Consider the following 72,089-nt stretch of genomic DNA (forward strand, 5'->3'; position numbering starts at 1 on the left):
GGACTATGTGGGTAATAAGCTCTCTCTTTGCTTTAAGAGAATATAACTTTATTTTAATAAACCTTTTCAGTACATAATAAATATACATGGAATATTTTATACATCTCACAGAGCTGGCTGTTTACTGATTCTCTGAGAGGGACCCCACAGTTTAAGGACATCTGAATCGACAGAAGAGAATGCTGTTATTCTATCAGTAACAGTTATTTGTTGGTCCTGGTTGGAACTGTTTGTTCTTAAACTTAAAAATATCCATATGAATTAACTGGCTTGTGAAGAACTAGTACCTGTGCTGGGTATTGAGTGGTTTCATGGCTTTGTAGAAGGAAAATCTCCTTGTGCTCCTGGTTGGAAGGTACAACAAAGAAGGTAGATACAAAGAATCTGACATTTTAAAAAAAGCAGAAGAAGATAGATATAGGAGTCTGTTTTGAATGACTCATACCTTATTAAAACAGGTGGGAATCTATGTTGAGAATGAGAAAGTGGAATCTTCACGTAAGTGACAAAGGCATCAAGAAACATCTCAAAATTAAGGGCACTAGACGAATGGTTTAAATGTCTTTTAAAGCATATATTTAATGTATATATTTAACACATCTAATACAAAATACACTCAATACATTTTATAGCATACATAATATAAAAGCAAAATCAGTCTATGTATTAGAGACTCTGATGATAGCAATAAAATTTCCCTAAACTGTATGTTTTTACACATAAAACATTAAGCTAGTAGTTAAAATTTTTACTTTAGCCACCCAACTAGCCCACAAAATTTTAAGTTCTATAAAAAGTAAATCTCTTTCTCACACTGAAAATCTAATCTCAGGTTTTTAAAAATTTTCAGCAATATCTACTACAGCTTTTTTTTTTTTTTTAAAAAAAAAAAGATTTTACTTATTTATTCATGAGAGACACACAGAGAGAGGCAGAGACATAAGCAGAAGGAGAAGCAGGTTCCTTGAAGGGAACCCGATGTGGGACTCGATCCCGGGACTCCGAGATCACGCCCTGAGACTAAGGCAAATGCTCAACCACTGAGCCACCCAGATGCCCCTCCACCACAGCTGTTTTAAACAGTCTGCTTTAAACTTTTCTGGGACATTCATGCTGCAACCATGTATTTTAACCAGGCTTCCAGATTTACCCAACTCTTTACTTTCTGTGTAAGGCGGATATTTGTCCCTCACTCAGTGATTTCCACAGACAGCCATGACAGCCAAGGCCACCAAGAAGGCCCACCCACAGTGCTGGGCTCACCTTAGGGAGATAAGACACATGTCTTCCAGTGTCAAAAGTTTCATGTGTCTAATGGAGAAATATCTTTTGCCCTACTGATACGCTTCTCTATATATACAAATGTCCTCAAGTCAAAACTGCCTTCCTTCCAGATCTCTTTTTCTTTCCAGATCTCTGCCTTCCATTTTCATTCACTGCTAAATAACTCATCTAACAATAATAACAATTAATAGTGACAATTAATAATAATAATAGAATTAGCCACACATACACTTCTAAGTCTGTGCCAAGAACTCTTGTAAGTACTTTATTTAGATTTATTCATTTAGTTCCCCTGTGAAGTAAGTAAAATTACTATAAATTATAATTTACAGATAAGGAAATAGAGGCATAGATTGGTTCAAAAGGTTCTATGGGGGACGCCTGGGTGGCTCAGTGGTTGGGCACCTGCCTTTGGCCCAAGGGAGTGATCCTGGAGTCCTGGGATTGAGTCCCACATCGGGCTCCCTGCATGGAGTCTGCTTCTTTGCTTCTCTCTCTGCCTCTCTTTCTCTCTGTGTCTCTCATGAATTATATTAAAAAAAAGGTTCTAGGGGTTCACAGAAGTAAATAGCAAGCCCAGGATTTGAGCTCGAGTGACTTGAGTGCATGGCTCATGCTCAACCATCATGCCATGCCACCTCCACTTTAAAGGCATGTTAAATATGTCATTTAAAAAAAATCAAGCAAGTACCTACCATAATTTACTGTGGCTAACAGATAATAGTGACTAATGGCTAATATGGAAAATATGATTTGGCATCTACCCTGCCTGTAAACATACCTGTTAAATAAATAAATGTTTTAGGCCAGTTTTGAAAAACCCAACAGAATTACCTTCATTAAAATGTGTGTCTTTCATGAATAATAAAACAATTTGGGGAAGTTCCCTCCAAACAGGCCCAATTAAGCAAGCCCTTTTCAGTGCTTTAGGGGTTTCCAATAACCCATTGGCTTGCAGCTACAGCTGGAACACATTAAATGTGTCCTGAGGCTGAGGTCCTGCCACGCCTTGGTCCCCTAATGTACACAGCCCCAGCAGCCCTTTGCCACTTCCCAGGCACTGTCCATGGTGCTTAGAGGTAGGCTGCCCTGTGCTACAGTGAAGGCCCCATTCTCGTTATTATGTCACCTACTGGATCATAGAAAATGCTCTTCATGAACTTAAAATCCTTTAGTTCAATCACTGATATTAAAAATATAAAGATATGCCCTTTTAATAAGGCACAAGGTATTTTGCTCCGTGTCCAGCCTCACAGTTACTGAATATGGATTGAGAATGAGCACCTGTAGCCAGTTATAGAGGAGGGAGAAACGGGAGATCCATTGCTTTTGAATTCCATGTTTCCCTGGGAGCAAGTCTTATTCCTAGCAACCTAATGACAGCTTTCATCTTCAAACTGTAAGTAGGATTTTCAGAGAGGTCAATATTTTTAATAGTACCCTTTGGTAAAAACAGGTTCATCGACTCTGGGCCCAGAGCATCAAGAGTTCTTTCTTATATTCAGGTTTCCTAAAGATCAGAACTTTGAAAGAACAGTCAAGTCTTCAGATTCAGCTCTACATGGCTTGACCATTTTTGCAGGCATCAGATAAAGAAGATTTTTCCAGAACCTTGAATTATACGATGGAGGTTTATCAGCATTCCACTTCAGAACTCTGTGAGATTTCAAAAGCTTTAGTGATTGGGGGAAGAACGTGAAGTCACTGACAGGTGTAAATTCAATTAAGATGATTTTAATTTTCCTTTCTACCAGTGCTTCGTGGAGTCCACTTTCAAGTTCATACCTGACTTCATTAGACATGTAGCTTTTACTTAGGACAATGATTAGTCTTCGACTTTTTTCTATCAACGAGTGGATTTCATCAACAACAGCTGAAAATGCAAGATTTAGCATAGTAATTAAGGAGAACACAAAGGGCATATGGGAAATGAAAATCATTTTGCATGGTCTAATTTTGTATTACTTAACTTTACTTCACTAATAAGTTTTTCAAGACAAACCACTTATTCTCAATTTTGTATACCTATTAGAAATAACCATCTAGGTAACAGCAATATTGAACACTTGGCACTTACTCTGTGCCACACTCTCTTCTAAATGTTTTATTTTATATCAGTCAACTCATTAAAGCATCACAATAAGCCTTTGAAGAAAGTATTGTTATTACCACCATTTTACAGATAAGGAAGCTGAAGTACAGAGTCGTTAAGTAACTCAGCCAGAGTCACACAGCTAGTATAAGGCAGAATCAGAATCAGAACCCAGGTGGTCTGCTTCTGGAGAACCTGTTCTAATCGTGATGCTACCTTGCCTCTCCAAAGGCAGGAAGGAGCACACTGAAATCATAATTATATATATATAATATAAATCATAATTATAATATATATATTTATATATCCCATTATTCCAGACCAGAAGCTGACAAACTTTCTGTAAAGGGCCAGATAGTGAATATTTCAGACCCTGCGGGTCACCCTACTCATCTCTGCTATTTAGCTCAAAGGCAACTACAGACAACATGCAAACATATGGCGAGTTGCTGTGTTTCAACAAGGCTGAAAATCTGGATTTAACCCATGGCTGGTCAACTGCCAATTTTGGATCTAGACCTTTACTCCTTCTCAAATAGAAATTTTAATCCAGACTAATTATCATTAAACATACAAACATTCTTTATTTTTATTTAAGAACTAAAAAGAAATCTTTATTTCTTTAAAAGTAGTATATTCTCTCCTTCTAACTGGTAGTATTTTCCCTTATTTGTAATCTAGGAGGGGAAAAAACAGTTATTTCTCATTTGCTGCTATATCTTCAATGCCCATCTCAGAATTTTGTATGAGGAAGGCATTCAGTCAGTATATGTCAGGTGAGTGAATGATGGTGGCAGTAGAAACACTTACATTGCATCCTTGGTAATGCATTAGCACCCAAAATATTCTGACACTGGGTTTCAAATATTTTCTCTAAAAGACCTCAGAGCAAATATGGAAATGTTATCAAATTTCTTGGCTTTGAAATGGAATTTGCTTCAACATATGTTTTATGGTCATTTGTATTCAGATACTAATAAAAAGCTGAATTTCATAACTAAAATCTGACACAAATCACCAATCTCCCTTATTTATCCTCTTCTGACTCTCCTATGATCTGCTGTAATTTTCACACCAGTGTCAATCCAATTAAGAACAATTATTTTCTGGTAATAATGAACTGCATATAGTCCCAAGGATCATATATTAAATTAGGAACTGGTCCTGCTTTACAAACTATTACCAAGAGAGGTATTCTTACTGTGGGACATTTCTAGATAAATGCCTCAGGAGATGCCAATTCTAGGCCTGGTTGTAAAAGTGGAATGCCCTAGGGGGCACCTAGGTGGCTCAGTGGTTAAGCATCTCCCTTTGGCTCAGGTCATGATCCCTGGGGTCCTGGGATTGAATCCTGCATCGGGCTCCCCACAGGGAGCCTGCTTCTCCCTCTTCCTATGTCTCTGCCTCTCCCTCTGTGTCTCTCATGAGAAAATAAATAAAATATTTTAAACAAACAAACAAATAAATAAGGAATGCCCTTTCCCCAAAGGTTGAGAACTGGGAAGCCCAGTAAAAGGGCCAAGCCCCAGAGATGCCACTCTCAGAAGCAATGTAGTTAGCTTGTTTTCTCACTATTGATTATATTGATTTAGCTGGTTATCTCTGGTTTAGAGAATCATGTTCATTCCTTTGTTTTTAAACAAACCAGGATTGCCTTTTGTAAGGCAACTATTCATCTTTTATTTTTTTTTATTTTTTTATTTTTTATTTTTTTTATTATTTTTTTTCTATTCATCTTTTAAAAAGAAAATCTCTCCACTAGTTTTCTATCTGGTATTCCCTTTCTTACCTCCTCCAGGCACTACATCCCTTTCAAATATGCATAATTTATACCCAAAGTGTTTCTCCAACACCTCGGGCAAGATCTTCACAGCGAAGGTGTACTCCTCTCCATTCTCGGGTCCACATTCTCTTAGGTAAGACACAAAAGCATCGTATGTTTTCCCATCTAGGATAAATAAGTTTTAATCTTTTAAATATTGCAGCGTAAATAAAAGTTTAAGTACAAATTTGAATGAAAGTCACGAAAAATGGAAGTGGAACCATTGAAAAGGAAAAATTAAATAGAGCCTCCTCTTGTCCAAACTCATCAAATTATACTCATTAAATATGTGGAGTTCCTTGTATATCGATTAGAGTTCAATGAAGCATTCAAAAAAGAACACAGAAAATATTTTTGCTAGAAGACCAATGAAAAATAGAACAAGAATATTTAAACTAGGTAATTCATAGGGTCTATCAAGTATTTTTTGGCTCTGATTCTTTTCAGGCATTATTCTTTATCTCTGATTTTTTTTAAATGATCAAAACCAAGAAATAAATTCAATTATTATTAAAGACAAACAAAAAATAGTATGCGCAAATGTCAAATACTAATCAAGCAACCAATTAGCAAAGTGTTTTCTAAGCATGGACCGTAAGACTCTCACTGTTTGACACCATAGAGTGATGGTGAGAAATAAAAGACATAGATCCAGGAAGTAAAGGAATTTAAGGGCAATAAAAGGCCAAGGAGCCCAAATATGTCCTTGTTCCAGGAGTAGAAAACAAATCTCACCTTGGCTTTCTCATATCACCTAATTCTACCAGCATCCCAATATGTCTACCCTCAAAATGACCCCTGGGAAATGCAAAGACAGAAACAAAGCTGACATTTAGATCTCTCAGCCATTTTGAGTTTATCTTTGTGTATGTTGAAAGAGAGTGGTCTAGTTTCATTCTTCTGCATGTGCTGAGTGAAATAAGTCAATTGGAGGACAAACATTATATGTTCTCATTCATTTGGGGAATATAAATAATAGTGAAAGGGAATAGAAGGGAAGGGAGAAGAAATGGGTAGGAAATATCAGAAAGGGAGACAGAACATAAAGACTCCTAACTCTGGGAAACGAACTAGGGGTGGTGGAAGGGGAGGAGGGCGGGGGGTGGGGGTGAATGGGTGACAGGCACTGAGGGGGCACTTGACGGGATGAGCACTGGGTGTTATTCTGTATGTTGGCAAATTGAACACCAATAAAAAATAAATTTATTATTAAAAAAAAAAGAAGCAAAGCCGAGCATTTACACTGGTGAGCAGGAAGAAACAAGAGAGGTGATTTAAACACTACACTACAGCAACACATGCTGTGATATTTAAAAATATTATATGGCCCTCGATGCCAATATGAAAACTTCTGGTCTGTTGAAAGGTTTTCATTGGTAATAACACCTGCTCCTCTTTAATTCCTGATAATGAAGGAGTATTCAGGAGGCTAATGGGACAAAGTCAAGACCAAAGTGTTACCTAAATAACAAAAACCATTGTACTTACTGGGTAACCACAAAATTATATATACCTCTCTCTTCTACCTTCATCCAATCTATCTGAGAAGACAAATCAGCCAAATACAACGACCTGGAAACATTTACAAATAACACATGAGCAGATGCAAGACAGTGTAGCACAATAAGCAAAACAAACAGAATCAATGTGGTCATAGAGGAAGGAGTGATCACCAGGGGCACGCTTTCTGAGAAAAGGAAATTCTGAGTCAGGTCCTAAATGATACAATGGATGCTACCTTGAGACTGGTAGAGGAAGAAGGGGAAGCGGGAGGGGAATGGTCTATCCCTGTCTTGTGATAATTGGTTAGATGGTACAGGGGTTGGATTTATGCTTGTATTATTGTATTACTGAGAATATGAATTTGCTGCTGAGTTGAAAGGTTGGATTTATGCTTATATTATTGTATTATTGAATTATGAATTTGCTGCTGAGTTGAAAGCTAAATATTATTGGATCCTTTATCAAAACCTAATAGGACAAAACCATTTTAGGGCCATTTTCCTTGTGGTGCCCCATCACGTATGGTCCACAATTCAGCCCAGTATTTTTAGTGCTGTCCAGCGTCACAAAACACTTTCCATTTCGGGTAAATCTTAAATTCTACCTACAACATTGAGGTTCAGCACTTCAAGTCAGAACCTATCGTTGAGTGAAGACAACTGCTTGGCAGATTGCGTGCATATAAAAGAAAGGACATTTTAGTAAAAACTAGAGAATTAACATGCATATCGAAGGTAGGAAAAGTTGGTAAAAAAAAAAAAATAGAGCCAGTTCCTAGTTTAATCAGTAAGTAGGTCCCCCAAGTACTTCTGCTAGATTGCTGTGAAATACAGTATTTAATAGTGTCAGAGCTTGTGCCTCCATTAGTAGCCATTATGTGAGTAATTAGATCAGACATCAAGATGTAAGAAATAAATAAATACACTTTTTGAAAAGGTACATTTTTTGGAGTCATGATGTTATACTAATTGTAATAAACCAGTAAGACAATTCAGTCAAATTTGTGTTGTGATATATAAGTGATACAGTTTTCCTCTTACCATGAAAAATGGAAAAAATGGTTTTTCAACTACTGATTAACTTTCAAATGCCTAATTTCAAACAATTTTCCTCCTGGTTTAACAAATCTTGTAATTTATATTAAAATTTATTTTAAACCCAGGTAATTGAAGAGTTTGCTGGCTTTGATAACTGACAAAGTGAAGTGTTCAAGATAAGGTATTTGAAAGCTAATAATAATTATTTTGGGTCCTGTATAAACAAAACCCTCATGTGAATGGCTATTTGGGACTTTAAGGAGTCAGGCTAGTGCTTCTCAAACTGTGTTTGGTGAATGACCGTGTTTTCATTTAATTTGACTGGTTTGGGTTGATTGGTTTCTTTCATTTCCAATCCTTCATACGCCAATACTGAAAACATTCTTAGATATTGCAGCAATATCAAATTGCTACAAAATTTTTAATTTTTGTACTTATATCTCTCTTTCTGCCTTTTTCACAAATGATCTCTGTCATGGGTCACATTTTAAGTGGAGCTGATGGAGATCACATCTATAAATGTTTCTTTTTTTTTTTTCTATAAATGTTTCTATGCACACCACACTGGGAGGTAGGAAGTGTGAACTGAACAAATTATCTGTGAGTTGGGTCAAACACCACAGAGAGGAAAAAAAACCTTAGTTGAAGATCAGAAAGAGAGCTATTAGTGAATGCCCATTTTGAGATATGGCACTGCAAGTAGAGACCTGTTCAACAGGTACCAAAAATAAACCTCTCAGCTGGTTGTAGCATTTCTCTCCATCTCCAAAACTGCATATACATGCAGGCTCAAAGCTGAATTAATTAGCTCTGTTAATTTTATATTATTAACTAAAAGCTGTAAATATGAATAATGAATCTAGAAAAATCTCACAGGGACAACATGAGACTTTTTTCATAACTTAAAGCTAGGAGGGTATTTCTACTTGTGACCACAAATCTAGAAACCATAAAAGGATAAACTTGAGTTCATTAAAAAAAGTCTCCCATAATGTTAAAAAAAAGTATACCTAAAACTACTAACACTATGTCAATTATACTTTAAGAATAATAAAAAAAATCTTCCACATATCACACTACTATAAACAAAGTCAAAAAACAAATTACAATCTGGGAACAATATTTTTATCTCTATTATAGACAAAAGGTGAACCTCCTTAAAATATAAATAGTTCCTAAAAATAAACAAGAAAAAAAGCCAACAACCCAATAGAAAAATGGCAAAGGATATGAATGAGTACTTTGAGAAAGTAAATGCAAATGAGCCTTAAACAGATGAAAAATTACTCACACTCTTGCATAGTAAGTGCAATGCAAATAAACTGAGATACAACTTTACCTATCAGATTGGCATGTAGCCAAAAGGTTGTGGGTAAGGCCATGGGAAAAAAGTTACCCCCATTCTTTAAAGATGGTAGTAGTATAGTAGTATGGAAGGCAAATTGGCAATGTCTGTCAAATTAACAACTGTATCCGCCCTTTAATAATGACAGCAATTCCAATTTAGGGGCTTTTTCCTTTAGTTATATTGTACACAGATGAAACGATGACTCTACAAAACTATCCGTCATACCACTTCCATAGTAACAAAAGGTTGTGAAAAACTCAAAAGGTGATCAAGTAAGCAGTGATACATCTGCAAAAATAAAACACTGTACAACTCTAACAAATAAGAGACTTTATGAACTCATAGAGAAGTGCATCCAAGGCATAGCGAAGCAAAGTTCAGGAGAGTGTACATAATATGCCAAAACTTGTTTTATTTTATTTTTATTTTTTTAAGATTTTCTTTATTTGTGAGAGACAGATAGAGATAGAGAAAGCAATAGAGAGCACAAGTGAGGAAGAGAGGGAGAATCAGGCTCCCCACTAAGGCTTGTGGGGTTTGACCCCAGGACCTTGGGATCATGACCTGAGCAGATGGCAGATGCTTAATCAACTGAGCCACTCAGGCACCCCCAAGATTTGTTTCTAAAATGGGAGTGAAATTTGATCCTATGTTCATATGTTTTGGATATACTATCAATAACAGACTGACAATATCAATCAATATCAGGCTGACAGGGAAATTTTCTACTGTATCATTTCTTAGACTTTTTGCTTTTTGAACTATGTGAGTCACACACACAAGTGCAATGGATTAGATTGATATTTCTAATTCAGTAATTTTCTTTTTTTTATTAAAGTATAGTTGACATAATTCAGTAATGGGCCTTGATACTTCTTTAAAGAAGTATCAAGTATCAAGAGAACTTCTTTAAAGCACCTTTAGAAATAGAGAAACTGAGACACAGAATCACCGAGTAGAAACAGCCATAGATAAAAACACAGATCTAGAAAGCTAGAACCCAGATCATACTGCTTCTAGTACAGGGTTCTTGCAAGCACATGATGCAGGCAGCCTCCTTTGTCAGGTTAAAACAACGCAATTCCATTTACATGAAGTTTATTGAATGTGCACATTGCATAAGATGCCCAGATTGTGTGTGAATAATGACAACCTCTCACAGGGCATTTAGGAGAACATGACATACATGTATAAAACAATTAAAGAAAAAAGAACAATTAAAGAACAACTTTTGGCAACATATAAGTAAGCACACAAAAAAAGATGATACTAGACAACGTTCACAATGATACGTTCAAATCAATTTTTCCTATGGAAAACCTCTACCCCACACTAAGACAACAATATAATCAAAACGAAATGAAGATTAATGTTTCTTTATTTGGTTTCTTAATGAAGCCATGAGATAAGAAATCCCAGGATTCCAATATTCGTTACCTGTCAATGTTTCATCTTTTCCCATGCAATGTCTATAAAATAGGGCCAAGTCAACTCTATAAATGACACCTATAATCACTAGGCACACAACTCCCACTGAGATCAAAACAGCTATGATCATTCCTCTGGTGAAGACGTAGCCTGATATATCAGCCATATCTTCTAGAAAGAAAAAGAAAAATGGGAATAATAAATGAAAGACAGTTTACCAGTGTCTTCCACCACCGCAGCCCAGCTGTCAGTTTTTACACTGAACACTCATCTAGTTGTCGACCCTACATATCCCTCCCCTTAGTCTACACTCCTGCTTTTAGTCTGGAATACTGCTCTTTCTACCTCAATTTTTAAAGAATAAAAATGTGTACAAGGATATTCAGAGACCTGAACTGAAAGCCTTGTTATATGGCCTATCCCTACTTGAGGAAGGCAAGTCTCTAGGAGGATAAGATACTAGAGTGAAATGCAGAGGGACCCAAACCTAATCTCAGCTCATACACTGAGAACATAAATGGACCTGTGTAGTCTTGAAAGAGAAAGATCGTCTAGGCTCCCCGCCTGGCTCCGTCACGCAGTTTGTGTCCCAGGGAAAGTCACTGATGCCCTTAACTCTCATGTCTTCATCCATAAAATGAAGCCACTTCTGAGTAGGTCTTGGACCAATGGCCCTGGGTTGTACTGTATTGGTGGAGGACGAAGAGGGATGACTCTGGAATGCTCCATCAGGTAGGCAGTGAAAAACTTTAGGAGTCCACTGATGTGAGCCATCAGCTGTCTACCTGCCAGGTCCAGGGACTGGCCCAAGGAAGGGAAGCCTCGGTTCATCTTTGTTGAATGAATGACTGTACCCAAGGGCCCCCTGTGCCCAGGGACCAGCTAAGGTAGGCTGGAGGTGGCAGGACACCCAGTGTCATTGGCCTCATCCTCCATGGAGCTGCAAGCTTGCCTCCCATCATTGTGAATGTGCCAGACCTGCCCTGTCTGCCTCCCACACGACGCTCAGCCACACATCTCTGTCTCCCGGTTTCTACCTAGGTCTGTGGTATGACTGAGCGGGAAGGAACAGAGTTTGTGTTTTCATTCTCTACATGGAATCAACATGCAGTGAACTCCAACTGAGCCCCGGTGAGCCCGAAGGCCTGTGACACAAAGTGGACCACTTCACTTCCCAGAGCTTGTTTCCTGGGGTGTGAAAGGAGGGAGTGGTGATCTTGGAGGGGTCTCACAGCAGCAACATTCTAAGCTTCCACAAGCTTATCAAAATAAAACTTTCACATACCTTTTTTCAGCAAGACAAAGTGGATGGTGTCTGTGCCTCCCTCACTGGCCACAGAGCAATTATATGAAAAAAGTAGATTTTTTTCATTAATATTCTCAATTCTCAATATTCTTGATGCATACAATTTGCCTTCCAGGGTCCTGTAAAAGAGGAAATAATTCATCAATAGGCTTTGGTTATTGCCAGCAACATTGCCCACGAGAGAGGAATTCATATGTGCAAATACTCAAAAGCAGTGGATCTGTTTGCTCCATGGAACCTTCCCTTTCTGATGGGCGCTCAGAGTGTGGGCCACCACAAACCTCTGCTCCTCCAGGGAGCATTAGGGCAAACACAAACAGCCCTCCTCAGGCCACCTGGGGAACTGCCCAGAATGAAAATGCTGGAAGGTAATAATGCTGAGTTAAAAACACAAGAAAACATTCTCTCAATGATTTGTCCCTATTTCTCTTCTCCTAATTACTTAGTGTTCCTCCTAACGGAGGTCTTCACCAATAGTGACAAGGCTGCAAATGGTTCGGCACGGATACAGACTTTTATGAGGCTTATCCATGCAATCCTAAAGATTGCTTTTATTTTATTCAGCATTGAAAATAAACTTAAGAATGACACTATTCGGGACCCCTGGGTGACTCAGTTGGTTGGGTGTCTGACTCTCGATTTTGGCTCAAATCATGATCTCAGGGCCCTGGGACTGAGCCTCGCATTGGGCTCTGAGCTCAGTGTGGAGTCTGCTCGAGATCCTCTCCTTCCCCCTCTGCCCCTTCCCCTGCTCACATGCTCTCCCTCTCTCTAAAATAAAAAAAAAAAGTTTTAAAAAAAGGAAAAGGAATCTTTAAAAAAAAAGGAATACTATTCTCAGACGTACCCACAGGCACATGAGTAATACCAGTTAAGCTATTCAGAGAGTATCAGAAAATAACTTAGATGACCAGTAGCAGCAAGCTGTCTTTTTCCTAAAAGATTCAAGTTGCTCTGTCGTTGATGCCAGGCAACTACTCATGACATCTGCTTCCCTGCCAGGAACAACTTTGAAAGCACTCGGCAGGTGGGGTCACTCACCTGCCACACCCCCAGCAGCAGGTGTCTCTAGAACTTGGGACATGGCACCCACCACAGCCTTGAACGGTCTCAAATACATTTCAGAACATAATTCGGTATAGAAGTCACCAATCCAGAAATATCAACTATCTGACTTCAGGGAAAGACCCCAAAGTAAGGCACCAAAGGCCAGTGAGAAGCCAAAACAGATGACAGAAAAAGCTCCTGCACCTAACTCTAAAGAAAGACCATCCTGTTCTCCTAGCTGAACTGAAGCTCTATTTCAAAGTTTGGTGAGTTGGTCTTCTATCCCTCCAAAGATTAGCAATAGGTCACTAGAAGCGGGACCTGCAGAGCTCCAGTGAAGGTCTGATGCTGAGGAGGACAGCCACACAGCTCCCCTGGACCAACATTCACATGTCTGCTACAGGCCAAGGCGACAGACCCCCGCCACACACACTGTTAGGAGCTTGTGGGGCAACTGTCAGCAAGAATGGAGAGCTGCTGGCATGATGACAAAGAAGGTTTTGAAGTGTAAAAAGCAGGGACCAAAACCCTCAAATGTGCAGCCAAAGTGACAGACACCCTGGGATCACTACTCACTAAACCTGAGTGTATCAGTACATTACTAATTAAGGGAATGTCCCAGAGTCATTTAGAAACACTTCACTGACTACAGGCGTAGCATGTTTTGTTTTATTGTGTTACTGGAAGAACATAGGCTGTGCAAGTATTTTTTTTTTTGCTATGCAAGTATTAATACACATGTGATTTGAAACTTCTTGCACTAAAGTTGCCTCCTAGATATTTATATCTCACCAATGCTCTTTTTCTTTTTTCTTTTTTTACCTGTTCTTATGGTGTTTCTGATTTCCATTAATGGACTCTTGACAGCAAAATGCGGCCATAATAACTATGTTCCATGTCAATCTGCCAACAACGAATGTCACAGGGTAGGTGACGGGCCCATTAGTGCTTCTTTGAAAACTTACAACTGACAAGCTTTGGAGACTCTTCCATACTTGATAAAATACCTTCATGCTTACTTTTAAGAAAGATAATCATTGCAATAAACATTCTAAAAAGAAGCTACAGACTACCTCTAAAGCACAGGAGGCAAAATCTATGTCAGTGGATCTCATGCCTATCAAAGAATTCCCCACACATATAAAACTGTCTTCAAATGACTATTTCCTTCTTTGGGATTTTCTGTATTTCTCAAGTTTCCGATGATGAATTTTTTTTGAACAATCGGAAAAAAAAAAAAAAAAGAAGGTATGCGTGTGAAAGTAAAGTACAGGATGTGGATCTGGAGAGGTAGCAGTAGATGGCCTGAGGGGGGGCACCCAGGGCCATGCAGGGAAAGATACTCTGCAATCTACAGACTCCCTCATGATCTTGCAGTGATGTGTGGGCGTCACAGCAAGGCATGCCTCCTGCACACAAGGTGTGCAAATTAACCTACACAAACCCCAGTCTCCTGACCTGGTCTTTTCTCTGGCACATTACTAAAAATAATTTTTAAATTTTCAAAATCCAAAAAACTGTGGGCTGTGGCCTAGCTAGTCTTTTTTAAAGATGTCTAAATAAAATCCCCATCCCCGTCAGAACCTGACTGATCAAACGCTCCTTTTGTAAGGTGATGAGGAAAATCCTCACTGACCTTCTTTTTCTAGTTTAGAGCTTGGCAAAAGACTTCTGCATAATTCATCAACTTAGAGCATGGTAATTATAATTATAAAATATGTAAATTATAATTAAAATTTAAACATCCAATCAGCCTTTCAGGACTCTGGTGTTTTGGGGTGGGGGGGTTGTTGTTGTTCTTTTGCAAATGCACTACTAGGTATCTATCCAAAGGATGCAGACATACTGATTCCAAAGCGTACATGCACTCCAATGTTCATAGCAGCAATGTCCACAATAGCCAAACTATGGAAAGAGCCCAGATGCCCACAACTCTAGTGTTTTCTATATCATGTATCTACAATACAATGTGATTTGCATATATCGTGATATATAACACATCAGATATACATACCTAATTCTTGTTATGTCCTCTTCATGTACGTTAGGTTCCTTCCCATTTTCCTCCCACACGTTCCAATAAACTGCATCCTTTTCATTCGCCAAAGCAGAGCAGTTGAGTTCTACATCTTTTCCTATGTAAAAGTTGACAGCCAATGTTCTGATATTGGAAACTCAGATTTCCCAAAGGTTTAAAATGAATACAATCAATATGTGTGAACCTAATATATAAAGTGCTACATCCCAGCAATAAAACAGATATGTACCTTTTTTTTTTAATTTTAAAAAAATGTATAAGGCAGAGCCATTAGGTAAGCAATTATAAGTCATCATCAGATTATGAATCGGGGGATCCCTGGGTGGCGCAGCGGTTTGGCGCCTGCCTTTGGCCCAGGGCGCGATCCTGGAGACCCGGGATCGAATCCCACATCGGGCTCCCGGGGCATGGAGCCTGCTTCTCCCTCTGCCTGTGTCTCTGCCTCTCTCTCTCTCTCTATGTGACTATCATAAATAAATAAAATTTAAAAAAAAAAAAAAAAAAGATTATGAATCGGCTTCTCTTCAAATGTTTACCTTTAAATCAATTATTAAAACTTGGAGTAGCCAGTGGAATTTTTTTCAACATACAGTTTAGTAGGGAGTGTCAGGCCAACACTCCTATGGCAACTTCTAAAAAAACAAAATGGACGAATCACACACACAAAAATAAATTAGCAAAAAATTAAAGACCTTAAAGTGCAGGGAAAACAAAGAGAGAGAGCAGAGCTGAAAAAGCAGTCAGGAAAAAGCCCTTCCAATCAGAGCTGAGATAGCCAGCCATCTTATTCCTGGGAGAAATTCGTTTTGGTTTACATGGTGTAGAGGGAATCTCACAGAGAAAAGAGAGCCCAGTGGAAATTCTGACAGCTACATGGCTTGCAGGATTATTGCTGTAGAGGCTGCAAAGGCTGAATGGTTTTGCCTACAGTACTTAAGTACATAAGTACTTCATCGTACTTATGAGATAAAGTCCCACTTAGAGTAAAAGGTGTGCAACAAACACCTGACTAAAGCCCCTAAGTGCACCCCGTACCTCCCCTCACTGCAGCATAACCAAACTGCAAGAAATCACAGAGGAAAGTTTTCAGACTCATGAAAAACTATCTCAGATGAAAGCAAGGGAACTACAGGAACAAATGAAGAGTACAAGAAAACACAAATATTTGAGTAATTATAAAAGAATGTGGGCTATTTAAAGCAATAACAAGGTCAATTTATTGTGAGTTTTAGCACATATGCAGAAGAGAAATACATAAAATAACAGCACAAAGTGAGGTAGGAGGACAAATAAATGAACTGTCACAAGGTCCTCACCAGCTGTGGAGTGATAAATGTACAGAGACATACATTTCTCCTTTGCAGTAAGACGAAGATACATATTGCAATCTCTAGAACTACCAATGAAGGATATGGTAGGTGTAGCTAAAGGGAAAACCAAGCAGATTAAATAAAGGAAAGAAAAATACTTTATGAACCCAAAAGGAAGGAAAGAATAAGAAAAAACACGTAAGCCCACTAAAAAATGGGCAGCAAGATGAAAGGCTTCACACCACCTCCATCAGTAATTTATTAAATGCAAATAGGCTACGCACTATGCAGACTGGATTTCAAAACAGATCCAAATACATGCTGTTTATGTGAAACGCATCTTGTGTATTGGATTCACAAAGAGATGTTAAAAGTAAAAGGATGTAAAAAAGATAAAGCCTGCCAATCCTAAACAAGAGAAAACTATTATGTCTATTTATTATCGGAGAACATAGGCACTCAGGAAAGAAGTATGACAGATAAAGAGAAAAATCTTATAATGATAAAGGATCAATTCAATAGGTATCAATTTGTATGTGCCCATAAGAGAACCTCAGCATATATAAAGCAAAGATTGACAGAACTAAAGGATACAGAGATAAATTGACTATCATAGTTGGAGATGTTAACAGCTCCTGGTAACAGATAAAGAAAACACATAAAAGACCGGTATTATGCTGAGTGAAATAATTCAATCGGAGAAGGACAAACATTATATTTTCTCATTCATTTGGGGAATATAAATAATAGTGAAAGGGAATAGAAGGGAAGGAAGAAGAAATGGGTAGGAAATATCAGAAAGGGAGACAGAACATAAAGACTCCTAACTCTGGGAAATGAACTAGGGGTGATGGAAGGGGAGAAGGGCGGGGGGTGGGGGTGAATGGGTGACAGGCACTGCGGGGGCACTTGACAGGATGAGCACTGGGTGTTATTCTGTATGTTGGCAAATTGAACACCAATAAAAAATAAATTTATTATTAAAAAAAAAAAGACCAGCTAAAATATAGATGGGCTGAACAATACCATTGGTTAATTTCACGTCATTGGTCTTTACGGAATGATAAAACCCAAACCTGCAGAACATCCATTTGTGTCAAATGCATTGGAACACTCATCAAGACTCAGGATATTCTGGCCTGTAAGCAAGTTACCTACAAATTTCATGAGACTGAACTGATACAGTGTTAAATATTGGACCAGAATGGAACCTAACTGGATGTCAGTAACAACAACAACAAAAAACAACTAGAAAATTCCCCCAAAGATATGGAAATTAAGAAGAACAAATGATCCATAAATGAAAGAACAAATCACAAGAGAAGTTTTTTTAATGTTTGAACTGAATAGTAATGAAACTCTGGCATACCCGTATTTTTTAATAAACAGCTCAAGTCGTGATTAGAGGGAACTTTAGAGCTTAAAAATGCATGTGCTACAAGAGAGGATAGCTGACATTAATTCTCCTTGTCTCCATGTCGACAAATGAAAAATGAGGTGCAAATTAAGCACAAAATGAGAAGAAAGAAATAATAAAGCTAAGTTCAGAAATCAATCAAAAGCAGGCAAACTACAACTACAAATGGCAACATATTCGGGCTATATTGGGTAGGTGGGGTCCCACAAATGACTGTGACAGGCCATGGGCCAAACTTGTGGGCTTAGGAAACACGTACCAAAGCCTTGAACCCCAGCTTTGCCAGTTTTCACTCGTTTAACTTTAGACAAATTACTGAACCATTCTGGGCTTTGGTCACCTAATCCACAAGATAGGAATAATAGCTCTTGGAGTTGTTTGGAGGATTTAATCTAAGAATATATTGCAATAACCTAGTACAAAACATGGTTTAGCATATGTGAATTTCTAAACTTCCTTTCCTTCTGGAAAGGAATTACTTATATATAACTGGAGGTGTTGATTCATCAAGACCTATCTAGACAAATCTTAAATGTACAATTAAGTCCATTGATTCAAAGCCCATTGATCTATCAATCAAATATTCAGACCACAGAATAAGTCTGAATCCTTCTTCTAGAGAGTCTTTCACAAAATTTTCATATTTAAAAGTTACCATAAAAACTATTAGAAAAAAGCCACAGCAGGGCAACCAAAACCCTATCTAAAAACCACAAGCGGTTCTATGTTTTCAACAGACTTCATTTTCATCAGCCTAAAAATGGCAACATGCAAATAATGACAGCCTTTTCCTCCCTTTGTAATATTCTTAACTAAACCTAGCATGTGTGATGCACACACAATATTGATTAATCATGAATCAGATTTAGCCTTGAAAGACTCGCTTAACCCCCTTCCATTCTTAAATGCAGAATATATATATATGTCAAAATATACCTAATTCCACCTTCACGTGGTTAAGCTTTGGTCCAAGAAGAACAGGAATTATTTTACTGCGATCTAAAAGTGAAAGAAGAAAAGAAAACTGAGTCAGCATTGCATTGAGCTTCTCTAAGTCAGGTACTTGTGACACACTGACACCCTATAACACAGATTCTGAGAGTCATCCCTTCACATTTACTTCTGCCTTATTGTCATTTAAGTAACAGTTGCAGCTGATATTGCATGTTTTGCTTTCTGTCCACTCAGAGCTAATGTAACTGGAGAAAATGCATTGCATTTGGTTTCCCTCAACTCAAATCTGTGGCTTCTGTAACTAAAAACCAGAGGAAGATGTTCATCCAGGCAGACAAGCACACCTGTAGGACACAAAGTCATGTGGAAGTGCCTTTATTCCTTCTGTCTGCCCCCCTCGACTCCTCGAAGATAGATTTATTGGGCACGGGATTTAATTCAAGAATATATTTCGATCACCTAATAATACAAAACAGTACAATACAAAACACCTACAACAAAACTCCATGCGGTAGGCAAGGCACTCGCTCTCAGGTGTCAACCTTTCCCGTGCAGGCACAGAGGGGAACACCCCTTCAGTCTTATGCTCTGAATGCCTCCCTTGCCTCACCTTAGTTCTGGCCCTGCGGGGGTGTCCACATCTGTGGGCTTAGCTCTGCTTTTGTTCCTGAGTGACTTCTGACCCTGACTAGAGGTACATATACTCTCCGCCTCAGCCTCTTTCTGAATGCTTTCAAACAACCTAGGGCAGCTACTAACTGCAGAACACTTAGAGCATACAGTGAATGTTGAATGTTGTCAAGTTCTTGAGAGTCCTACTGTCAGCACCGGCAACTTTCTTTATGATCTAGACTCTCCCTTCTTGTACAGCAGGTGCTTCTGGGGCATTTACAAGTAAGGTACAGAACAGTCATTATAGGTGCTCAGAAAATTCCTGGGGCTTACAGGTGCTCAGCAAACAGTGAGTATGCACAAGGAGGGAAGGGAGACTGGGGAGCTCTCCTGCAGCACCCTCACCTACCTAAGCCCTCTCAGCAAGTGTGATGCTGCAGAGTGAAGGGTAGAGAACAGAGTGGTGATTGTGTGGTAAGAGCTAGAAGATGAAACTCGCAAAGTGAAGCCCCCAGCAAGTCAGATTTGGTTCCTTTGGGATTCAGATTCTCTGCACAAGCCTGGAATTCATATAGGTGGACAGCAGGATTTGGGATGTCTCCCAGAGAAATAAGAACTCTCAGGTCTTGAGAATACTGAGTGACATGAGTGGATTCAAGGACAAAGAGGCAAGAGGTGGTTTTGTGGAAAATCGTTATTGGTTATCTTTCTCTGGATCCATCCTTCTTCCCCCCTCAGGAACGTCAGTGGGAGCCCTGGGAAGAGGTGGTGTAAAAGGACACCTTTGAGACAGTATGCCATCTACTAAAACTTGCAGTACATCATTGAAAACCCAGAGACCCTGTCCCCAGCATGTCATCCTGCCCATCTGTCATGTTCAACCTTTAAACTTAGCTCAGTCTCCTGGACTCTCTCTGTACCCTCACACCCCACAGATGAATCCAGTTTCATATACTAGGGTATTCCTGTGTAGCTTATTACTTCTCCTGCCTTATAATCAAGTTCCTCGAGAATTGTATATTATTTACTTCATTTCCTATTTCCCTGATGCTTAGTACAGTTCTTTGAATATAAACACCCTTGACAAATATCTGTTGAGTGAAAGTATAACTAAGCAACAAGAAATTCCACAAATTACTCAAACATGAAATAAGAGTGCTGACTCATGGGAGGCTCACCTTCATAAAGGTCATTTACTACCCCTCCCGGAAAAAAAATCCTTCCAGTGTGGTGCATGATGCCCAAATGACTTGACCCTTATATTTGACTTAGCGATGTGGTCACAACTCCAAGTAAGTTGCCTCTAGATTCCTGTGCTACATTACAAAAAAAAATTCCATTTTACAAAGACACATTTGTTTCTTTCTGATTCTAAAATTTCTCTTACCTCCAACTACTGTTACATTGAAGGTTTTGGTGACATTAAATAGTTTTCCATTATGATGAATGAAAAACACACAGGTATAATATCCCTGATCATTAAATTCTGCATTCTTCTGTAAAGCTGGGTTTTTATTGTTCTCTATCTTTTCACAGTTCTGTTTTGTACAAAAAAAAAAATAAAGTTAAAATATTTTAAGTAAAAGCAGTACCACATTATATTGATTCAAAAATTGTTAAGATTTTTATCGAAAAAGGGAAACAATGAAAACTAGCAATTTCCAAGGTGATGTCCCAGTGACTTAGCACTGCATCTAATTTCATATACTCAGGACTACCCATCCTGGGGGTGGGTAGTGGAGGTGGGAGCAGAATCATTCAGAGACCCAAGTACCTAGCAGACCACCCACCCCCTTGATGTCTTCCACCAGAAGACAATGGACTGATGGACTGATCACAAATGTATCAGGACATTCAAATCCATAGGCACACACAAACGTGTCTCTTCATCACAAATTTCCATATGGGTCACAGGAATGAATAATAGCAAAAAAAGCCACCTTCTTCAATCTAGCCTCCAGTCACCCACAGAAGAGGTTCTAAAGCAATCTAAAATCCAGATACAGAAAATGGAAGCTAAATTGCTAACCCTGACTATGTGACACTGTTCCCACAAACACTGAACAAGGAGAATGTACCACTCACAGATTTCTCTTGAAGGTGCTAAAGCTGGCAGCAACTGGGGCTAGACCCAGAGGGTACTTAGCATGGTTTGGTGAAGCACTCACATATATCCCTCACCTCAGTAAATTGTTTCTTTATATGTCAAATTTTTGAACCCAAACTGTTTTTTCCAAGGCACATTAAAATATCAAAGACTTCATTTTTATTTCCAATCAGTTGATTTAGCTTCCTTGCTCTCCTCCCTTCAGGCAATGATCTGTAATTAGGCTGAGAATGCTGAACCCTGTGGTTAACCATAGAGCTGGAAACATCCTCAATAGATCTATTTTCTAAGTTTAAGTATCCTCATGTTGAGACTTCTTGAAATCTAGTACACTGAACCTCACAAATTTATATTACTCTAAAATATTTACACATGACAGGAAATAGAATCAAGTCAACTAGACTGACTTAGACATTTAGAAAACATTTGGATAAGAGCTTTCCCTGAAAAATCACAACAGTGGTAAAGCAAAATATGCAAACAAAGGTTTCTAGGAAATCATCTGTAGCTTCAACTTTCTGAAAGGCTTCTGTCAGGATCACTTTCCCATAAAGATCTTTAAAATTTATGTAACAGAGTCACATTTTTCAGGTTTGTTCTTCTATAGAAATAATATAATTTGTATTGTGCATCTGCATGTATGAATACTATGCATGTGTATATATTATATATGTGTATACTGTAAGGTTATATATAATACATATGTGAATGTGTATATATATATAATCTCTATAGTGTTGTCTAAAAGAGCTCTTACAATTCAAGTAAAAGGGGATCCCTGGGTGGCGCAGTGGTTTGGTGCCTGCCTTTGGCCCAGGGCGTGATCCTGGGGACCCGGGATCAAATCCCACATCGGGCTCCTGGTGCATGGAGCCTGCTTCTCCCTCTGCCTGCTTCTCCCTCTGCCTGTGTCTCTGCCTCTCTCTCTCTCTCTCTCTCTCTGTGTGTGACTATCATAAATAAATAAAAATTAAAAAAAAACAATTCAAGTAAAAGGTATGCCAGCTGAAGAAAATAGATCATCCACAAAAGAAGTAATACTAAGGTGCAATTGATATATAAAAATGTTCAATTTATTATTAAGAAAAGAAATGGGGAAAAGCTACTAAAAATTACAGAAATTTTGCATGTCAAATTCATAAATGTTCTAACAGTATGACTTCTCAGTGTATGTGGTGGTGGTTGAAAAGATGGTTTAGAACTAGTGTAGTTCCCGAGAGAGGAGTTTTTTTTTTTAATTTATTTTTTATTGGTGTTCAATTTACTAACATACAGAATAACCCCCAGTGCCCGTCACCCATTCACTCCCACCCCCCGCCCTTCTCCCCTTCTACCACCCCTAGTTTGTTTCCCAGAGTTAGCAGTCTTTACGTTCTGTCTCCCTTTCTGATATTTCCCACACATTTCTTCTCCCTTCCCTTCTATTCCCTTTCACTATTATTTATATTCCCCAAATGAATGAGAACATATAATGTTTGTCCTTCTCCGACTGACTTACTTCACTCAGCATAATACCCTCCAGTTCCATCCACGTTGAAGCAAATGGTGGGTATTTGTCATTTCTAATAGCTGAGTAATATTCCAGAGAGGAGTTTAATAATGTGGAGCAAAAGCCATAAATCTGCTCATAGCCTTTGATACAATAATTCTACTTGTAGGGATATGATTGAAGAATAAAATCATACATACACCCTAAGACTTATGGGAATGATATTTATTTTAGCCTTATAAATAATAGTGGAAACAAGGAAACTAACAAATACCCCAAACCAGAGGATTAGTTAGACACAAGTGTAATACACAATGGAAGCCCACGTTTGTAAGAGTGTTTAAAGATGTAGGGGAATAATCACAATATAATTTTTAGTGGATAGAGGAAAACTACAAGCCACTAAAAATACCACTTTTTATTTTTAAAAAGCTTAAATACCACTTTTTAAAAGCAAATGTTTACACGCACACACACAAACCCCAAAGTCTCTGGCTGGTGGAATTCTGAGTGAGCTCTACTATCTTCATTGCTCATTTTTGCATCTTCCATTTTTATAAAAGGAATTGCGTGATTAGGGAAAAAGTATATATAATAGAATTTAATTTTTTAAATATATGTGGCAGAAGAAAATGAAAATCCTTAGGCTAGCATTCCTAAAAATTAATTTATCAAAAGAGAAGGAAAATAAAGGGGGGGCAAGGAAGAGGAAGCTGTTATCTTTTATTGAACATTAAATTTGGAGCAGGAACTCATTTCAGCTGCCCTGCCAGGGCACTTTGCTTAGACAGGCCAGCTGAGCTGTGTGTGTGTGGGGGGGGGGGGGGGGGGGCTCATGCAGCTCGCACATGACAAGACAAAAATACTCCTCCGCCAGCAGATCCTCATTTTGGATTTTTGTCTTTTTTTTCCTCAAGTCTTAAGTTAACGTATTTCTTAAAGATTCGTTTACTTATTTTTGAGAAAGAAAGAGGGGAGGGGCAGAGGGAGAGAGAGAATCTGAAGCCAACTCCCTGCTGTGCTCAGAGCCCGACACGGGGCTCAATCCCTGGACCCTGGGATCATGGTCTAAGCTGAAATCAAGAGTCAGACACTTAACCAACTGAGCCACTCAGGTGCCCATTAAAATATTTTAAAAGCATTACCTTATACAGTGATGTTCTATTGGACAGTTTTTGATAGTATGTATGTTCACAGTTTATATGCAAAGATTTTTGAACTTCCACAATTTTACTAATTAGTTGTTTTTCAGCAAAACAGCTGTATTTCCTTCTTGCAATGACATTTAATTTCCATTCACGGGTATCATTTCTATGAAATAAAGATTTAAAGATATTTTATAATTAGTACAGACTTTGCAAATACCACCTTTTAGTAACCAATCCAGTGAAAATCTTTCCTTATTTGTCTATAAATAAGAGACTCATTCACTGATGCCCAGACCCTGCTCTGCCCCGTTTTGCTTCAGTTGCAGCAAGTATTTAACAATTGTCATGGGACAATGGTAAGGGGCAGTGAAAGAGAAAAACCTGAGCAGTTCTACGTGCGCGCACACGCGCGCGCGCACACACACACAAAACCCACTGCTGACCATATATTATGGGTGTCTGGACATTGTCTGGATCATTGAAAACTTCAATGATCTTTGGAGATAGACAAGTTCAAAGATTCTTAACCCAGGATGGGACAGCAGCAGCAGGTTTTTGAAGTCCACAAACTCCTGAACTTGTTTTCTGGAAGTTTGTATATATGCATTGGGTTTTTATATTTCTCTAAGCAGTTTCTTCCAATCCTCTTCTCTTCTATTACTGTTGAGTAAAGCCAAGTGTGGAGTGGCTGCATAGCTATATTAGCACTTTACGTGCCTTACTGAGCTAACATTAGTTTGAATAGGTCTTGATGTTGTTCCTTCTGATTATAAATTAGTAGTCTGCAAGACGAAACAACTTTAACACAGTTTTTAAAAAGGAACTTCTAAGCAAGGAAATGTTTGCAACCTGATGTTTGTTTAAGCAGCACATGCAATATATGGATCCATATACTAAATACAACAGCCATGTGTTAGGTTGTCCTTTGTGTCTGACACATTTGTACCCACCCACCCCAGGCTCTTGCAGTCCCCCTCCAGGTCTACAGTGTGGAAGGAAGACTAGCATTTACTGAGCTCCAGGAATTGCACGTGTGTGTGCAATGGGGATGGCGATTTCTCTTATGTGAGGTAATTAAGATAATCGTCACATAAAGCTAAGTACCTCGCCCAAGTTCCCATACTGTACTGCCCAATACTATGCTTTCAGGGTCGATGTGAGTCTGGCCCCTCCCTCGGGGGTGTATTCATACAAGACTGGTCAGGGCTGGGCAGGAAGTGGTGGGTGCCTTGACAAGCTTGTCCTAAAGATGAAAGGTAGGTAAGTCAATGGCCGTGGAACATAATACAGCTACCGGCCCTTTGGAAGGGATTCAGAATCCCATTGGCATCATCCTCTTCTCATGTGTATCTAATGTTTTCCCGACTTCAGCCCCTCTGGGCTGGACAGAGATATATTTCTAGATCCTTCTGTCCTGTCACTTATGAGGAAGAGAGCACATGCATATTTCCATCCTATCAGGCCATACTGTTGTCTACATCTGCAATCCCCAGTTCCTAACACTCGGTGAGCACCGTAGCAGAATGCCTCTGTGTCCCTGCCACCGCACTGGGAATGCTGATAAACAGGTGGGCACTGTCCTTGCTCAAGGAGCTGGAAGGCCAGTGTGAAGCTGAGGCAACTGACCCAAAGCAGTGACCGTGCCTCCTCTCCTACAAGGCCATCCATTCCTGGTTACACAAGCCACTCCTGCCACACAAGAAGGGATTTGAAAAGCTCTAGCTCATTCTTGGGAGACCCCTTACCAAGTCAATCCTGCTGCTTGTCAAGTTGGTACATGATCCTGAGAGTTCTGCATGCACTTTTCTCTCTATCTCCATGCCCTCCCCTCCCATCTATCATAGAAAACCCCCTCTCTCCTGCATCTCCTCCCTTCTTGGTGGATTTCCTTCTTAAATTTGATCTGACTTCAGGATACAAGCATGTCTCCAGAGGCCTTTGATTATTAGCAGAGGAGTCCTGAAAAATGAAAGGATTATCGTTCTAATGGAGGGATTACAGGAGTGGAGTCTGGTCTTCAATGGATTCCACATGAAATTACAGAGGCTCACTCACCTAAATCTGTGCACACATGCACACATGTACACACACACATACACACTCCTCTGAGGGAAACAGGATACTCTTCACCAGTGCACCGAATTTGAAAAAAAAAAATCCCCATCTTTAGCACCCCTAGGTGTCCAAAACAACCTGTATAGGTTCCCATTGATTTTTCTTTTTTATCTTTTAAAAGATTTTATTTATTTATTTGAGACAGAGTGAACAAGAGAAATAGCATGAGCAGAGGAAGGAGCAGAGGGAGAGGAAGAAGCAGACACCCCACTGAGCAGGGAGGATTATGATCTGAGCCAAAGGCAGACACTTCACCAACTGAGCCACCCAGGCACTGTACTCCCACCCCCTAATACCCCACCCATTAATTTTCAAAACCACCTCAAGGCCGCTTCTCATTACATCACTTTAGTCTCGTGTTATTCGTTATTCATCAGCCTCCAAGACCCTTCAAAGTTCATCACCATAGCCACTGAGCCACCTTGTTTCTCCTGCCCTCTGGGCTCCTCTTCCTGATTCTCCATACCTCTCTGACAGCCTGTCTCTATTTGATGCTTCCACTTTTCCTTCCTAATCCAGGCTGTGTTCTCCACCTTCCATAACAGGGAGACAGTTAATGCCTTAGACATTAGACAGTCCCTACCTGTCTCCAAGTGACATTTTTGGATAGCTGGCTCTTCCTCTCAGTGTGCTCTTCCTGCCCCGTCTAGGGTTCTTTCTTTTCCTTTTCTTTCTTTCTCTTTCTTTCTTCTTTCTTTCTTTCTTTCTTTCTTTCTTTCTTTCTTTCTTTCTTTCTTTCCTTTCTTTTTCTTTCTTTTTAAAGATTGTATTTTTTTATTCATGAGAGACACAGGAAGAGGCAGAGATATAGGCAGAGGGAGAAGCAGGCTCCCCCGGGGAACTCAATGTGGGACTCAATTCCAGGACCCGAGGATCACAACCTGAGTCAAAGGCAGATGCTCAACCACTGAGCCACCTAAGCGCCCCTGCTTTCTTCATTTAAATTGTGCCTTTATTCAATCCAGATTGCGGAGATTTTTTTTTTTACCCCATTGGTGAGTATTCATTCTACATTAGTGTGGAAAGACCTAGCTGTGACCCATTTCTAGAATTATCTCTCTTAAATGAACACATAAAATTCACTGGTCAAAACAAACAATGAAAAAGAGTTCTTGAATTTCTTTCTGACTCCTAGGAGTTCCTATGTATAAAAACAAACCAAAATGACCTCATTTTGTGCAAAACCACAGGAGTGATAACAAGGTTTCACTGCGCTATCTCCCTCTGCTTTCAATAGCACTATTGATAATGATCAGGACCCACCCCAGAAATCTACTACATCTGATAGCACACCACCATCACTCACTCACCTGGCCCTGAGCTATCTTCCACAGGTCAGCCAGTCTCAGATCTCTATAAAAATACACACATACTCATATATATATGCAAGTACTACACAATGCCACAAATGTGCCAGATCAACACCATGTCATCAAGCCTAATAAGCCATTACATAGAACATCGCCTGTCCCAGTTACTCCTTCCCAGCTTACCAAATAAAGTATAAAGAGAACTTAGTTCAGTGACAATCACTGAAACATTCAGTTAGTTTCTCTCATTTCATAGAACTTATGACTCTTGATTATGAGTGTCTTGGCAGAGGCTATAGGGGTATGTCCTGGGAAGGCGGTGCAAAGCTCTTCTGTGTTCCCCTCTCTTGCTGGCCCTGTCTGTAGGTCTGTGACTGGCTGTTAAACCCACGCACCCTTCACTCACACTACCCCCTGATACTCTACAAACCCTGGAAAACTGGACTAGGATGTGTCAGTACCAATTCTGACCTCTCTCCCCAGCCTGAGGATACCACCCAGGGAAGCTGAGGTTGCCCCCTTTCACCACACCCTGAAGGCTTCACTATGGAGCCTTCACCTATTCCATTTGCCCAGCAACTCTATACAATGGGAGCAGCTGAATTGTAAAATGACTTTCATTTGGTACCCACTTATCTTTGGTAAGGATCCCCTAAAAGAAATTAAGGTAATCCTTTGTTAAGATCACTAAGAAGATAAACACAAGGGCAACTATTTAATTTAATTTGTCAATGATGAAGGCTTTATGCATGTTGGAGGAAGGGTAGGGGAGAGTAAATACATGGATTATCCTTTCAGATTGTTGTATATCTGATTTGCTGAACTCATTCCAAGAGTTCTATGAAATATACTAACACAAGAGAAGCTATACTCACCCCATTTGGAAAAAGTAAGATCCACTGTCCTCCAACTCAGCTGGCCAAAACTCCAAAATATAATCGTGCAGAGTAATTCTGGGTGAATTCCTTGAATTTAGCTCAATGCGCCCATGTGATTCATTGCTCTTGTACCATTTTATGGCGGTTGCTTCATTCTTGTGCTCAGATGCTGATGGGCAATATTTCAGATAGAAAGGTTCGCCTCTGACCGCAGTGATGTTAAAACGTGAAGTACAAGTTTCTTCATAAAATTAGCAGAGTAAAATAAAATAAAATTAAAAAAAAAAAGCAGAATGACAAGTGTAAACTTTTTCTTTCCTAATGCATTAGGTGAATAAGCCAGCTTGGTAAGAAAGTCCTGAGCAATCTCAGTGTCCCAATCCTGTGAGTTCTCTTATTTCAGGGTCAATACTTTTACCAACATGAGGACACTCTCAGGACATAAATGTAGACAAAATTTCCAACAGCTTTTCCCAAACAGACAGTACCAAAACTTAACCTACCATAGCTAGAAGACAGAGAAATGTAGTGAAATCTTTTCAAAGAAAATGTTATACATTACAACTTCCTCTTAAGGAAGGCCACAGACGTCACTGTGGTGCCACACCTACCCCAAAACATCTCTAGCTGGGGAAATCTCCGTGGAAATGAAAACAAGAAATCTAGAGGCCTCAGGGTTCCTCATCTGTCTCACCGGAAGTGTCACTTCTCCTGCTCTCAGTCAGTTTACCTGACCATTCCCTGGGCAGGCAGGGGGTTGGTTAAGGTACTCCCATGTAGCTTAGAGTGTGTGTGAGTTCATGATCTCTCTGGGTTACCATGTGGATCATCAAGAATTGATTAATACAATATCACTCCAAACCTGGGTATCTGTTCCTTCCCTCCTTGAGTGCTCTTGCAGGCTCGCTCTCTCCCTCCCTCACTCCTTCCCTCTTTCTCCATCAACCCAGATGCTCTGACTTTGGAAATTTATCTGCTCCTTTCAGCTAACAGGATCATCATTCCCCTCCCTCTGAATATCTGATAGTTCAACATCAGCACTCATGGACCCTTTCCATATCCTATTCTTTGGTGGCTTCAGCTTGGCCTTTTATTGAAGTATAATTAACACACAATGGTATATTAGTTTCAGGTACACAACATATTGATCAACAGTTCTATACATTACTCAGTGCTCACCATATAATGTTATTACAATATTTTTGACCATACTTTGACCATATTTTGACCTATGCGTATTTCTCATCCCTGTGACTTATTTATAACTGGAAGTTTACACTCTTACTCCTCTTTATATACTTCATTCATGCCCCCCACCCACCTTCCCTCTGGCAGCAACCTATTTGTTCTCTGTATTTAAGAGTCTGCGTTTGTTTGTTTATTCATTTGTTTTGTTTTTAAGATTCCATGTATAAGCAAAATTATATGATATTTGTATTTCTCACTTATTTTATTCAGCATAAGACCCTTTAGGTACATCCACGTTGTCACGAATGGCAAGATCTCATTCTTTTTTGTGGTTGAGGAATATTTTATTGCATGTATGTATATACACCACATCTTCTTTATCCATTCATCTATCGGTGGACACTTGGGTTGCTTCCCTATCTTGACCATTGTAAACAATGCTGCAATAAACCTAGGGGTGCATGTACGTTTTCAAATCAGTGTTTTTGTTTTCTTTGTATAAATACCCAATAGTGAAATCACTGAATTGCATGGTGTTTCTATTTGTTATTTTTTGAGGAACCTCCACACTGTTTTTCGCAGTGGCTGCACTAATTTGCATCCCCACAAACAGTACCCTTTAACTGAATTTTGAGAATGAGAATCTTAAATTAAGTAGAGTATTTCTCTGAGGGCATGAAGAAAATGCCTTCTTTATAGTTAGGGTCTATTTCTCAAAACAACTGTCTAGTTTAAACCAATGCTGTTAACCACAATGTAAAAAGGAAGTGGCTCAAATGATAGAAGAATTCTTTGAATACATGGGATGTCAAATCTACCTCAAAGTACAAGTGTTAATGAATATCAGCCTTGTGTTTGCTGGTTGTTATAGAAACTCCATTTTACATTTCAGTACTTTAACACAGAAGTTGTGATACATGTGTAAGTGTTGGTGTCAGTTTTAATTGACATCCGAAAGGATGGTATGTCAACAACAATTTATTTTCCTGTTTCAGAGATATACTATACATAAGACAAAGTACACAAATCCTACAGTATGTGCTCTTCTGTGTCTGGATTCTTTCCTACTCCATCATGTCTTGGATAGGCATCCATGTTGCTGCAAGAAGCAGTGATTTGTTCTTTTTCTCATAGTTTTTATAGTTGTCATATTTGACAATTTATCCATTCTGTTGTTGTTGAATATATGTGTTCTTTCTATGTTTCAGCCTACCTTTAAAAAAAACACTTCCATAAATATCTGTGTCTTTGTTGTGATAGACACATTCACCATTTCTTTTGGGGAGTACTTATCATTTGCTGAAACCTAACCTGGATTACATACTCGCCAGGGGTAGATGGTTGGAGATCAACAATTCTATACATTACTCAGTGCTCACCATGATAAATGTAGTCACCACATGTTATTACAATATTACTGACCATACTCCGTTCACACCTCCCTGGCCGTTAGTGGTTTCATCAGCTACCTAATCTTATGCTTAACACTACAGGTGTTGTTGATTAGAAATGAGTTTTGAGAAAAAAAAACAAGAAAAAGAAATGAGTTTTGAGGGCAGCCTGGGTGGCTCAGCGGTTTAGCGTCGCCCTCAGCCCCGGGCCTGATCCTGGAGACCTGGGGTCGAGTTCTGTGTCGGGCTCCTCACATGGAGCTTGCTTCTCCCTCTGCCTGTGTCTCTGCTTTTCTCTCCCTCTCTCTCTCTCTCTCTCTCTGTCTCTCATGAATAAATAAATAAAATCTTTAAAAAAAAAGGAAATGAGTTTTGATTGAAAAAAAAAAAAAAAAGAGTGGAATTCAAGGTATACGGGCTGCCCAGAACAGGTACTCCCATTCTTACAGGAACAGAGAGTAAGAATCCAGCAAGGTCAACAACCTAGACCCTTTGAAATGATGTCTGTCTTTGAAATTGCCTTGAGTTTGGACAATAAATAGGATATTGTCTTTCAGCTTCTACTAGGTTAAATGAATCCTCATGTAGAATATTGTCATATTTGCCTAGAGCGAACCCTTTATAAAAGGTACTCTTCCGATTCCTGAAAGGACAAATTGCTGGGACCTTAGTAACCCTTTAGAATGGATTGCATGGCTATTTTCCAGCCTGAAACATAGTTCATTGTAACTTGGGAGCAAGGTTATTAGTGTATGTCTATAGAGCAAGGCACCCATGATGCACCCTTTCCTGCACCTTGCTTTTCACCCAGCAGTTTCTAACAGATTATTCCATATCAAAAGCAGCAGATCTATCTCCTTCCTTTAACATCTGGGTAGTATTGCATTGTCTGCATTCCAACAAACATGGACCCACTTCAGTAAATATTGGACTGGAATTATTTGAAAGTATCACTCACTTAAATTCCCTATCTCTTCAGCAGTAATTTTCAAAGTAGAGATATGGGCTCATGTGTTACCCTTTCCTAGATAACAGATCAAGGCAGATTAATATTTCTGTTCCCACCTGCTCCTCCAAAGCATAAAGAGAACCTTGCTATTCAGTCATGCATCTCTTCTCCAAAGGATCCTATAAAGCCACAGAATCCTTCTTGATAAAAGTCTCCAAGCCATCACCGCTCAGTTAAAACTAGTACTTGCCACCTGATATGAAGCCTACGTGTTTTCTCCGGTCTATGCAGTCTTTCTTATGTAGTCCTTCTAACTTGAATATTTCCCCCCAGCCCTGCAAGGTATTCCCACTCACTGTCTTCAGTACCTAAATAATGAGATCACTCTTGGCCTTCATGTTTGGAGAAAAATAATGCGTGTAAAACTTTCTAAAAATCAATAATAACGATGGCTGTGAACTTTTCAGTTTTAAATAACATAAAGCAGATTTTCATCTCTGACAAATGTAATTTGTTTCCAGATACAATCCTGCTCTCTCTACATAAACTCAGAGGGCTAAATGTTTTCTTTTTCAGTAGTTCCATATAATTCTTATTTGATATCATTTCTATGAACGTTTTTTTCTCTATGCCAGGGACACCAAATGGGTGGTAACTTTCAAAATAAAATTCAAAACCACTAATTTTAATAAATTCAGCATCTTCAGTAGACACCTCCACATAAAAAAAGTGAAACCTTCATATTCCCTCTAGACTACCAATTAAGTATGCTTGTGAATGACTATAATTACTTACCTAAGGTTCTTGTAAACATAAGCGCCAAAAGTGTCAAGAGTAGTTCTATATGATGCATATTTAGGATTCTGCCTCCAATGCTTTCTCTGGAAAATGGAATAAGACAGGTTCAGCCCAAACTTGCAAACAAAAGCACACCTGTGTCATGAAGGAGAATTTTTAAAAATCTTCTGGCACACAGACTTTAAAAAGAAATCAGTGCAGGAAGTTTTCACATCCTTTAATATAGTCATCAAGTATTCTCAGAACTTTCAGCTACACAGAATTCATAAAACTTCAAGGTAATGAATTTCAGCATCCAGAAAATTTCCAACTAGCGCAATTTTCTGATACAAGAGAGTCTGCTGTATTTCGAGCCTGGTCTACTAAATCTTACCTCAAAGATCAAAGTTGAAGACAAAAGTATTTCCAGAGAACCTACTGGTCTATCAATAGACAGTCTGTAATTTACCAAGACATGTATGGCAGGTGTGCCCAAATAGGGGTGTGTTTGTGTCTGTGTGTGCTCCTTTTTCTCTCATCACACCAGAATGCTCATCATGATCTTCATTTATCACTTGACTTTTTAAAGACCCACCTTCAGGTGCCTATGTGGCTCAGTCAGTTAAGTATCTGCCTTTATAGCTCAGGTCATGATCCCAGGGGCCTGGGATCAGAGCCCTACATCAGGCTCCCTGCTCAGCAAGGAATCTGCCCCTCCCCCAGCTTGTGCTCCCTCTCTCTCACTCTGTCTCTCTCTCTCTCAGTCTCTCAAATAAATAAATGAAGTCTTAAATAAATAAATATCCATCTTCCTTCTTCAGAACAAAGTTCTTCATGAGCTAGAAACTATCTACTTTGTTCATTACTGTATCATAAGAGTCCAGACCAATGCCTAGCACATAGTAAGCACTAACACTTGTTACAGGGGAATAGATGTATGGATGTGTGTGTGTGTGTGTGTGTGTGTGTGTATTTACACACATACACCCACATGTGTTTATTTTAGGAAACAGAGAGACGAAGCAGAAATTCCCTACACTCCAAATGTCTAATCTACATGGACGCCGTCAACTCAGATCTGTATTGAATTTAAGTCCTTACTCCAACCCATCATTTGTCCCGTGAATTACAAATTTAGAGAGTAGAACAAGGGAAGGGGGCAGTGGGACTCTTACACTGAGTATGAATATTTCAGAAGCAATCCCATGCTCCCTGCATAACACACACTGAGCTCCACTGGGTGGAGGAAGCACAGCGTGATGAAAGAGCTCGCTTTCTGGGGCACACAACCCTGGGCTGGCATTCCATCTGGAGCCCTGACTAGCTCTGCAACCTTAGGCAAGTTACTTAAAAGTGTCAGATCCTATCTGCTCATTACCAAAATGGAAATTAGTAAGAAGGCTTATCACCAAAATTGTTGAGTAATTAGATCAGCCAAAGCAATGAAGGCTTTCTGGATGCATGGTAGTTTCTCCGTCCCAAATAATTCTCTTACCAATTGCCACTCACCTCCCATACTTAAAAAAAATGGCTGTTAATGTTCAAATCCTGGATGAAGTTTAACAGCAAAACCATCAAACCACTTACATCAATCTTTATGAATAACATCACAAAGCATCTGCTGTAATTTCCAATAGATAATAATAATGTAAAGACAAAAGAGTTAAGAATGTATGGAAAGTACCAACTATTCAAATTAGAATATTTCTATGGTTATGTGGCTTGAAATCAATCCCCCACCCACACATATTACATACATTTATTATTAACTATCTATTCTCTTACCTCAAATAGAATGAAAAGTGTTTCCTCTGGTTAAGACTGACACAGCCTCATAAAGGGCACTGCTGTTTTTTCTTGGTTTTGGCTTTTGTTAATTTTCAAGGTCTACTGAGAAATAAATTTACTATGAAATAATCCAGCATTCTGATGAGTTAACTCTGAATTTCAATATGAAACATGTTAAGATCCCAGTATACAAAGTAGCTGATATTTGGGCTGCTCTGTGTGTATGTATATAAATTATAATGTACTTATTGTGGATTTAAAAGATTAAGTTATTAAATAATGGAACTCATTTTCGAAAGAAAAGCTATTCTGGGAAATGTCACAGATATCCTAGTAAGTATTAATAAGATATACATAGGAGAATATAAATATTAAATTTCTTGCATGAAGGACATTTGGGGTTTTTTTAGTATTATGTTTGTTATTGATTTTTTTGCCAGTCCATAATTTTTCAATTTTTCTCTTTCCTCCTTCCTTCCTTCTCTCTTTCTTCCTTTCTTTCTTCCAATTTTTTTTATTTCCAAAGTATTATGTGCCCAATATATGATGCCATTATAAAATAAAGATTGAAAAGAAGAAAATGATCTCAATATGCATAATACTTTAACATGTTGCCTTGTACTTTTTCTATATGACTTTCAAATAATTCAGATATTCAAAATGTTCATATCCTGCATTTTCCACGTAATAAATGAACACTCCCCTGTGTCACAAAAATCTCCGTTAACATCACCTTAATTGCTACATATATCCCCCGATACGGGACTATTATAATTTATAAGATATTTTTATTACAAAATAACCTCATGACTATCTTCTTGTGTCAAAGGGTATGGATCAGTTTTGGGGGCATGACCTCTGGCACCAAACTGGTTGAATTGGATCCTCATCCTATTGTTTACCAGCTGAATACCCTGGGCAAGTCACTTATCCTCCCTGCTCTTTAGTTTCTTTATTTAGGAAAGAGAATAACAATACTACATCCCAGAACTGATGTGAAGGTTTCATGAGTTACCTTTGCAAAGTATCTGGTGCATAAGAAGTATCACTTAAATGTTAGTTATTTATCTACCTTTCTTGGTGTTATGACAATGGCAATACAATCTATGATCAAAGAATACATTTTATTTTTATTTTTTTTAAAGAATACATTTTAAATGAGATAAACACATACTACCAAACTGCATTCTAGAAATGTAATAATTCATACTCCTCAGCTGTGCAAGATAATATCCATCTATCACACCCACATAAGCATCCTGCATTCTCATTCTTTAATTCTCTCTTTAAATTGGTTAATGGTGTTTCATGTTTTTTGTTTGTTTGTTTGTTTTTTAACCTGCGTTTCTATTGCTATAAATCAGAACATAAGGGTGCCTGGGGGGCTCAGTCAGTTAAGGATCTGCCTTCCGCCAGGTCATGATCCTGGAATAACAATCCCAGGATCCTGGGATGAAGCCCCGCCTCCAGCTCCCCGCTCAGCGGGAAGTCTGCATCTCCCTCTCCCTCTGCCCCTCTCCTGCTCATGCTCTCTCTCTCTCTGTGAAATATATATAAAATCTTTTAAAAAATAATATTAAGCATATATGTTTTTAGCTATTATATTCCCTTGTGTATGAACTATTTTTTTACACCTTGGTCCAATTCTTAGATGTCTTAGCGGGGTTTTTTTTTTTTTTTCAATTTATTGAATTTACCCTTCAAATTCCTCTTTTGCTGTTTCACATATGGGAGACTTCATATTTATGCAGTCAACTCCACTATGCTTTTTCTTGGTGATTTTTCCATTACTTTTGCATGTAGGCCATTCCTTTCCCCTCAGTGGTCTGGTGTATGTATATTCAAGGTATGCTTTCTTCCTTTTTATGGCTTAGGGGCTTTTTTTAACATTAAAATGTTTTATTCATTAACAATTAATCTTCTTGTTTGGTATGAAGATAGGTCTAAATAATTTTTTTTCTCAAAGAGCTACTAATTATTTCTCTATAATTAATTAAAAAGTCCCATCTTCCCTTTACAGTGTGCTGAAAGCATAGTTATAATGTAAGGGCTCTCTGCAAGCATTCTATGGAAATCTAGCAGCATGATTGCTCAGGTGCAAATACATGCAAGCGTGTGTATGTATGCAAGCATGTGTGTGTATGTGCTTGCACACATGTACACACACACCACTCTTTCCTCTTCCACTGTGCTTTGTTTTTTCATTCATAGTACTCATCACTAACTGACATACTTTATTTTATGTTTATTATTTGCTGAATTGATGAATTCATTAAATTCATTAAATATATAAAGTTTGGTGTCTTAGGTGATCATCTGATCCACTGTTACATCTGCATAATCTTACCTTTGAAATGCTCCTTAAAGCATGATATCTTGGAAAATACGTTTTAACAACTGATGTGAAGTCTAGGGTACTCATTCTACCCTGGATCTTAAATAATAATCACAATACCTAGGTCCTCACCCAGACACCTGAAAATCCTCCTGGCGATTCTAATATGCAACCACGGTAGGAAGACACTAATCTAGCGGACTTGTTTGTGTACCTAAAAGTACATTTAATATATCATAAATACACATTTAATAATAATTCACCATTTAAGACATATTAAGTATATGTGCACATACACAGATGTATATGTATATAGATATGTATGTGCACACACACAAAGAACATTCACAAACTTCCCCTAAATCACTGAATGGCATGAAGTTTTCCCTAAATGATAAAGTTCTCTTCTAAAAATCGTGTGACGAAGGGCAAGCCAACCGTTCTGACTATAGTCCAGGGTCCTGCAGAGTGTCTGAATCTCATCCTGGAAGGTTTTGCCCACTTGCCCTGTTCATATACCCTACCCTGAGAAAAGTGACCATTTTCTAAAAAAACCTAATTCTCAGAAACCCATAGTTGTAAGGCTACTTCTTGGTAGCCTCCTTAGTTGTGAGGCTGAGTTCTTTCTGCGAAGGAAGCTGAGACTTGACCAGTGAACTGGCCCAGATTATAGAGCGTTACACTGACTCACACAGGAATAGATGTAGATCTCCTCGACTGAAATCACTCTACCCAGAAAATCAAAATTGAGCACCTCCTAAGATAAACTGCCTTGAGGAAAACCTTAACACCAGTGATTTGTAAAATAACTCTTCTTCTGCAGTGTTCGGTGCCTAAGTGTTTAACTCAGCCATTGAGATGATAAAACAACCAAAGCAAAGAGGAAAAAAATGATCTTCGACATAAAACACACACAGGTGCACATGCGCACACACATGCTTCCACATGCTTTCACTCTAAGGAAAGTAGAATTTATGTTGAATTAGGCTTTTCATCTGCAAGGCCAGGAGAATCATTCCCATTTCATAGTCCTTGTCACACAGATCTCTGTGGCGTCCCTAGGCCTCCTCCACTCCACCTGCGCCTGTGCTAGTCCTGCTACCCGAACCCTTCCCACTTCTAACTGCAGGGTCCTTGCAATTCTTACAACCTGACTCTGATCACCTTCTCAGGGAAGCTCTCCAACTGCCAGTGCCCCAAACAGCCTTTGTCCACACACCTGCACCACGCGGCATTCCCATTACTCCTGGATTCATCCCCACTCCCTGGGACCCTGTCTTTCCGTGTTCCCAGACCTCTTTTTTTTTTTTTTTTTGTTCCCAGACCTCTTGCTCACAGCCTTTGTATGTGTTTTTGTGCTGGCAGGGAGGGGAAGGGTTGGTTAGCAGTCGCATTATCCCAGAACCTGAATAAACCCAGTTTCTCCCAAATGTACACCCTCCCAAGCCACTCAAGGTCCTCAGGATGAGAAGTGCGCCCGAGATCCCAGCACTGCACAGCACCAAAAGGAGTGTTTGCTGAGGTTCCCAAGAATAGAACAAGGGAAGAGGGTGAAATTAATACAATAACCTCAGGTGTCTATACCTGACAGGGATCACCCAGTCATTAGTTTGTCTCCTAACCTGCAAAGCAACTTGCTTGGGGTTCTAACTCCTGGAAGCACCTCAAATTAAAAGTAGAGATTTTGGAATCAGGGAAATTTTGGTGTGAATCTGTGATCTATTACTTAGTAAGCTGGATGCCTTTGGATAAATGACTAAACATCTCTCTGCTTTGGTTCTCCTCCTTTCATTAAGCATAATGATAGTGCCTACTTCAGTCAGCCTACAGGAGGATTGAGAGAAAATAATGCATCTAAAAGTTTTCTATACCATGCCAGATAAGTGCTTAATTTGTAAAAGCTACCGATTATTTTAGCTCTTCTCACTTTTTTAGAAAAAAAAAAAAAAAGAATTATAGGGCAAGTTTTAAGGTCTGAAATTATATTAGCTGGAAAAATGGATGCTGTCTCACCAATTATTCATGTGTGCATGGGCGCACATATATGTGCGTATATATGCAGACACCTGGACATCTACTTATATAAATAATATTTTAAACTATATATACATGTATATGCATATCTGCATGTATACATATATATGTACACAAAATCCCTACTTATGACAGCTCCATTTATGCTTTTTTGATTGTATTGATGGTGCAAAAGAGTTACACATTCAGTGGAAACCATACTTTGCACTTTGAATTTGAATCTTTCGCATCCTAGTGATATGCCCTATGATCCTCACTAGCTGCAACTCCCAGTCGGCCTGGGGATCATGAGGGTGAACAACAGATACACTTAGAGCCATTCTGTACCCCCATGCGACCGCTGTTTCTCCTTTTCCGTATACTATTCCATCAAATAAATGAGATATTCGACCGCTTATTATGAATTAGGCGTCGTGCTGGAGGATTTCACCCAACTGTAGGCTAACGTAAGGGTTCTGCGCACCTTCAGGTAGGCTGAGCCCTGATGTTCAGGAGGTTAGACGTATTAACCCCATCTCCCAGTGACTTCGCATATTTTCAACCTAGTCTGGGTTTTCCAGGGGCACCCCCGCCCCCCATCAGCGGAGGAAGACCTGTTACACATAGTGGCACACACCCTTAACGATCTTGTTTCCAGAACCCCCGTGCCCTGGCTGGGCTGGCCCGGCCGGCGGGGCTGGCGGCGCAGGGGGCGCGGAGGGGTGCGGCTGGCAGCCGGGGCGCTCCTTACCTTCAGAGGGGAGTCCCCCGCGGCCGGGGTCGGGGCGGGGGCGGGGGCGGGGGCGGCCGTCCCTCCTGCACTCACTCGGGTCGCGACAGCGGAGACAGGCGTTCCAAAGGCGGGTGAGAAACTGCGACCCGCCGTCTCCCCAGCCCTGTGCGCCCCCGACGCAAAGAGAGGCGCCCCACGTGTGATCAAAGATGTAAGGCAACTCGAGAAGGCTGGGGAAAGGGAAACAACAAACAGAAGGAACAGAGGAGGCTCAGAAGGAAGAAAGGGCGCCGGGCAGCGGCGCGCGGAGGCTGTGGGTGGGACGCGGCTCCAAGTGGGGCGCGCGGGGCCAGGGGGCGTGTCCCGGCCTGGGATGCTCCAATCAGAGACGCTCGTCGTCGGGGGTTTCTCCCCGTGGGGGGGCCTGGGGGGCGGGAATCCTCCCAGGCTGCGGTGTCCGTGGACCCGGGGTACACACGGCTTTCCTCCGGGGTGCTCCTGGTCTGGGGCGCCCCCCCTCGCGCGGGGGATACGGACTCTCCACCTGGGCGCCGAGGAAAGTCCGGCGCGTCGCCCTTGCGCCGAGGCCACCGGTGCCCCAGGCTCGCGCGGCGAGTTTCGGGAGCTCCCGGGGGCTGGGCGGTGGCGGGGGACCCGGAGCGCCGGGGCGCGCGGGGCTGCTCGTTGCGCGCCCTGCAGGCCGCCGACGGGTTTGCACCGGGGTCACGGGGAGAGGGAGCGCGCCCGCCGCCGAGGGGCACCACCTGCGGTTAAGGGGGAGGAGCCCGGGCGGCCCCAGACCGGACGGAGGCCCGGGAAGGGCATCGAGCACACAGGACGGCTCCCCCAGGTCATCCAAAGTGAGGACGAGGCCGTCGGCTGAAGCCCTCAAGCCTCAGATCTGTGCCGAGGCCTTCTGCGTGGGCGAAGGGTTCTCTCCTGGAAAATAGTAGAGAGGGGGCGGAGGTGTTGAACTGAGATTTTACACTGTTAAGAAAAGGAAGCCAAAGGAGAACGTGTGTTTCAAAGTTTTCACCCCGTGGAAGAATGCGGGGTACATTTTGAGAGTGATCTGTAGCAGGATCTTTCCAACAAAAGAGAAGAATGAAACCCACGGCTGATAGGGAGAGGGTTTAATGAGTCATTTTCATTCTTTTTGTTCAGTCAAAAGAATTCATCGTGTAATAAATGAGAAAAGTAAAACAATGATCTCGATAAAGGCAATAAGATCAAGCATCTGACAAAATGCAACAGGCTTTCTTCATGAATAACACTAGGAATACTAAAAATAGGAACGTTCTTAATCTGATAAAGAACATTTGTAAGAAGCCTGCAGGTAATTTCATCATTAATATTGAAACACTTTGCTTTTTTCCTAAGATGGGAAACAAGAATAAGTAAAGAAATAAAAATAGAAAGCAAATAGATTGGGAAGGAAGAGATAAAAACTATTGGTTCTGATGGAAGGCATAATTTTGTGTAAATCGCCCTTCGAAGTTTACAAAAGAGCTGCTGAAGTCCTAAATGAGTTTGGCAGAATCATGGAATAATAAGCCAATATGCAAAAATAAATCGGAATTCTATATTCTCTAATGGAAATTTGAAAAATTAAATTTGTTTAAAATACCATTTACAATACCATAAAAAAAATCAAATACCAAAATATAGATCCCTTGGAACATATACAAGATGTTTACCATGAGATCTACAAAATACTGCAAAGAGAAATAAAAGAAAAAATGGACGGATATACCATATTTATGGATTGGAAGATGCATTGTTAAGATATCTATTCTGTACAAACTGTGGAGTTTATAGAGTCCATACATTTTTATTTTTATTTTTATTTTTTTTAATTTTTATTTATTTATGATAGTCACACACATAGAGAGAGAGAGAGGCAGAGACACAGGCAGAGGGAGAAGCAGGCTCCATGCACCGGGAGCCTGACATGGGATTCGATCCGGGGTCTCCAGGATCGTGCCCTGGGCCAAAGGCAGGCGCCAAACTGCTGGGCCACCCAGGGATTCCGAGTCCATACATTTTTAGACTCTATATATTATAGAGTCTAAATATTTCCTACAATCCAAATCCCAGGAGGAATTTTCAAAGAAATTGAGAAACTGGTTTTAAAATTTATATGAAAATGCAAATCACCTAGAATAGTCAGACCAATCTTGGGAAAGAAGAACAAAATTAGAGGACTTATGCTGACCTGAAGGCATACAATAAGGCAATACTAATCATGATAGTGTGATATTTGCATGAGCATAGAAATAGAAAATAATATAGAGTAATAGATCCACACATATATAGCCTATTGATCTTTACCAGGGCATCATGTCAATTCAATAGGAAAAGATAAGCCTTTCACAAGTGTTGCAGGAACAATTGGGCATATCTATGGGAAAAAAATAAATGGGGTTGACCCTTACCTCATTCTATATGCAAATATTAATTCACAGTGGACCATAGACCTAAATATAAAAGTTGGAACCATGAATATTTCATAAAGATACATGGGAAAATATCTCCAGACCTTGAGATAAAAAAATAAAAAATAATTAAAAAAAAAACTTAGAAAAGACACAGACAACACTAACCATATAAGAAAAACTGACCAATTGAATGTTACCTAAATTAAAAACATCTGCTAATCAATGATACCGTTGAAAAAAAGAAAGAGGCAAGGAGGCAAGCCTGGAAAAATTGTCACCTTACATCTATCTGAAAAGGAATTAGTATCCAGAATATCTAAAAAATTTCCACACATCAACAACATGAAGAGAAGCAACACAATTTAAAAACGTGTAGAAGATTTTACTTTCACTGAGTGATAGACACATGAATCTTACTGGTGAATAAGACATAAATGTTCAATATCATTAATCGTCAGACAACTGGAAATTAAAACCATAATGAGATTCATTGAATACCCACTGAAATAATTAAAATTCAAAGAAACCTAACAATACCAATCATTGGTGAGGAGGTGGAATAAGAGCAGTCTTGTACATAACCGGAGGAAATGAAAATGGTACAATTAGTTTGCCAGTTTGCCAGTTTCCTAAAAAGGACCACACTTAGGTATTGAGCCAAAAGAAATAAGAACACATGTCCACAAGAATATTCACAATCTCCATATTCACTATAGGTACCATGTGAAACAACCCATATGTCCATCACCAGGGGGAGGTTAAACTGAGTACAGCCATGCAATGGAATCCAAGTCAGGAATACAGAGAAACAAAGTATGGACACATACAAAACATGGATGCATCTCCAAAACGTTATGTTGTGTGAAAGTACAGAGTCACAGCACTGTCTGTCTGACTTTATTGATGGAAATTTCATGATCTGATCAAAACTAATGGAGATAGAAATCAGAACATTATTGGCCTCTGAGGAAGGAGAGAGATTGGCTGGGAAATATCAGGATGGAACTTCTCCAGTAGGGAAGGTGATGGAAATATTTCTTTTTTTTTTTTTTTTAAGATTTATAATCTATCACTCTTTTTGAGAGAGAGACAGAGAGACAGAGAGCACACGAGTTAAGGGAGGCGGAGAGGGGGAGCATCTCAAGCAGACTTCCCACTGACTGGGGAACCCAATGTGGGGCTCGATCTCATGACCCAAGAGATCATGCCCTGAACCAAAATCAAGAGTCAGATGCTTAACTGACTGAGTCACCCAGGCACCCCTGATGGAAATATATCTCTCTTGTTCGGGATGGTAACTACACAGGTATGCGTAATTGTCAAGACTCATCAAACTTAAAATCTGCATTGTATTGTATGCAAATTTGACTCAAGTAAGGGCAATTCCTTGTGTTTTTATAATTCACCAGAATTTTGTAACAGGATCATACAATAGACACCTCACTGGGTTGGACTGAATTCATTCTATTCACGAAACCCCTCCTGGTGTCTGCTGTGGCTTTGAAACTCATAAAGAAAGTAATGTGCCTAATTCCCCTATGTATCCTTCCACAGCCTTTCCTCTCTCTCTGCCCCTTTCAAAGAGATATTTAGCACATGTTCAGAAAAATGTAAATGTTGGATATTTGCAAAGTAGCTTACAATTTGGGCAGTTAAAATATATTTAAAAATAAAGAGATTGGAGATCCCTGGGTAGCTCAGCAGTTCAGCGCCTGCCTTTGGCCCAGGGCATGATCCTGGAGTCCCGGGATCGAGTCCCGCGTCCGGCTCCCTGCATGGAGCCTGCTTCTCCCTCTGCCTGTGTCTCTGCCTCTCTCTCTATGTGTATCATGAATAAATAAATAAAATCTTTAAAATAAAATAAAATAAAAATAAAAATAAAGATATTATAACTTCCTTGTTATATCCTATAGAAAGAGCCCAAATTTGGCTCGAGGCATTCAAGTAGCTAATATAAAGAGGAAAATAAAATCATTTCCAAAATTCTCCATGACCATAAATCAAACACCTGTCTGTAAGTCTAGGTGGGTAGGGAAGCTGGATTAAAGGTACATGTACTCCTGACAGTATTACTTATGGTCACACAGCTGGCGGAGAACAGAGGATATCTTGTTGATTCCAAATTATGTGGTGTTAACTAATCAACTAGAGGGCATCCTTCTCACAGGCTGATTTTTTTAGTTGTTCAATAAAATCAGATGTCACCACAAAAAAGCAGATTTAGCAAATAAAAATTCCCAGTGAAATTTTAATTTCAGATGATATTTCATTCTTTGAATTCAGCTTTAACTGATGTCTTGTATTTTATCTGACAACCTTAATCCAGGGAGTATAGATTCAGATTATAGGGTATGTAGAGGGATAGGTAACCACAGATCCTTTAGGCAACCTTACAGAAATAAACAAGTTCTTTTCAAGCAAGCCTCTGTAAAGCATTGAGTGACAGTTCAAGATTTTACTCCCTGTCAAGGATCTGGAGTGCAGTTTTCTTTTGCAGTTAAATGCAAAATTGTATACTTTTAAAAGCATCTCAGCAAAGGGTGAACTCCTTTAGGGAATTAATGGGAGTGGCCTTGACTGTGCACCTTAACTTCACTTTTGCCAAATGTTTCTGCCAAAAGCCCTACTGATTTCATGGAAATGTTACAACAAACCAATTTCTCAAATTTAAAAAAGAAAATCATAATTGAGAAATGTAAGATACACTGACATGATCATTCCTGAATTACGTATAATGATGGCCATTTAAATTCAGCACAACTCAAATATACAACAATAACTAATGAGGTATGTCAGGTGTGCACAGCCATGAAATAGAACTCTGTGAATATTTAAAATGTTAAAATTTGGGGCACCTGGGTGGTTCAGTGGTTGAGCATCTGCCTTTGGCTCAGGTCATGATCCTGGGGTCCTGGGATCGAGTCCCATATCGGGCTCCCCACAAGGAACCTGCATCTTCCTCTGCCTATGTCTCTGCCTCTGTCTGTGTCTCTCATGAATAAATAAATACAATCTTTAAAAAATAAATAAATAAAACGTTAAAATTTAAGTGACATGTCCAATTTTTTTTCATGAAGTAAAATAGAACAAAATATAAAAAACCACACACCATGTGAGCTCAGCTATATAAATGATATGTTTCAGTACAAATTCAAATTTACCTTAATGTTTAAAAGTCATTATCTTAGGATGATGGATTTATGGATAATTTTTGCTATTTTCTTCTTTCATGTTTTTCTGTTCTTCTGTAACTTTTAAAATGAGATAAAAATATTTCTAAAGAGAATAAAAATCTACGAAAGAAATTTTAGAACTGCAAAAACTTGATTATAATGGCAACTGGGGATGGCACTCCAGTAACATTGGCAACATTGAGATGATAAAACTCAGCATCTGGTCAAATAAAATGTAAAATATTCTGGTATGTGAGGAATGAGATGTACTGCTAAAGTTCTGCTTGTGGGAATCTAAGTGTTCTTCAAGGTTACATGAAAATTTAGCTCTAACACATCTAGTTTGAAGTTCAATGTGCTGAATATTGACAAGGAATAAGGAGCAGGAAAACAGGAAAGAGAGAGAAAGTGGAAAAAGCATAATGAAGAAATCCTAGGCCACCTGGAGAAAGATCAGCAAAGGGAGAAAAGGAAGGAAAAGTGAGCTGAAGAGAGGGGGAGCAAGGATAAAAATTTCTGGGCTTTTTGCAACCACCCAGAATCAGGAAAATGAAAGTAGAGTTGATGGATGAAACCTGAAGCCTGCACAATCTTGACATTCCCACTCCTCATGCCTCTGCTCTAGTGTCTGGTCCAATGGCGTAATCCAGCCAGGAAGAGTTCAGGTCAACGGAAATCTGGTGCATTAGCACATCAAAGCAAGCACTACTGCCCCTGGGCACTCAGGGAAGCCAAACTGGATGTCTTCCCTGGCAGTCTGTTGGGCACAGGCATGTGGTACCTCACATGCTTCCAGAATTTGGAATTCAGCGACTGTTTGTTGGCCACATGGTCTTCCCTCCACTTGATGGTACCTTGCACTTCCACAAGGTGCTTGAGGGAATCTTGAAGCTCCCCAAACTGTAGTCCACCTGGCTTGCTCAGAGCCTCCAATTCTATAAGAATCACCTTGGCGTCGTTCTGGATGAGGGCACTGTGCAGGGCGATCTCCTGCTCGTAGGCAAACTCCCTGCTGTGTGTGATCTCAGGAGTCAGGATAAAAATGTGGCGCCTACTCTTTCGTATGTTGGTTTCCACTGCGGTGGCTGCATCTAGGAATAAAGGACACGGGTCAGATTTCTTGTTGCTGTGTTTTTAAGTGTAAAATACTCAGATCTCACTGCAAGAAGGCAATAGCATGATCAAAGAAATACAACTGTGGACAAAATCACTCAAGATATTCTCAGAGGGTGGCAGCTGAAAGACTAAATCATGTAGTTGCGTGACCTAGGGAAATAAACGTTGAATGGTGCCAGGTAGAGACCTTGTGTCAACCAGGATCCTAACTGGAAGCTCAGCAGACTCAAAAGGACTAACTTAAGAGAGTTTAATAAAAGGACAATTTATAAAAGATGTGGACAGAACCAAGAGAAATCAACGAGAGGTGCCTTGGAACCCCAGCACTAGAAATAACCAGGGAGACATTACCACCCTCCAGGTGTGAAGGGGAGGAAGCAGTCATGGAACCTAATGAGTCTAAAGGCAGCGAATGGGAGCCCATGTCTTGGGAGAGAAGAGCCCAGCTACCCTGGCAACCTCCCAGGATGCCTGCCTCTGCACTCCTGCCAGTGCTTCCATTGGCCAAACCTGGCATTGAACAGAGGGCAGGGGTGACATGGATTCCATAATGACTCACTACCCTGGGCCATTGGATGGTCAGGGTGCAGAGTGGATTTGAAGGAGCAAACGGAAGGTCACTAGCATGGCAAGAAATGCACCAATGCAGCCAGTCACTAACTTTTTCTAAGGGGCGAGTGAAGTTGTTTTGCTAGATTGGATTTTACTTTGATTGAAGTGGGGTCAGAGGGGCAGCCCGGGTGGCTCAGCAGTTTAGCGCTGTCTTCAGCCCAGGGTGTGGTCCTGGAGACCCAGGATCAAGTCCCATGTCAGGCTCCCTGTGTGGAATGGAGCCTGCTTCTCTCTCTGCCTGTATCTGTGCCTCTCTCTCTCTCTAAAAATAAAAAATAAAAAAATAAAGTAAAGTCAGAGGACACAGTTGGAGGAAGGGTCATGGGAAATTTCCCAGGTGAAAAACAACACAATGCAGGCCATACAAGCTGGAGCATCTGTGAGCTGACATTCACGTTGGGCTGGAGAGAGGCAGAACTAGAAATGAGGTCAATGGATCAGAGAAAAAAAGAGATGAAGGGTTTACAGCCAGACATAGCATGTAGTGTGACACCACAAACAGTTGGTGTCCTGGCAGCTTCCTGAGCAGATGTGGAACACGAAAAGAGCATTTGAGCACCATGACTCATTCCTCTCTACCAGCATGAGTAGCCAAGGGGAGAGAGGCTCTAGAGAAAACTTGGGTTACATTTTCCTGAGTTGTTCATTTTATGAGTCTCTCACAGCCTTATGGGGTGATTAACTTTGCCTGAATATTCCAGGACAAATCAGATTCAGCTGCTATGTGTTCCTCTAAATCTACAGATGCTTGAATCCCTCTTTGCAGTGGAAATGCCAGTTTAAATTCACAGTCTACTAAGCATTAACTTTACTGGGCCTACTTTCATGAGGCTCCTGCCTCATTCACATTCCAAATACTTCCTGGTCTCTGAGGAATTCAAGAAGGGTTGTAAGGAGGGCTCATGGGTACTTGACATAAATATAGAGAGAAGCAGAGAACAGCTACTGAAAGGCCAGAATTGTAACAAACTGTCAAAGATGCATGGAATTACTAGAAATATTCCAAGTCAGAAATATTGCAAAACCGAAGACAGTTCTAGTTGTTGCGAGAATATACATTTCAAATGTTTCTCCAATACAAGGAAAGTCATAAAGACCCCTGAATCCTTGCAAATATTTTAGCCAATGCTTCTGGATATTAGAACAAAATTCTTTGATTTTTGGGTCTTCTTTCAGCTTTTCTAGAGAGAATTAAGATATGTCAGGTATCCTAGCAGTGGACATGGGAAGTCAAGTAGGGGCAGTGCCTTGCTAAATCCACCTAGGCAGGACACCTTACCAAGGCTTCACAGCACTGACACTCTTGTGAAAACCTCATGATCAGGTTGGCCATGGGGGCAGGAGGAGCAAAGAGTAAGTATCTCCTTCTTCTACAGAAATATTTAAAAGCTCTGGTCTTAGGCCTGGAGTAGTTATTGTAATTCCTTTCCAACAGAGGGATAAGTTCACCTATCTCTTGGCCTTCTGATGAATGTGAATTTCTGTCCTTGAAGTATGTTGGTAGCTTTACCTTCTCCAGGTAGCAGATCTCTCCCATAAATGCATAAGTTATAGCCACATTTATTTTCAAGAACATCAGGCAAAATCTGGTGGACAAAGTACTCTACAGCACTGGCCCTCTCTGGACTATTTTTATAGTTCCGTGGATAGATAACATAAGCATCGTAGATCTTTCCATCTGAAAATGAGAACAAGAAATACAACTTTAGTAGTTAGCTAGTAAAATTCCCATTTGATTATTGCTACATATTCTTCACTGAATTTATTGTTGGAGGTGCATGAATCCCACCTGTCCCCCCAAATATTCTAGAATCCAGAGATGGTGACAACAATCTACTGCCATAAAATGTCATCAGGACATCAATCTTAATCCCAAAGTTGGCTTCTTTCCTGTCTCAGACTGGATGATAGAGAGTAGACAAGAGTCAGTCCAGTTTTGCACACACCACATGGTCAAACTTAATTAATAATTTACTGATAAAAATTTATTTTCATTGGTAAGGAATCTTCTGTTGTTTGGAGTTGAGCTCAATTTAGCTGTTGTTGCTTACCCTAGGAAGTGAAAATGCGAAAGGAAAAAAATTTTTAAATGATCTGCATGTCCCAGAAATCAAATAATTAGTCCTAGTTGAGTGGACCATATGGAAAGTGTAAAGTACACCTGCCTCCAAAGGAAAGAATGGTGTTCTGATTTAGCAGGCATAAATGTATTCTTTCATTTATGTGCATAAATAGGACTCTTTATGGAGTGGGCTTTCTGGTAAACTACACCTACATTCTGATGGCTCTTTCTAAGCTATTCACATCTGGAAAACAACAACACTTCTGTTAATGTTTGCAGTTCCATAAAGTTTTACCAATAACACATTTTCCAAACTGTTTAAACTTTTCTGGGCTTGGGCCAATTCTGTTATTAATTTAGAGAGGAAGGAAATTTGAACTGTTGAAATGAATCTCAGAACCATAAGGAGCAACAAAAGAGGATAGAGAATGGCCTGCTGACAATGTTGGTGAGCAAAATCTAAGTTTAGTAGCATAGCTATTAAAAGATCAACAGACAAGTAACCCACAACCATTATGAATCTTTTTCTTTTTCTTTCTTTCTTTCTTTCTTTCTTTCTTTCTTTCTTTCTTTCTTTCTTTCTTTCTTTCTTTTTTTCTTTTCTTTCTTTCTTTCTTTCTTTCTTTCTTTCTTTCTTTTTCTTTCTTTTTGTTGGATCTTTTTCTTTTGAAAAAAAAAATGTGAAACTTGCCACTTACCATTCTTAGTTTTGTAAGGTCTAGCTATGTCTCTCCAGAGCAGAATAACCTCAATCCAGAACACTTTTAATATTATCACCATGACATTGATTAGCATTAACAAGACGCTAAATCCCGCAAGTATGTAGTAGGTGCTTTGCTTGTCAACTATTCAAAAGATAAAGGCAGAACAAAAAAGATCACTATTATTACTAGAACAAGGCAAAATAAACAAATATATGGATGCTGACGTCTATTGGGAGTACAACAGATTCATACAAGACATGCCTACCTGGAATTTCCATGGCTGCTTTAAGAATCAGTAAGTGAACATTTATTGAGCGCCTACTCTGTGCAAGGCAGTGAGCTAGGCATCCTAGGGGATGCTCAAAGCATAAAAGGTGCCGAGGCAAATGTAAACTTAACTAAGATAGGAGGTAACAGTGTAATTTGAGTTGGTAGAGGTTCTTAGGAGTGCTCACTCCATGCTAGACTGGGCCATGAAGGCTTCTTGCAGGATGAGGTCCCTGAAGAATAGTTAAAATTTATAGAACTGCAAGATAAGAAAAATGCACTCCTCTCAAATGTACTCCTGCTGTAAGCCCAAGGGCAGAGACGGGGTATGTTCTCTGAGGAACTGGGATATTCCAGTTTGGGGAATTAGTGGAAGACGCAATAAGAAATGTGGGTCAGGGCTAGGTTCTGGCCAGACTTGGGGCTCCTATTAAGGCATTTTGCCTTTATTTGGAAAGGTCCCAGGAGCCACTGAAGAGTGTTGGGTGGGGTGTTAACAATGAAAGTGGTTGACAAGCAAGATTAATCTAAAGGTAGCAGAAGATTTGTTTCTGTGGGAAGAGAAAAATGAATGGGAAGTTTTTGTAACACTTGTGAGAGATAAGGAGAGTTCAGATTTGTGTAATAATGACAGAGGAACGGATATGTCTGGTGTTAGGGCATTAAGGAGAACGAATCAAACGGTCCTGGGGTCTTACTGCATAGAAAAGTAGGGAAGAAACCAGGGTCATGTAAGTCTCTAAAGCATAATTGATGAGGAAGTCAAATTTCTGGGGCTCTAGGTTCTAAACACACCTCTTCCTTTTCTCATCATGGAACTGTGTCTTGTACTCACTGCCCCACAAAATGCATGCACAAGATGGTTTCCGATTTCAAGGACTTGCAACAGATACATACAAATTGAATACAAGAATTGTACTCATTAATGGTATTTTTGGCTGTTTTAAGTTTACTTCTCTTTAAAATTAAGTATCCACTTACAAGTAGTCCCACTTAAGGATGAATGTGACAAGAAGCTCAAAGATTTGGCTATTCTAGTATTCCCCCCGTATTTTTATCTGAAGTCTCAGAGCATGGGTTCCCAGCTTTGTCATAGAAAATCATTCATCCATATTCACAGATTCCTCTCATAGCTCATCAGCATCCTGAGTATCCAGCATCATGAAATCAAGAATGGCCAAGTGAAGAGATTCAAAACCAGGGGCGGGGGGTGGAGGTTGCAAATTGGCAGAGCTTACTATCTGCACAGTCATCAATTTAAATGATAAATACTCCCAAAGTTAAGCATTTCAACAGGCTTCCCCTCCAGGTCTCTCTCTCTCATTCTCTCTCTCTAAAAGTCCCATCTGGATGCCCTCTGGGAACCTACATATCTTGGGAGGATCCTGGTGAAGTAACTGTGCATGTGGCTGGCCACTTCCACTGGAGGAAAGAAGTTAATCCAAGACAGGAATGAAAGTTCGAGTTCAATATCTTTTTGTTAATGACTTTATACATGTATAAATAATTCCCTGTGTGGTAGCTAAACACTAAATACTTTCTGAAAGTGTTTATAAACAGGAAAACACCACTTAAGTTTGAATCTGGCTCTAACTATAATACTTGGTAAGATATTCAACCTCCTTGGGTTCAGTTTCGTTATCTGCAAAACTGGATGATAGTAACAGTCTCTTCCTCATGGAATATTATTCCAATACATAAGAAATTAAGTGGAAAATAATTAGACAAGTCCAAAGGAAACAATGAATAAATGTGTACTACTATCATTATGAGTATCAAATATTTATTTAATCATGTCAAATAATATGGGAACATAAGCTTTTAAAGTTTTTGTTTTTGAAATTTGAGACAATGTTGTGATTTCTTTTATTTTGTGATGAGAAATAAAGGAATTCATTGTGACAAACTGCCATAACAACAGTTTTTGTTTAATGTCCAGAGTTGTCGAAACAGAGCATAACCATGTTAATTTGAAGAAAAACAGGGGGACGGTAATACATACAAAGAAACTAGAAGGAAAAAAGTCACTAAGTACACGTAACATGAAAACAATTCCAATACACAGATAATCAGAGAACATTCACAACGTGACAACATAAGCAAGGCTTACATTGTAGGGATGTTGAGGCAATGACAGTGCTGGGTTGGGGGCACGGCTTCCCCGATCCTCAAGGATCCACTGTGCTAGCTCCCACCACCAGACTGCCCAGATAGAACATTGTGACATGGTCCATATGTCCTGGGGTGAAACCTGGCGACCCGTGGAACTTGATAGCACTCAATATCATGATTCTCTTTGTTTTTAAAAAAACTTACAAATTGATGGTTTAAGTCTGAATGAAAGCAAAAATCCCAAGCACCACTTCAAGTAGAGACTTAATCACAAACACATCAAATTGGTGGTCTCCTTTTCCATCATCTCCATTTTTTTTCATCAGGTTGTGCCTCTGTATGTTTATCCAAGTTAATCCAGCCTATAATTCCACTTAGGGGTATCAACTGAGGGTTTAATCTCCCTTGGCTAAGTGACAAACACATTAAGTAATTTCCACATAGTTGTGCATGGAATAACAAGTGTAAAAATATCATATTTTTCTCCCCCTCGCCCTTTTATACTGGATTAAGTGCTTCATCTAACAAACAGGATGTCTTTGCTTGGAAATGCAAACAAGGGAGGAAGTTGACAGGTGCTCAGGAAGGAAATGCTTGTAAAACTATTTTGCTGACATCACTGCAAAGCAGTGACATACCAAGGCGGTGGGAGGAAGAAGCACTCTGCCCCCCAGAGGAGGAATGTGTCATTACTGACGTTGGTTAGCAATGGGAAAGGTGAGATTAAAAGTGCAATGACTCTGGGCTGCCTGGATAGCTCAGTTAGTTAAGATCTGCCTTTGACTCAGGTCATAAACCCTGGGTCCTGGGGTTGAGTCCCACATCAATCCTCGAGTTGAGCTCTGCTCAGCAGAGGAGTCTGCTTCTCCTCTCTCTCTTGCTGCTGCTCCCCCCTTTTGTGCTCTCTCTCTCTCTCTCATATAAATAAATAAAAATCTTTAAAAAAATAAAAGCACAAAAACTCTCAGATGGTCTTATTACTGTTTTGGATTCTTACAGACAATGTGTCCTCTCGTTACCTATACCCAAGACAGATCATTCTCCGCACCTTGCTTCCATATGCTGCTGATTATTTGTGAAAGAGAATGTTACATTTTAAAAGATTATATATAGTGTCTGAATGTGATCTATTGAAGAATAATCAGCTTCCTATTTTTTATAATTATCTTTTATTGCATCAAATTACAATGAAGTCATTAAAGGCATGCTAGATTCAGATAAACCTACAGGGAAATTATAAGTAATTTGGCCTTTTGAAGTCACTGGGAAGGTTATCCAGCTTAACAAACATAAATGTAAATTGTTATTTTGTTGAATAATTAAGCCTTATAAGCTAGAGCCATGGAGATGTACAAAAAATGTTTTTTCTTGATAACTTTGGTGTTTGTTCATTTATTCATTCAACAAATGTTTGTTGAGTGCATGCTAGGTACCAGGCATTGCACTATAGACCAAGGACACAAAGACGAATGAGACGTCATTCCTGCCCTCTTGGAGCTTATAGTCACGTTCAGCAGACTCCCAAACAGATTTTTGTAAGTGTGATGAGTGTAGAGATAGGACAGGGCCCTATGGGAACACCTGAAAGAAACAAATATACTCCAAACTAATGGCCAAGGAAGGCTCTTCATAAAAGATACCTATATTGCATGTTGAATAACAGATACAGTAAAGAAATTAGCTGAGCTACTAGATTTCCTGTGAATTTTACCCGTATCTAGATTGTAGTTCCAGAGAAAGGGGTGAGGAGGTGGGAGAAATAAGTGAACTATTTTCTTTTTCCTTTTTTGAGCTTAAATAAATTGAATTTTTAAAAAGACAGAAAAAGAAAGACATGTAGTCAAACAATGTATTTGTTGAAATAAATTCAGTTATCTGTATAACTGAATACTATGAAGCCTTTACAAAGGCTGGTGTAGAACATTTAATATCATGGAAATATTTCTACTATAAATTAAATAATTATAAAATAAGTTGCAAAACTTTCTATGTAACTCGTAGAAAAACATGTTTATAATCAAAATACATCTGAAGATAATTTTTATGTGGCAATATGAAGACTGAAGAATAGTCAAGACAATCTTGATGAAGAGCAAAATAAGAAGACTCATGCTACCCAAATTTAAGGTTGATTGTAAAGTTACAGTAAATAAGACAATATAGTGTTAGCACACAAATAATTTTTTTTGCAGGGGGAAACTCACTATTTCTGGAAAGGCCCAGACAGTAAATATGTTAGGCTTGCAAGTAGAAAAAAACAAATAAATAAATAAATTTGCTATTTTCTGAAATTTAGCAACGATAGCACATGATGTCTTATTACAAAGTAGTGTCTAAGAAGTTCGCACTGGGATGGGCAGTAGTTAAGTACTTCCCCTTTTCATCCACTTTGCCAGCCTCACTAACAAAATGTGCAAGCTTTATGACCAAAAAAAAAAATGATAAAAGGGGACATGTTTATAACATGTCATAAAAGTCATGAAAGGTAACAGCATGTTCAATGGTTTACAGTTAGTGTGTTGTCTTTCATATATAATGAGGCAGAGAGAGCTGATGAAACCAGAAGGATGGCCAAGGAGGCAGTTGAGTGTTAAAGAGGAACTAAGATGAGAGAAGGTAAGGTGGGAGGGGACAGGGAGGAGAGTGGTGGAGGAGGGAGAGAAGGCAGAGGAGGAGGAAGGGGAGGAGAGGAAGAAGGGGTGGAGGCAAAGGGTGGGAGGAGTGAGAAGAAGGAGGAGGGATCAGGGAGAGGAGAGGTTGGGAGGAAGAAGGAGAGGAGGAATAGAAGGAAGAGGAGGGAGAAGAGGGGAGCAGTGGAGGGAGAGGAGCGGGATGACAGAAGGGAGAACAGAGGGGGGCAGGTGGGTAGGGGGAAGTAAAGATGTAGAGGCAACTAGGGGACCCATACTACAAATGGTCAGTGTCCTTAAGAGGAGGAGCACATTTTATGAGATGGGACACTTCCATTGTCGGGAAACACCCGCCCTGGAGCCACACTCCAGCACACTGTTCCCTAAGAAAATGATCTCAGTTGATGCAGTTGACTCGGGTGACCCAAGTCTCGGGAGCACTCCTTACTTGGACTTTTCCACTTTAGTCTTATGGTGTGCCGTATCTTGCCATGCAAATTCTGAGCCAGACAGTCATACCGCAGTGATAAATCCTCTTCTCTCACGTCATTTATTCTTAAAATGGTGCTCTGACACGTCATCTCATTGCTAAAACTGAAAGGGCAATGTGTTACTTTTAGTGCTTAGTTGGCTGCTGCAAACTGTGTGGGGATATTTTCACTTTCGTATAAAAATACCTTTGATTTGGCTCCCGTTCCTCTTGAATTCTTGCTTCACCAAAGTTCTGAGCTGTAGTTCTGTTCACCAACCACCGGACGCCAGACATCATCTGAGAGCCTTTCCCAAAGCAAGCAGAGCAGAGGATGTTTGCTGGTTTTCCTAGATGAGAAGTGAAGAAGTTCACCAATAACATTCAGTTCTGTCAATAGTATTGCATTCAGGGTGAAAAAAAAAATAGTAGAACCCCCTGTGTGTGCTGGGAACTGATCCCATTCCCCTTCCTTATCATCAGCACCTCCATGTCCTGGGCCCTCACCTCACCTCTATCCCCTTTGGTCACGGTTTGAAGGAAGCTCTGTTCCCACTCCCCTCTCGCCTACTGCATTAACTAAGAGGGAAATAACTCTGGTTTCATCAATTCCACATTAGAAGATGGGGCTTCTTTTTACTCTAAATTAGAATTTCTTTGTAACTTCTCTCTTCCACATCTTTCTCCTTTTATTGAATTATCTTCATCTCTCTGGAAGCCACTATGTTGGTAAAACTGTGTTTAACTTGACCGAGCTCCAATCCCAGTATTTAATTGTTCAAGAGAATTCTCCATTACAACTTTTGCTTGAGGCTTCCTCCACCCTGAACTGAAAGCTTGAGGACTGCCCTCCTGCCTGGGAACATGCATTCAGCCATCCCTCACTGAGCCCTTGGTTCCTGGGTCAAGAAATAATGCATCTGAAGAGGGATGAGGAATGCAGAGTGTCTCAGAAGGTGATAACCGTTCACACAAATTATTAAAACACAGGGTAGGGATCCCTGGGTGGCGCAGCGGTTTGGCGCCTGCCTTTGGCCCAGGGCGCGATCCTGGAGACCCCAGATCGAATCCCACATCGGGCTCCCGGTGCATGGAGCCTGCTTCTCCCTCTGCCTGTGTCTCTGCCTCTCTCTCTCTCTCTCTCTCTCTCTCTGTCTCTGTCTCTGTGACTATCATAAATAAATAAAAATTAAAAAAAAAAAATTTAAAAAAAAAAATAAAAAAAAAAAAATAAAACACAGGGTATTCTAGTCTTCTATGGAAAGATTGACAAATGACAAATGGGAATTGAAGGAAGAGGAGGGAGAAGAGGGGAATACAGAGGGAGATGTCATTTCAGGGAGCAGGTCTGCCATGCTCTACATGGAAATGGTTTCCTTGGACCTGATCAGATGGAGGCTCTGGATGGGGCTCCCAGAGGGAGGTAAGGAAGGTGGCATGAGGAATGGTATTTGAGCTCAGTGTTGAGAGATGAGAAGGAGGAACAACATGGACAAAAGGCAAGAAAGAATGTGGAAATGCTGCCCATCAGTGTAACAACTGTGAGGAGGCCAGTGTGGTGGGGACACGGGGCACGTGGGGTTAATAGTTGCAGATGGTCCAGGATATGGTGGGAACCAGTTCTTGAAGGGACTTGTCTTTAGGCCAAGAACTTTGAGTTGTATCTCATTTCTGGTGGGGAACCAGAGAAGGCAGAGATAGGTGGAGTCGGAAAGTTTGAGTTCTTATCCTTCTATCATTGATTATCCACAACCTTGGGCATGTTATTGATCCTACTGGAGCCAAAGTATCCACAAGTATAAATTGAGAACAATGTCTGCCTCCTGGAGAGAAGTAAAAATGAAATAAGATAATACTGTGAAAGCACCAAGTTACAAGTACAATACAAATGTAAATGCTGGGAATTCCTAATATTAGCAAGTGCCCCGGTGGATGCTTCTTTACATGACATTTCATTGAATCCCCAAGGTCCATTCTGTTAACTGCCTGACCCATGCCTGGGGAATTCAGACCAAGGGTCATATGGAAGGATTCTCCAGGTAACATTTATAGCATTCTTAAAGTCTTCTTACCAATTTCCACTTCTTTTGTTTCATTTTGTGGAGGCGCTAGAATTACTGGAAACCAAGAAAGGCTTTCCTTATCTTAAATCAAAGACAAAGAGAATATTAATATTAAGATAGCATTGGATGGTCATCAGTTTGAAGCTTGCATTTTCATATTTCTATCCTATTTCATGGCAATGCTCCTCAAATTTTTCTGACAATGACCCACAGCAATAGATACACACACAAATGAAAAAGAAAACATTCATGTAATACTTTATCTTACTACCTATGATACTCTTTGATATTTCCTAATCTATTTTATATCATTAAAACAAATGTTAGGACAGCCCCGGTGGCTCAGCGGTTTAGCGCCGCCTTCAGCCCGGGGCCTGATCCTGGAGACCCAGGATCGAGTCCCACGTCGGCTCCCTGCATGGAGCCTGCTTCTCCCTCTGCCTGTCTCTCTCTCTCTCTGTGTCTCCAATGAATAAATAAAAATAAAAATCTAAAAAAATAAAAAATAAAAAATAAAAAATAAAACAAATGTTAGACCAACACATCAAATAAATTGCATGACCTGGCAATTGCTAGAAAACCATAATTCCACAGAATAAGCACAGCATTACAGTAAAGAAGATTTCAAAAGTCCCATGAAACATTAGCATGTACTTAAATGCGTGTTGAGTGAAAAAAAAAAAAGCCCTATGAATATGACAAACACGTAAGCCCATAACTTCCACTCATGGATTTCCCCCATTGTGGCCCATCCCGTAAGGAAATTCTAATTGGCTGTGGCACCGATGCCTAGAGACAGTGAAAGAGCTCTTCTGGAGCACTGCTGATTCCTACACCACTTGATTTCCATTTATTTCAGGACAGTGTGATTAAAGATCCCAGCAGGTTTCAATGTTAAACAATAAGAGACATCAAAAGAAATGTGGTCCAGTGCTCTACAGTGGTAGAGCAGTTTCAGTAGGTTCTGTAAACCTTCCAAACAAAAACCTGTCTCCAGGGTCACTTTACCCTGAGAAATCTGCCACACTCACTGGTGCTACTTCATCTGTATCCATGGATTAAGTGATGCTAAGGAAACCCTGATTCCTTGTAGATTTGATAGGTGTGGTTGTGAGGTGTTTCCTGTGAATAGGGTCTTATGGACTTTAATATTCAAAAAACACTTTTTAGAATCAAGTTATCTACTTGAGGTCCTTGATAATGTAGAAATTATTGCAAACCAGGATTGTGCGAAAGGTGAAATAGAATGGTGCCACTTGGGCCAAAAGGTTTTGGAATGGAGCCAAGAAGCCATTAAGGAGATAGGTCCCATGTCCTCACTGGTGGAACTATGAATTTTTGAACTAGTCAGACCACAAATATTCCAAGACTGAGCTCAAACATCTGCAACTTGGTACAATAAGGGACTCACTTAGTGATAGCCTTAGTCACCAATTATATTAGTAAAGATTAGCTTTTCGGATCCCTGGGTGGCGCAGCGGTTTGGCGCCTGCCTTTGGCCCAGGGCGCGATCCTGGAGACCCGGGATCGAATCCCACATCAGGCTCCCGGTGCATGGAGCCTGCTTCTCCCTCTGCCTGTGTCTCTGCCTCCCTCTCTCTCTCTGTGTGACTATCATAAATAAATAAAAAAAAAATTAAAAAAAAAAAAAAGATTAGCTTTTCACTGCCAATACCCAACAGAATTCTTAGTAAACAAAGTATACAGGCATTCCCTTTTTGCTTTAAAAACCCCTGACTTTTGCTCCCTAGTGGGACACTATTTGGGTTGCTACCCAAATTTGTTGCAATTCTTTGATTTCAAATTTGCTTATTTATTGCCTCCTGACAGCTTCAGGCTGACAGTTAAAAACCACACAATATGTTTCTATCCCTTTATAGAACTTGTCACTAAATTTCTAATCCAGTTAATTATATTTGAGATTAAATGGATTTTTTTCTATCTATATAACTTCTGACAACAAATTGGGAAAAGAAAAGTTAATCTGGCTCTGCAAATACTTGTATTGCCATCCAAAAAAGTTTATTAAGTTGACATTCAGATCATGCCATCTTTGAAAAGTTAAGTCATAGAGGAAAGAACAGATCTGGCTTTAGATTAGTAGCATAATCTCCCTCTAAAATTTCTTAAATCTTGATAGTGCATTTTTTTTTAAGATTTTATTCATTTACCCATGAGAGAGACACAGAGAGGCAGAGACATAGGCAGAGGGAGAAGCAGGCTCCCTGCAGCGAGCCCGATGTGGAACTTGATCCCAGGACCCTGGGATCACGCCATGAGCCAAAGGCAGATGCTCTTTCACTGAGCCACCCAGATGTCCCTTGATTGTGCATTCAGAAAAGCTCTTTGCTCTATTGTAGAGAATGTGCAAGATAAGCTGAAGCTGGAGGACATCTTAGGGAGGATCATGAAGTATAGTAGTGCTCCCGATTCCCAGTTTTACTTTTCACAGTCAATCTTGGCCCAAAAAGATGAAATTGAAAATTCCAGAAAGAAATGACTCATAAATTTTAAATTGCTCACTGTTCTAAAGAAAATGATAAAATCTCACAGTGTGCCACTCTGTCCCACCCAGGACGTGAATAGGACCTTGGTCCAGCCATCCACACTGTGTCTGTCACATGCCCATTAGTCACTTAGTAGCTATCTTGGTTATGAGCAGACTGATGGTATCACATGGCTTGTGTTCAGGTGACCTTTATTTTACTCAAGTATGCCCCCAAAGCACAAGAATCATGATGCTGGCAACGCGGAAAAGCCAAAGAGAGGCTTTAAGTGAAAAGATGAAAGTTCTCGACATAATAAGGAAAAAAATAATCATACACTGAGTTTGCTAAAATCTATGGTAACTTTTGTCATAGTATATTGTAATCATTCTATTTCATTATTAGTTATTATTGCTAATCTCTTACCATGCTTAATTTATCAATCAAACCTTATCATAGGTATGCATGGATGGGAAAACACGTAGTATATATAAGGTCAGTACTATCCCCTGTTTCAGGCATCCAGTAGGGTGTTTGGAATGTGTCCCCTAGGAGTCTATAGGAAAATCAACAAGAAGGGCACAATTCCTCTTACATTATTTTTTTTTTCAAATATTCTATTTTGTTAAATTCAGTAGCTTACTTTGCACAACGAATGATCTGGTTGCTGTCACGCTGTAATTGATTCCATTTTCATTGTGCATAAATCTGCATGTATAATCACCCGTGTCCTTGCTAGTTGCATTGTCAATCAGCAAAAAGGTCCTGTGTATGTGAAACCTTGGTCCTTGAAGAACTTTGCAATTCTGAAATGAAAAATTCCATTCCATTTTTGCCAACTCTTTACTTGCACCTGTTTTGTATAATTCTCATCCATTTCCCCCCAAATTTCCTGTTACCTTAAACCACTCAACAGGTGCTGTCCAATTGTAGAAGTCAATTGTAGGACAATATATTTTGGAATTTTTTTCTGATCCATATGTTGTTGAATATATCAGATGATCTGGAATACGGCAATCTGGTTGTTTTTTATATATGGTGACGTTCACATATCCAGTCTTATTGGTGGTAGGACTACTAAAATAAGTCAAATGATTTAAAAAGTTACTCAGCATTATGAAATGACTTTATCCAATTCTAGCTTTTATGTAACACTGCTTTTTTTTTTCTTCAAATAATTGATGTACTGGGGTTCTTTTCTTATTTAAAAACAGTTATTAAAATCTAGAGTTCTAAATACTTTTTTTGTGTTGCATTTGAGATAAAACATAACCCCTCTGGTAGCCCTGAAAATGACTCCCTTGACATTTCTTTATACACTGTATCTGCTGTCATGCCAAGAACAGACTATTATAAAGATAATTGGTATTTATTGACAGTTCACTATGGACCATTCATGGTACTAACATGACATCATTTTATTCTCATAGGGATGCTTTGAAGTAGGCTATATTATCATATGTATTCTGTAGATAAGGAAACAGAGGGACAGAAAAGTCACTTGTTGGCTTCACACAGCCAACAGAATTCAAATTTGAAACTAAAACTGGTCTGACCTCAGAACCCAGGTGCCTAACTGCATTTTGATGTAGTTCATCTGATATAGTGTACGTACCAAATCCAAGCACAAGATCAAAACATTTAAAGATGTATATGTATGGTAAGTAATCAGGCACACGATTGTACATAACCCCCCTCAGCTTACCTCTCAGGTTTAAGGCATTGGTAACTGTCCTTTGGCACCCACCCTAGGCCTCCTTGGTGCCTGACATCCAGATTGCTGGGTCTTTTTTGCTAGTTTGTTCTTACTTCCAGCCAAAGTGAGATATTGCTCTCAATTCTCTTGGTCACTAGGAAAGCTAAGTCATTTCCTAATTGGCTACAAGTTAATTTTTGCAGTTCTCCCTCTAAATAGTTCATAATCACCCAAACCCCAACCTGATGGTGTTTCTAGAAGTACTCTTCTATTCAAACCACTTTATAAAATCAACAGTCCCACAAAGGTCTAGAAAGGGAAAGAAAGGGAGGAGAGCTCATGCCATCAACTATCAAAGGAAGGGGAACAATTGCAAAGATCATGGTGGCTGCCTGGTTAATACCTTCTGATAATGCAAGTGTAAATTCCAGAATCCTTGACTTTGGCTGGGAGAAACTTAAGACGTTCCCCGGAGGCGAATACACGATTTCTTTTCTGGGTGGTTATACTTTTGTTGGTTTTTGAGTCATACCAATCCACAGGATACCGAGACTTTCCTTGCCTAGGACATCTCACAATTAAAGCCTCATTTTCCAGCCCCCAAGATGATTTGCCTGCAAATACAAGAAACAAACAACACATAAATCTGATCCTGAAATGATCTAGAAGGACATTATAATTGCTATATTCTATCCTTCTACGATTAGGTCTAGAAATCAACCACTCTTTGTGACATGTCACTGAGAAAGAATAGTAAATGATGAAGGTCTTTTATGAACTGTTCTGATGGGTACCACAGATAGAGTTAACTTGGAGCTAACCCTCCTTCACACTGCTCCAGTGGGAAAGCAGCCACATCCGTCTCTAGGAAGTATGCTGCAGGGCAACAAATGCTTACAGCGCCTCCTACGCACAGGCAGCACGTTAAATTTTGATGTTTTAAAATTATGTAAAGCTAAAATTATGATGTATTTGTTGTGAAGAATTTTTCCTTATAGATTTGTAGTACTGAATGTCTGTAGAGCATAAATGAATTTTCCAGATTTCAATTCAACTGGAACAACCAGAAGCAAGCAGTTTTAAATAGGGTAAATGATGGGGTGCCTGGGTGGCTCATTTGGTTAAGCGTCTGCCTTCCCCTCAGATCATGATCCCAGGATCCTGGGATGGAGTCCCACATCGGGCTCCCTGCTCAAGGGGGAGTCTGCTTCTCCCCCTGACTCTGCTCTTTGCCACAGCTTATGTATGCTCTCTCTCAAATAAAATCTTTTTTTTAAAAAAAGGGAAATGTTTTTGAAATTAATTTTACAATTTTAGTTGAAAAGCAGTACTTAGGGGCATCTGGGTGGCTCAGTGGAAGAGTGTCTGCCTTTGGCTCAGGGTGTGATCCCAGGGTCCTGGGATTGAGTCCTACATCAGGCTCCCTACAGGGAGCCTGCTTCTTTCTCTGCCTATGTCTCTGCCTCTTTCTCTCTCTCTCTCTCTCTGTGTGTGTGTGTGTGTCTCTCATGAATAGATAAATTTTAAAAGAAAGAAAGAAAGAAAGAAAGAAGAAAGAAGAAAGAAAGAAAGAAAGAAGAAAGAAAGAAAGAAAGAAAGAAAGAAAGAAAGAGAAAGAAAGAAAGAAAGAAAGAAAGAAAGAAAGAAAGAAAGAAAGAAAGAAAGAAAGAAAAGCGGTACTTACTAAACTTAGCTGCTGTGTAATGTTCAAGAATTGTCAGAAGTGCCAAGACCCAAAGTCTCATTGTCAGTTTATCAATCCAGAACAAGTGTTAGTTACTTGAGCAACTTGCTTGTTGAGATTATTCAAGGTGAATCCGTGACATATGATGGTGAAGGTCTCCCCTAGGAGGTTGATGGTGCCCCCTGAGATTTACAGTTAGAAAGAGTTTTAGTGTCTCCACTGAAACATAAATCACACAGAATCACAAGCAAAATTGCCATGATTTTTACTTGTCCAATACCCCCTAGGAGAATTCATCAATCAACAGGTATTCATTAGGTAGAAATATGTATAACAGCAGGGTTTCAGATATGAAACATTGCATTTATTCCTACTGAACCTTTGGACAACAGAGGCCTTGCAATAGTTGTACTATTTCATAGTATCATGAGAATGGACTGGAAGAAGCTGAATTAGGAGGAAAGAAAAGTAGTTGTCATTTTTGAAACAAATTAAAACTATATTTCAACAGACCCTAGAAAATACAATGTTATAAATGCTAACATAAATCCACAGATATGCACATAGGCTGGGGACTTGCCTGCACACATGTGTGACCCACATGCAGACACATATACAAATAGTCATCACAAAGCAACTAAAAATATAGGAAAGTGATTGGTAAAGTGTTAATCAAGTGATTGCCCTAGACACTACACAAAATGTGTCCCTGCCTCAGCGTGTCCCCAAGACTCACCAAAGTTTTTCTAAGAATTGTCGAAGGTCTGTGAAAAATATTACATGCTTTTCTTTTTCCTTTCACCAAAAGAAAAATTTAACTAGATTTTTTTTCTTAAAAAGGCATGGAAGGGATTGAACTAATACAGAAATTGGCAAACAGAACGACAGATACAACAACCTTAATATATATAGTTCAAGAAAGCACATTTCCTCTAAACATCAATTGTTGGCACTTTTCCTATTATTTATATGGACAAGTTTTTATTATAAACTTTAGATAAGTAATTGAGGCTTACCCAAACTGAAAGGCAGAAGGGAATAAAATCCAAGTCTGTGACTGAGCAAGGAATAGTTTCCAGCTCCCAAGTCTCTTGCCCTGAAGACTCCTCAGGTGTATGGCCTCTCTCTTATATTTTGAAGAGGAGACACTCAAAGACGTCCTGAAATTCATCACTCCACCCACACTGAAGTTAGATTTTTAGCCACGATTTATGACTGTTCAAAAATCCTGGTGCATCATGTACCAAGAATTCTTGACCTTGGTACATAAATATTTAAACATAAGGACAACACTGAGTAATGCCTTAAGAGGAAATAATTAAACTACCTCCTCTTATTTTAGCATCAGTTTCTCAAACTAAATAACACTGGCTGTTTATTGTCCTAATATTATTACTCATCGGGTTCTCAATGATACTGAAATCCTGGCGCTTTGGGTTGGCCTTTCCAGATATCCCTCAACACTTCATTTGGCAGACATTAGCCAAGCAAGCTCATCTAGTTTTGGCAGCTTTGATGGAGACAGTTCCAAAAACAAAGGAGGAGACAAGCAACAAGAAGGAAGCTGGACTTTCCGGAAGTTTGTAAATGCTCTGTCTGTGGTTCAGAATGTGACATCGTCTTGTCCAAAGCCAGATTCCCCGGCATCTCAGCTCCTCAGTTCTAAGTCCCTGTAGGGACTCATTTCAGTTTGGATGGAGAAGGGAAATTTTTCTAACGAGTTCGAGAGCATAGAGGGAAACTATGAGTAAGAAGGTTACCACGGGAGGCCCTATAAGGAAGACCATACCTTCAACTCTTCGACTCCATACAAAACACATGTTAATTGCAAAATTAGATTTCAGCTATGCATAGATGGAGTGACTCTATTATGAGTAAATGCAACTCATTTTTAAAACTTATCACATCCCCAAAGGATTCAGGGACTAATTGCAGACCCACACAATAATATAATGATAATAGTTAAGCTTTATCTAGAACTCACTCTGTGCCAAGATTCTGTTCTAAGTGACTTACATGTGTTAACTCCTTCATTGTCACAACACCCAGGGAGGCAGGTGCTATTGTTATAATGCCCGTTTTCTAGATAAGAACACTTAGGCCCAGAAAAGTTGAGTACCTTGGGCAAGTCACATACTGCTAAGAGACAGAACCCAAGCAGGCTGTCTCCAAAGGCTAGACACCTAACCACGAGGTCACACTGCCACTGAGTGAGCAAGGTGGCGAGAGGAGGTGCTGCTAACAAAGGATTCTAATAGATTTTCTCTCCCCCCAGCATTGTGGCTGACAATGTTCTTGAGCAGGCATCTCTATCTGCATGGGGATTCAGTCATAATTTGGACATCAGTCACAGGCTCTGAGAGGAAGAAATGCAAAGTCTTGTCATGGTTAGGAGATTTATCATGTGACGTTTGGTGTCAATTTGAGGGATTGGGTCTGCTTATTTCTATTCTCAATTTAGTTGTCCAAGCTCTCATTATTAAGATCGTATGAGTTTCACGCTGAGATAACAGAATCAGGAGCAGGTGACCTTGGAACAGTGCCTAGGGCATGGTTAAACTCTAGATAGCATTTTGTTAAATAAAATAATATGAACCTAAATGTTCTTATACTTGAAGATGAACTTTTGTTTCGCATACTAAAATATCTTTCAAAAATTTTGATTAAATGTAGGCATTTCTTCGTGAGACTAGACCACACTTCCATGGGTTTCCTAGTTTCAAATAAGATTTCTTAGTTAAAAATAAGGTTTCAATTAGAATTTTGACATGATCATAAAACCTTACAGAAGCATTTAGTAAAATCTAATGATTATTGTAAAATAATCTAGTAATTCACTCAATGATTAAGTCCTTCCACTCAAAGTACTGAAGTGTTTTTTATCAATACCATTCAAATTTTATAGACTAAAATAAAAGCCATGGATGAGACTGGTTAAATCATCACACCAAACTCATTCACTTGCGGCTAGGGTTGAAACCAAACTTATTGAACCTCAAAGCCAAGGCTTTCTCTTTTTTTTTTCTTGAAAGCAACTAAAAAAGAAAAAAATAGAGCCGTAAAGCTTTCTTTCTTATAATTGTGGGCTGGGTTATTAAACAAAATAAGCTAGTCTAATTTCCCCAAAGCTTCTTTTTAATAAATAACTAAAACCACTTTGGCTGCTCACTACTATGACACCATCCAACATAAACATATGGTAAGTCATAATAGCTCAGTCAGACAAAATGTGAAAGGCAATGGCTTCTAACTAATAAATAAAACAGAGATTTTGAGCACTCATTGACTTCTATCAAGCAGAAAGCTTTCAGTGTCTGCTTGTTTCTCTAGCAGGTACCTTCTTTTTAAGATTTCTCAGAACTACTTTTCATTTTAAAAATTAATCTCACCTAATTTGGCCCCAATTTTGTTCTGTCCTCTGATTTTGGGTTATAATTTTGAAATCTAGTGTGTCCCTATTTATGATCTAATTCTCTGACATTTCTGCTAAAAAAATAAACAAAATCCCAAAGCCCTTATTTTTCAGAGTAACAGCTAGTAACTTGCATTTGGCCTGTGGCACTCAAATATTTCATAACTGACAAGATATGGTGCAAGACTTCTCCATTTGTCTTGCCTGGTGTCATAACTAAATCATGATGTAAGTATCATACTCCAGACCTGGCTATGTATGGGCTGTTCTTAACTATAAACCAAGTCAAAAGTGAGGGCATTTTTGTTATGTTACACGTACATGAATCCAATTGGGTTAGGTTCTAACTCAGTAACACAAGAATAAGCAGAGTAAATCTTTGCCCCGTTTCATTAGAGAGTATTTTGGATGTCACTTTCCTCCCATTTCTCCTGATGGGTGTTTGTAGAACCTGTAACAGATGGGGGGACAGGTCCTGTGTGGTGATAGGCGGTCTTGGGAGAAGGCTTTTGTGGGCAGCACCATCCACTGCATCACCGTGGGCAAAGTATTTATCTTTTGATTCTTCTTTGCCACACTTCAAACTTTAGGAGCTCTCAATGCTCTTTCCCTGCCTACCCCTAAGAAAAGCAACTTCTCCCACAGTCTTCCTCAATATCAGTGATGGCAACTCCAACCCTCCAGTTGCTTGAGCCAAAACCCACCATGTGTGGTAGACTCTTCGTTTTCTCACACATCTGATCTCCAACCTATCAGGACACCCTATAGGTTTAGCCTTCAAACACATCCTATTTGTAACCACTTTTCCCCACTTCCCCTGACACCTTCCTCTCCCTAGCCACCATAATCTCTCACCTAGACTTCCACAATAGCTTATAATAGTTACCCATTCTTCCACCAGTTCTCCTCTTCAGGCTGTTCCTAATAAAGAGGCTCCAGAAACTTTATTAAAACCTCAATCAGATCGTATAGGCCTCCAATACCTTCCCAATTTATCCAGAGGAAGAGCAAACCCTCTTACAGCCCATGAGGGCCCATGCAATCTGAGGCTATTCATCACTTTCCCAACTCCTCCTTTCCAACTGTGAACACAACAGTGCAGTTTGTACGCTTGCTCTTCCTTCTGTCTAGACAGCTTCTTCCAGTGTCCTACCAAGCTAATTCTCTCACCTCCCCAAAGTCAATGTTCTTGTGGTGCCTTCTCAAAAAGACTTACCCTGACTGCTTAATTTTCTTTCTTCTTTCTTTCTTTCTTTCTTTCTTTCTTTCTTTCTTTCTTTCTTTCTTTCTTTCTTTTTCTTTCTTTCTCTCTTTCTTTCTTTCTTTCTTTCTTTCTTTCCTTCTCTTCTGAATAATTTTTTTCTTATTGAGCTTAAATTCACAATACATAAAATGAATCAGTTTAAAGTGACAATTCAGTAGCAGTTAGTATACTCACAATGCTGTGGATCCACCACTTCTGTCTAGTTCCCAAATATTTTCATCACTCCAAATAAGATCCCACTCCCATTAGTAATTACTTCCCCTTCCTTTCATTTCCCAGCTCCTAGCAACCACCAATCTGCTTTCTGCCTCTATGAATGTGCTTCTTCTGAATATTCCACATAAATGGAATCATCAGGTAAGTACCTTCATTTAGCATAGTGTATTCAAAGTGTTCATCTATCTTAAAGAATGTATCAGTACTTCATCCCTTTTAGTGGTTGAATAATATTCCATTGTATGAATATACAACAATTTGTTTATCGATCCATTCATTCACGAACATTTGGATTGCTTCTACCTTCAACTATTGTGAATAGTGCAGTTATGAACATTGGTGTCAAAGCATTCATTTGAGTATCTGACCAATCGACTGTAAATGGCAATATTTCCTCCTCCATCCCTTATCTTCTTATCCAGCTCTGGCCTTTTACTAGGGTATCCATCAACTTTTAATTTTCTACTTATGAACTATGTTTCTTGCTTGTATTATGTTCTCCACCATTAGATTATTAGCTCCAGAAAGGGAGGTATTTTTTGTGAGTTTTGTCCACTGATACAGCTCATGGCCAGGAATAGTGCCCAGCACAAAGTAGATGCTTAAAAATGTTTGTTAAATGACCTGGTACAACCGACTAGGTGTTGAAATGTTTGATCTGGTAAGGAAAGGCTTGTATATGAATGTTTGATCTGGAAAGGAAAGGCTTGTATATGAATCTCAACAGGAGCAATGTACTTTGTGCTGGGCTTGTACATCTCTCCCTTGAAACTCTGGCTTTTCTGTTCCTCACTATTTCACAGTGAGGTGAGGCCCCAGGCACTCTTGGAACATCCCATGGGAACCTCAGAGGCCAAGGAGAGAGTCTCCTTCAAGCCAGAAGGACTGAGAACAGAGAGAAGGGAGAAACAGAGATGCTGGCCATATGAAAACTAGCCAGCAGTCTTAAGTGTTTACATATGTGTAATGACTAAATTATAACCAAAATCCCCCCAAGACTAACACTTTATGACTGTTTTATAACCTACAGCCTGCAAGTGTCATCCTTCATTTACTTCATGTATCTCTTTCTTTCTCCTGGGGCCAGGGTATCCTTTATTTTCCCAGCATTAGAATCAGCATCTATAATTTCTGTGAGAAATCTAAACTTTACCTGAGAGTCTGAGTGCATAGAATAGCCAAAATGTTGTTTAAAAATAAGAATAGAGTTGGAGAAATTACATTACCTGACTTGGAGACTTAATATAATGCTATAATAATGGAAATGGTGTGGTATTGGCATAAGGATGAACATACAGATCAAAGGATCAGGAAAAAGAGTCCAGAAATAGATTCAAACATACAGAAAATTGATTTTTGATAAAAGCATCAACATAAGTCTATAAGGAAAACATAGTTTCCAAGAAATAATGATAGAAAGACAGGCTATCTATATGGACGGAAGACATATCTTTACCTCACATTATACACAGAAATAAAAATAAAATGGATCATATTTGTAAAAAATTACATCTTCATAATTTTCCTACTGGACTAGGACAAATATTTCTTAGACTAAATATAAAAATCAGTAAACATGAAAGAAAAATTAATAATGTAGACTGTATCAAAATGAAGGACAGCATTAAAATTTGAATAGGCCAAACTGCATGCAGACAAAATACAATTTATACATCTGATGTAAGACTTATATCTATAATTTATAATTGACTCATCTAGATCAATATGGAGAAAACAAATAGCCTGATTTTAAAAATAAGAAAAAAAAATAAGAAAAAGACAAACTGCAATTTCACAAAATATACCGATAGCCAACAAACACATAAAAAAGATGCTCAAAATTATGAGTTATCTGAGAAATGTAAATAATCAAAACTACAACGAGATTCTATTTCATGACTTTACAAAGACCAACAATACCAAGTGTTGGCAAAGATGTGGTACAACTAGAACCCCCACACATCCCTAGTGGGAGGGCAAAATGATAAATGATTGAAAAACCATTCGGTAACTGCTTACCATTGACTCAGAAATTCTTCTCCTAAGGATTTACCCAAAGGAAACCAAAATTTATGCCTACAAAATGTTCATAGAATCTTGATGACCAGAAACACACAAATAGATAAACTACTTTTCTCTCATGATAGAGTGCTACTCGGAAAAAAAAAAAAAAAAAAAAAAAAGGAAGAACACAAGGACACACTATGAATGGATTTCAGAAACTGGCTATGTGATAAAGGCAGGTGTAAAAGAATATACACTGTACAATTCCATTTCTATAATGTTCTAAAACTGCAAAGTTAATGGGAGGGCAGCTGTGGGAGTCAATTAACTGTACGGGAGAATAAGAGAAATTTATGAGATGATATCTGAATTGAGATGATAGTATTTTACAGTGTACATTTGTCACACCTTCTGGAATTTTACACTTAAAATGTGTTCTTTTTATTGCATGTACATCTCAGTGAGTTGATAAACAAAACCAAAAGTTAAGGAACATCTATTCTGTGCCTTCACATTTTCACTTTTAGTATTTCCCCCAAGAAAAGTAAAAGCACATGTCCATTAAAAGCTTACAAAAGAATATTTATGAATGCCGTGTTCATACATCAGAAACAGAAAACAATTCAAATGTCTCTTAGCAGGAGAATGGATTAAAAAAAGGCAATTTAAAAAAGGAATCACTGATATTATACCATGATCATGATGAATCTCGACAAGGTCACATCCAGTGAATTTGAGTTCACTGCAAAATAAAAAATAATAAAGCCCTGCCCATTCCCTGCCAAATTATGCCAAGAAGAAGAAATGAAACACAGAAGAGTACATATTATTCATTACACTTCTATGAAGCTCAATGGTTGACTAAGTAACTTAGCTGGGAATCATAAATGATATGTTTGAGACTGTGGGAATTTGATGGGGAAAGGGTGGGTAGGAACTTTCTGGGAAGAAATGCTTTCTTAGGGTGTTTGGGATGGTGATTACATGAGTGAGTATAATCATTAAATCTCATTCAACATTTAAGCCCTGTGGTTTTAATTGAGCGTTAGTTATTTCCCAGTAAAAATAATAATAATAATAAAGTCATATTCTCCCACGTAAGTAATAAAAGCAGCATTGTACTGAAGTCAAGAGACCGAGATTCATTTCTGGGATACTATGATACCATGCCAGTGGTTTATCATCAAACTTCCCAAAATAAATGATCTGTACGGAAAATTGTTAATTTGGGGGCAGGGGAGCGAGGGAGAATGATTCCAGGAACAAGTTGTCCAGAACAAATTCTGTGGTCTTTTTCTCAAAAAAAAAAAAACAAAAACAAAAACAAACAAAAAAACACTTTTAGGTAAATTTTCTCTCTGAATTTATTTTAATTTTTCTATCTAAGATTTTAACCAACCAGCTAGGCTTATTGGTCATGTCTTAGGTGAGAGCAAAGGTGATGCTTGAAATATTTGACAGAAGCAACATCACATAGGCACTGACCAGCTGCAAGGACACCCGCCACTGCAAAGGAACTGGACTTAACCCTGTGGTTTCTAGATTATGGGGAGGCCCCAGGGAGTACAGCAGAGGGTGTTATGGGGACTGGGATGCTGAGGTAGGGGCTACTGACTCATCAGTAAGAAAATATTTCAGTGTTTTAATAATTAGCATGGTCCTGTATACCGATTCTGCATCAACAGGGCTTGGAAGAGCAGAATGCTGAACCCAGACCTCCCAGTGAGGGCCTCTTAGATGTCTGTCAACTGCTTCAGGTACTAGGGGTATCTAGTATACCAAATGCAGCAGACAAAGACATGCAAAAATAACTGCCCACATGGAATTTACATCCTGGCAGAGAAGAAAGATGACAGACAACATAAATAGTAAAAAAAAAAATTATAAAAGATTTTAGATGGTGTTACCATTAGAAAAGGAAAGCAGAGGAGGGAAGGAAAGAGAGTTGGAGAAATGGAATTTTAAGTAGAGGGCCTGGGAAGGACAACAGGAAAGGGGACATGTGATATATAGGCAGAAGGGGCAGGCAATGTGGAGGCCCCAGCACAGCAGGCCTGGTGTGTCAGAGGGGCAGCAGGGAGCCATGTGGCTTGAGTGGAGTAAGAAATGATAGAGGTCTGGCAACCAAATCCTGCAAAGCTCCATGAGTCATCTTGAGTACTCGAACTTTTACTCAGTGAGAGGGAAATTGTTAGAGGGTTTTAAGTCAAGGAATGGCATGGGTGCTGAAAATACCCTTAAGGAGGACAAGGGATGAGGGAG

At 39.4% G+C, this 72,089-nt stretch overlaps 2 protein-coding genes across 5 annotated transcripts; both read right to left on the reverse strand.

Moving 5' to 3' along the window:
• Positions 1 to 553: 553 nt before the first annotated feature.
• On the reverse strand, positions 554 to 40,093 carry IL18R1 (interleukin 18 receptor 1). 3 transcript variants are annotated; one of them, XM_072844416.1, is made up of 11 exons: positions 39,438 to 40,093; positions 32,569 to 32,654; positions 28,243 to 28,486; positions 23,940 to 24,105; positions 20,586 to 20,736; positions 18,569 to 18,631; positions 14,882 to 15,002; positions 11,800 to 11,939; positions 10,524 to 10,682; positions 5,166 to 5,324; positions 554 to 3,157 (listed from the first exon to the last, which is right to left on the reverse strand). In XM_072844416.1, exons 2-11 carry the CDS (start codon positions 32,624 to 32,626, stop codon positions 2,802 to 2,804), a joined length of 1,617 nt encoding a protein of 538 aa, XP_072700517.1. In that variant the 5' UTR covers positions 32,627 to 32,654; positions 39,438 to 40,093; the 3' UTR covers positions 554 to 2,801. The 3 variants fall into 3 exon arrangements, with proteins under 3 accessions (XP_072700517.1, XP_072700515.1, XP_072700516.1); XM_072844414.1 differs by having other exon boundaries at positions 10,524 to 10,685; positions 39,438 to 40,091; XM_072844415.1 differs by lacking the exon at positions 39,438 to 40,093 and adding an exon at positions 34,336 to 34,442 and having other exon boundaries at positions 10,524 to 10,685.
• Positions 40,094 to 42,218: 2,125 nt separating this feature from the next.
• On the reverse strand, positions 42,219 to 64,194 carry IL1RL1 (interleukin 1 receptor like 1). Of its 2 annotated transcripts, none has more exons than XM_072844413.1 (11): positions 63,948 to 64,194; positions 62,932 to 63,113; positions 61,651 to 61,861; positions 60,451 to 60,628; positions 60,195 to 60,357; positions 57,075 to 57,146; positions 55,211 to 55,310; positions 54,982 to 55,127; positions 49,519 to 49,665; positions 48,269 to 48,436; positions 42,219 to 46,121 (listed from the first exon to the last, which is right to left on the reverse strand). In XM_072844413.1, the coding sequence occupies exons 2-11, from the start codon at positions 62,990 to 62,992 to the stop codon at positions 45,736 to 45,738; spliced, it is 1,632 nt and encodes a 543-aa protein (XP_072700514.1). In that variant the 5' UTR covers positions 62,993 to 63,113; positions 63,948 to 64,194; the 3' UTR covers positions 42,219 to 45,735. The 2 variants fall into 2 exon arrangements, with proteins under 2 accessions (XP_072700514.1, XP_072700513.1); XM_072844412.1 differs by having other exon boundaries at positions 55,211 to 55,352; positions 63,948 to 64,182.
• Positions 64,195 to 72,089: the final 7,895 nt, after the last annotated feature.

This window comes from Canis lupus, chromosome 11 (genome assembly GCF_048164855.1).
Source record: "Canis lupus baileyi chromosome 11, mCanLup2.hap1, whole genome shotgun sequence".
Taxonomy (NCBI): domain Eukaryota; kingdom Metazoa; phylum Chordata; class Mammalia; order Carnivora; family Canidae; genus Canis; species Canis lupus.

Coding starts and splice junctions, on each gene's coding strand:
- IL18R1 (XM_072844414.1), bottom strand. CDS start 32,626: ATGCATCATATAGAACTACTCTTGACACTTTTGGCGCTTATGTTTACA. Junction 15,003..18,568: donor CCACGTGAAGGTGGAATTAG/GTATATTTTGAC, acceptor ACTTTTACATAG/GAAAAGATGTAGAACTCAAC. Junction 5,325..10,523: donor AAAAGATGAAACATTGACAG/GTAACGAATATT, acceptor TATTTATCCTAG/ATGGGAAAACATACGATGCT.
- IL1RL1 (XM_072844412.1), bottom strand. CDS start 62,992: ATGAGACTTTGGGTCTTGGCACTTCTGACAATTCTTGAACATTACACA. Junction 55,353..57,074: donor AACAAAAGAAGTGGAAATTG/GTAAGAAGACTT, acceptor CTTCTCATCTAG/GAAAACCAGCAAACATCCTC. Junction 55,128..55,210: donor GAACGGGAGCCAAATCAAAG/GTATTTTTATAC, acceptor TTGCCCTTTCAG/TTTTAGCAATGAGATGACGT.